The sequence below is a fragment of the Carassius gibelio genome, chromosome A2, assembly GCF_023724105.1.
Source record: "Carassius gibelio isolate Cgi1373 ecotype wild population from Czech Republic chromosome A2, carGib1.2-hapl.c, whole genome shotgun sequence".
Classification (NCBI taxonomy): domain Eukaryota; kingdom Metazoa; phylum Chordata; class Actinopteri; order Cypriniformes; family Cyprinidae; genus Carassius; species Carassius gibelio.
The window spans coordinates 7,255,709-7,327,797 of NC_068372.1; the positions used below are offsets into that span (position 1 = coordinate 7,255,709).

General features: G+C 37.0%; 6 protein-coding genes and 1 long non-coding RNA gene across 7 annotated transcripts in view; 3 read left to right on the plus strand and 4 right to left on the minus strand.

Moving 5' to 3' along the window:
- Nucleotides 1-1,683: 1,683 nt before the first annotated feature.
- Nucleotides 1,684-3,265, plus strand: LOC128025553 (guanine nucleotide-binding protein G(I)/G(S)/G(O) subunit gamma-5). Its single transcript, XM_052612009.1, has 3 exons — nucleotides 1,684-1,861; nucleotides 2,587-2,738; nucleotides 2,822-3,265. The coding sequence occupies exons 1-2, from the start codon at nucleotides 1,781-1,783 to the stop codon at nucleotides 2,710-2,712; spliced, it is 207 nt and encodes a 68-aa protein (XP_052467969.1). The 5' UTR covers nucleotides 1,684-1,780; the 3' UTR covers nucleotides 2,713-2,738; nucleotides 2,822-3,265.
- A 2,966-nt stretch (nucleotides 3,266-6,231) lies between these two features.
- LOC128023247 (ADP-ribosylation factor-like protein 14) lies at nucleotides 6,232-7,118 on the minus strand. Its single transcript, XM_052610647.1, has one exon. It carries the CDS (start codon nucleotides 7,069-7,071, stop codon nucleotides 6,463-6,465), a length of 609 nt encoding a protein of 202 aa, XP_052466607.1. The 5' UTR covers nucleotides 7,072-7,118; the 3' UTR covers nucleotides 6,232-6,462.
- A 1,785-nt stretch (nucleotides 7,119-8,903) lies between these two features.
- Nucleotides 8,904-19,247, minus strand: LOC128025581 (protein phosphatase 1L-like). Its single transcript, XM_052612063.1, has 4 exons — nucleotides 18,306-19,247; nucleotides 11,172-11,346; nucleotides 10,913-11,074; nucleotides 8,904-9,989 (listed from the first exon to the last, which is right to left on the minus strand). Exons 1-4 carry the CDS (start codon nucleotides 18,702-18,704, stop codon nucleotides 9,640-9,642), a joined length of 1,086 nt encoding a protein of 361 aa, XP_052468023.1. The 5' UTR covers nucleotides 18,705-19,247; the 3' UTR covers nucleotides 8,904-9,639.
- Nucleotides 19,248-26,316: 7,069 nt separating this feature from the next.
- Nucleotides 26,317-31,459, plus strand: LOC128023263 (otolin-1-A). The gene is made up of 4 exons (XM_052610648.1): nucleotides 26,317-27,762; nucleotides 27,851-27,940; nucleotides 29,318-29,389; nucleotides 30,282-31,459. The coding sequence occupies exons 1-4, from the start codon at nucleotides 27,318-27,320 to the stop codon at nucleotides 31,163-31,165; spliced, it is 1,491 nt and encodes a 496-aa protein (XP_052466608.1). The 5' UTR covers nucleotides 26,317-27,317; the 3' UTR covers nucleotides 31,166-31,459.
- A 7,511-nt stretch (nucleotides 31,460-38,970) lies between these two features.
- Nucleotides 38,971-42,298, plus strand: LOC128025590 (uncharacterized). The gene is made up of 3 exons (XR_008186188.1): nucleotides 38,971-39,774; nucleotides 40,610-40,642; nucleotides 42,199-42,298. It is a non-coding gene; the product is annotated as an uncharacterized LOC128025590 (long non-coding RNA).
- A 16,096-nt stretch (nucleotides 42,299-58,394) lies between these two features.
- Nucleotides 58,395-61,013, minus strand: LOC128025595 (regulator of G-protein signaling 21). Its single transcript, XM_052612081.1, has 5 exons — nucleotides 60,848-61,013; nucleotides 60,682-60,723; nucleotides 60,519-60,580; nucleotides 59,636-59,802; nucleotides 58,395-59,542 (listed from the first exon to the last, which is right to left on the minus strand). The coding sequence occupies exons 1-5, from the start codon at nucleotides 60,916-60,918 to the stop codon at nucleotides 59,357-59,359; spliced, it is 528 nt and encodes a 175-aa protein (XP_052468041.1). The 5' UTR covers nucleotides 60,919-61,013; the 3' UTR covers nucleotides 58,395-59,356.
- A 9,345-nt stretch (nucleotides 61,014-70,358) lies between these two features.
- LOC128023279 (regulator of G-protein signaling 21-like) overlaps nucleotides 70,359-72,089 on the minus strand; it is a 2,162-nt gene continuing 431 nt past the window's right edge. Inside the window, exons 2-4 of the mRNA XM_052610649.1 lie at nucleotides 72,069-72,089; nucleotides 71,394-71,560; nucleotides 70,359-71,236 (exon numbers count right to left, since the gene is read on the minus strand). The exon at nucleotides 72,069-72,089 is cut by the window's right edge and continues 59 nt beyond it. Coding sequence (XP_052466609.1) covers nucleotides 71,060-71,236; nucleotides 71,394-71,560; nucleotides 72,069-72,089 — 365 coding nt within the window. The 3' untranslated portion in view covers nucleotides 70,359-71,059. The remainder of the gene's footprint in view (nucleotides 71,237-71,393; nucleotides 71,561-72,068) is intronic.

Here is a 72,089-nt window from a genome sequence, read left to right on the forward strand (position 1 = left end):
TTGAGCCATGCTAATGCACTTCCATTAATGCCAACAAAGTTTTCTAGTCTATTCAAGATAATGTTGTGGTCAATAGTGTCGAACGCAGCACTAATATCCAGTAGCATTAATAGAGAGCTACAACCACGATCAGATGATAAGAGCAGGTCATTTGTTACTCTAAGGAGAGCAGTCTCAGTACTAAGATACGGTCTAAGTCCTGACTGGAAATCCTCAGATACCATTTTTCACTGACAGTCAGAAGAGCATCTATGACTTCTGTAAGCACCTCTTTATGATCTTAGATGGAATAGTGTGTTGGGAAAGTCAACACCTGTTGATGCTTTATTTTTCGTTAATTTAGCCACTGTATTGTAGAATAGTGTACTTTCCCGCCAAGCAATATGAAATACCTCTAGTTTTGTTTTCCTCCAGCTGTGCTCCATTTTCCGGGCTGCTCTCTTTAGGGTGCGAGTGTGCTCATTATACAGACTGTTTTCAGACTGTTTTTCTTAATCTTCCTTAAGCGTAAAGGAGCAATCGTATATAAAATGCTAGAAAAGAGAGACTCCATAGTTTCTGTTACATCATCAAGTTTTGGGATGTGCTAAGGAATTGAGATATATCAGGAAGATTAATTACAAAGCAGTCTTTTGTGGTAGAAGTGATGGTTCTACCATACTTGTAAAAAGGAGTAGAATTTGCAGTTTTAACTGTATAAAGTTTGCACAAGACTAGATAATGATCTGTGATATCATCGCTTGGCTGCATAATTTCAACTTCATCAACATCAATTCCATGTGACAGTATTAAATTTAGAGTATGATTTGACAATGAGTAGGACCTGACACGTGTGTTCATGTCATGAATGATTACATTTTCGTTCCAGAGAAAGAATACTAACCACATGCAATGGACGTTGACTTTCAGCAGATCTCTTTGACTGATCTTTCAGTCTATAGTGGCCGCCAACTTGAAAAATATAATTTAGTTATATGTCATGCATCAGTTTTAACATTATACCATATATGGTCAGATCCTGATTTTTTATATATACAGTGAATATACGCCTTAACAGTCCTATATTCCCTATAGAAAGAAAACAACAACCTACCAAATCAGCAAAGCACCCAGCAAAGCACCCAGTCCGATAATTGAGCACTACGGGATAAAAAAACGTTGTCAGACAAGATCAAATTAGAGTAAAAATTCAGCAAAAACTACAAAATCGTAATCATGAATGAAATGAAATCTCTCAGTTAAAATCCAGTGTTTTGATAGGAAATGGGATTATTTAGTTCTTCAAAGGTTGCTGTGGGGAAATAGTTTTGAAAGCTCTACCAATCAGCTGTGAATATGGAATGAGGTATCACGTGAGCAGTGTAATAGCCAAAAGGTGGGGTTTTGGTTTTAAGTTCTGAATTCGACATAAAAACATTTTCGATTCCCATTAGTTTTTTCACTAGGTTCTGAATATTAATTACGTTTGCCCTTTACCCTCAACTGATTTGCTAAATGGCTGACGCTGACAAGTAGGCATTGTACTATGCCCAAATCTTACTACGCTGAAAGCTTATCTTGTGAATATTAATTAGTTTACGCTGCATAACCCAAATGAAAGGTCATGTCCCTATTAATATTAATGAGCAAAGCCTTCGTCATAGTAGTTTCGGAAATACGCGAAGGGAATCGTTTCACTCGTTTAACGTTACTTCCGGACTGAACCAACCGGAAACCGCCAGCTTATAACTTTTGTTTTCGGCTTTTCGCTGTTGCAAATCGATTAGAAATATCAAACATCATGTCGGGCTCATCAAATATTGTTGCGATGAAGAAAATCGTTCAGCAGTTGCGCTTCGAAGCAAACATCAACAGAGTAAAGGTCGGTTTGTTTCTATGAATGTTTTAATTTCTGAGGAAACTGAAGCTAGCGTGTTAGCCGCCGGCTTGTGCTCGGGCGTGGACCTGTAACGTTAGCCCGTTAGCTTTTTTTGAGTGGCTTCTCCGTTGTTTCAGTAAAATAATTGTATTTTGATGTGAAGTAACGTTAGTACTAATGGCTATTGGACAAACTAAGTATTAAGCAGACACTGAAAAAGAAATTTGTTCTATGCTTAAGAAACTTAGGCAAGAAATACATAATACTCTGATGTGACACTCATTTATAAATATATGAAAAAAATTATGCTGAATACATGATTATGAAGATATATATATATATATATATATATATATATATATATATATATATATATATATATATATATATATATATATATGTATGTATGTATGTATGTGTATATATATATATATATATATATATATATATATATATATATATATATATATATATGTGTGTGTGTGTGTGTGTATATATATATATATATATATATATATATATATATATATATATATATATATATATATATGTGTGTGTGTGTGTGTGTGTGCATATATATATATATGTGTGTGTGTGTGTGTGTGTGTGTTTATCTTCATCATCATGTATTCAGCATTAAAGCTGATTGTGTATAAGACCTACTGAATATTTCCATTTCCAAGAAATTTGTAAGATGTGATTTATTTTTAATTTTTTGGTATGTTTAGGTTTCTCAGGCAGCTGCAGAGCTTCAGCAGTTCTGCATTCAGAATGCCCTACAAGATCCTCTGTTGACCGGTGTGTCTTCGAGCACCAACCCCTTCAGGACACAGAAGGTTTGCTCCTTCTTGTGAGGGTCCGTGATGGGCAGCTGCCGTTGGTAAGGAGTAGTTTAACATCACATTTGGTTAAAAACTAAACAAAACATAAACTGAATCTAACAATCCAAATTTGTCTTCTCAGGCTTTTTCCTGTTCCTGTGACATTTCTGCTCGAAAAAAAAGAGAAGAAAACCACTGCCATGATGTGTAATTGAGAAAACAATCGCAGAAAGCAGTCAGTTAATACCTCATGCCATAAACACAAAAACTCAAAGGATTTGCCTCTCTGGCTGCTTTATGTCTGTTATGGTGCATTTTTATTTTAGAAGAAGAGTTGTTTAAGTTCTCAGATTGACTCTCCTTCTCACAGCTCTCAGATTTCTGTTTGAAGACCTCAAACTAAAAAGTCTGCCTTAATGAGTGATAAACAACGCTCCAGTTTTGTGGAGGGAAGGCTTTTGTATTTTTGTGTGGCACAGCCGAGGAAACTTAGTAATTTATTGTGCCTTTTTAACATTGTAGTCTATTTCTCTATCTTCTCTGCCTTAGACTTTTTATAACCCAAAATAAACCCATTGATTTCTAATTGTCTCTGTTGTTTTTATACTGTGATAACTGTTAAGAATTGCTGAGGATATATTAAGAACTTTATTACCAGAACAGAAGCTAGTTTTTTTTCGCAGTGACATGAAATATGATTGTTTACAATTTTTAATTATAGATCACTATAGCAAACAAAATGTATATGTTATTTCTTTAGGCTTTATAAAGCATTTATTCATAATTTACATGGATATATGCCATAAGATGGTTATCGTCAGTTTGCTACAAGGAGTTATATTATGTGACACTCTTTACTCCACCTAAATCTATTACATTTTAAATATATTTTTGTTGTGTTGAACATTTACAAATGCAGTTGTACATGGTTTATGTGAAATGTTTGTTTTTAAAAACATGGCATGTGAGGCTAAAACATTTTAAAAATTTTAAACCGTAAAAATCTGAATAGACTTAAAAATCTAAAAAAAATACTGACTATGAATTAAAAGTAAATTCTTTGTCATCAAAACTATTAATTAAAAGTAAATTCTTTGCATCAGAACTTATTAAATAATGAATTTAATTTTTTTTGGTTTGGTTGATTAATTAGGCAGTTCATGCTAAAAATTTGATAAAACATCAAGCATCAGTTACCTTGGCCAAACACAATAATTAAAAGTGTTAACAGTGACATCAAATATTCCTGTGTAGATTATCATGGGTGTGTTTTGTCAGTTCATCAGACTTGAATTGCTTATTATTGCATCAAATGGATTAAAACTCATGTGAAAACTGGTCCTGAAACGACCAATTTGGTGATGAATGTGACTGCTCCTGTAGTAAAAATTAATGCGTGCATCTTAAGGGATGTATAAAATATTAGGCAAGACTTGTTTACTTGTCTTGGCACTGAGAAACACTGTACCGGTCTGTTCATACATTTGAATTCAGCATTTTGAGCTGCTGGAAAGGAAGCTATAATCATGTAGACCAATTTCAGATGTCTTGCAGACAGTAGGAGTTTGTACTCGTGCTCCATGATCTTGCCGAGGAGCCAAGGCAACAAATTAAATGTGCTACTGGATGCCTTTTCATTCAAAGACTGAAATGCACTTGCATTGCATGTGACTTGCACAGAATTTGCATTGATTTGCAGTCTACGTAGATGAGTTGCCACTAGTTGATGAAAGTCAGCCAGTCTATAGATATTCACCACTGAGTAGACAAATTTCAAAGAAAATCATATAGTGTATGATGGACAGTGACGTTCATTTGATGTATTTTTACATATATCCCATCCAGTTTGAGGGCATCAAACATGCTTGCTATTTTAAGCTGACTTTAACACCATTTGTCCTGCATCTCTTAGTGATAAGGTGTCTGTTTCTGCCTGAGATTGTGATTGGAATCACTTGACAGTCTGGTAGTGTGTGTGATCTTTAATTGTTTAGTGCATGATGCCCAGATTTTCTCTGCAAGCATTTACAAACTTGGAAAGTAGGCCTACATGATGCCATAGTGTTTTATATCGGTTCAGATTTAAAGTTGAGTAGTGTATTTCAGCCTTAACTCTCTCAGTTCTTTCCAGACCTGTATGACCTGTTGGTCAATTATTGTTTTGGACCCCAGTGACATTCCTCATTTGGATCAAAACCTTTAAAATACCATCACTGTGTTTCATAGAAAGGCATACAGATTTGGAAAAACATGAATATTAGTGACACTTCCTGGGTTATTTGAAACCGGTGTTCATCACATGTTACCTGAAGGCCATCCCTACTGTGTATCCTGTGATTTTTTTTAGTGATTGAAGCTAATGACTGACTTCATTGAAACTTTGGTGTAAGTCAATGGCTCTTTATGTAAGAACCACTGTGGACTTTGCAGATGGCAGTCTGTGGATGGAAATGTTGAGGTGTGTAACACCTGTGAGCCGTCCAAACAAGCTGTGGCAGAGCCTGAACCAATCCAGCCTTTCCACATCACACTAGCCCCTCCCATCAAGCTGTCTTTTTTGGCCCAAAAACCGGGACCTGTTGATTTCTTTCCACCAGACCCGTTTAGTCATTAGAACCTTTAGAAGGTTTGCACATTTAATGTTTCATTCTTTTGCCTGTATTTATTTATTCAAGTCATGTGGCACTCAAACAAATTTCTCCCTTTATAACAGATTGGATTAAGATTGCCACATTGGGTCCTATGTTTCTGACCCCAAAGCAAGAAACCACCACCCATCAACTGGATTCCCACAATCTGGTCCAGCTGAGGTCTTCTCGGCATCTTCTGCTGAGGAGCCAGAGCTCTTATTCAACTCCACCATAATGAGTCCCGTGACTGATGAGCTGGAGTTTAAAATCGATCAAGAGACTGGAAACTTCAGTCCATTAGAGAAGGGCCTGATCCTTAATGTTTCTCCTCTTTTCAGTTCAGATGAGTGGAGTGGGTTTGAACAGTGACCATCCGCTTAAGAAAAATGAGCACAAGGAAAAATGGAAACTGACAATGTGACTTTCTAAAAAGAAAAGTTTTAGAACATCTTGTCTTGTTCCTTGCTAGTACTTTAAATTCTGTGGTCAGAAAAATTATGTTCATGCATTAATTCATACATCTCAATTGTTGAAGTTTGTGTTTTCAAATAAATAAATAAATTGCATTCAAGCATACACTGTATTAATAAATATACTCATGAATTATAACTCAAGGTAATATTTGGCATCTTCTATGGTTCCCTTTTCTGTATTTCTCATTTAGTTTACATGATTGTATACAGAACCTTCTAAAAGTCATTACAAAGTCTGTGTTTTGCAACAAATGCAAGTAAAAATCGTACATTCTATAAAAAAAACGTCTAAGTTCTTTAGTACTTCAATAGCATATGCTTATAAATACGTTAAATATTTCAAAGTAATACCCTTTTATGGTTCCTTATAACTCAAGTTCCAGTAATAGTTCACATGATTCTATGAACTTATCGGTTTACGGAATTTTCTTTTAAGTTTAGTTAACAGGTTTTGTTGTTAAAATGGGCATTTATTTCTTTACAGATATGAAAGATTGTTATCATTCTAAACAGTCTTGGTTACTATATTAATGAATTAATGATCCATTCATAACTCCGGTAACTTTCAGTATCTTGCATGGTTTCACTTAATTTTTCATTCAGTTCACGTTATAAACTATCTAACTATATTTAGTAACCTTAACCTTCCATTAAAAGTGGTGAATGAGTTACCATGTGGATTATTTCTTTAGTGACATAACCGATTTTGATCTTATGTACTTGACAGAGTCTTTGATGTTTTTGTCCTCAGGTGTCATTTTCACCAGGTGTGCCACTCGTCTGAAGCCGTCCACCAGACCCGCTCCAGTCAGCGCCGAACACGGCTGAATGAACCAGTCTCGGTCACTGCAGCTCTTTCGCAGGTTAAACTGCTCTGTGATCTCCGTTACCGTTGCAGCTCCTACAATATCTTGCTTGTTGGCAAGAACCACCACCGGGAGTCCCCTGAGGTGCTCACTCTTTAAGGTCTGTTCCAGCACGCTCTTGGCCTCGTCTAGACGCTTGATTTCAGAAGAGTCCACGACGAACACAATTCCAGCCGTGTCTTGGTAAAAATTCCTCCAGTGCGCTCGCATCTTAATCTGCCCTCCAACGTCCCACACGGTCAGCGTGATTTTGTCCCTGTTCCTCTTCGCTTCAATCATTTCAACATTGAATCCAACTGTAGGAACCGTGTGGAAGTCCTCATTGTACTTGAGTTTGTAAAGAAGTGTTGATTTTCCAGCTCCGTCAAGCCCTAGGAGGAGGATTTGTGCTTCAGGTTTGGGCCTGGATCCTGAAAGGCCCATTGTATGTGTCAGATGTTCAGAAACACCAAAGCTTCCCACTGTGTTCTCTCAACAAATGTGAGTTTACTTATGATGGTGTTTGCATTACTCAGTGATTTATTATATCTTGCTTATCTACATCGTGCTGTATGATTAATGGGTCAAAGTATCACAGGACACCTCCCAAATGATATGCTTAGAACAGAGTCCTGCTCTCTCTCATGTCTTAAATATTGTACACATTTAAATAAAATACCCCATAAAATTCAGATCTCTTTCATGGATTATCACGTTAAACATGGCCGAAGAAGAAGTCCCACAAGAAATTCAAGGATATGGTAATTTAACATGAAGTATAGGAACTTAAAAAGTTGTTGCAAAATAAAGAAATATAAATAAATATGAAGTAAATAGACTATTTAGAAGTTCTCAGGTAAGAGTGGTGCCATGAGTCATGATACCACAAGAAATAATGACCGGATAATAATTCCCATGACATTTATCAGCTGACAATACAGTATGTATGACCATGACCAGGCAGTAATTGTCATAATACACTGCTTAATAAATGAATATGTCTCAATTATGAAATAATGGAAACCAAACAAAAATTCCGATCTCAAGCCTTCCAGATACTTCCGCCACTGGACCGCTTTTACCTTTAGAAACCTCAGGGTGGATTTCAGGGAAAAACAAGAACAACAACGACCACAACTTCACATCCACAGGTTCACCTCTGTCTTCTGAGGGTTTTGTCTATCCACCAGTTGGATCTACCACAAAACCCGGTTCAGAGCAGTCGTCGTGACAAATGCCGGGAGTGCGTTTTTCACACAACTTTATAGTTATAAGTGACGTGAACTCGTTAAACTGCTTAGGCGTCCTTGAACTACACTTACCCATTTTCTAGCACGCAAAAATACGTGAAATATAGGCTGTTGGGTGTCGTGTAAACTCTGTGCCAAAACTGTGCGCAAATCTACATTTCTACATTACGAACACTGAACTACTGGGTGTCAGTTCCAGAAAGAGTTGTGTTAGGTTAGATTAATAGAAAACTCAGTGGCAACAGACACAAATCTTTGGGGACTTAATAGCCAACTGGACTCAACAATACTAGTGCAATTCTGGAACTTTTCACTTGGTCCCAGCTGCCACAATGATCCTGTACTGCAGTGTTAGGTTACTGCGACTGGAACCTGTGGAAATACGTCAAGAAGAATGCAAACAGCTTTTTGTATTTGTTTATTATTTGCCTCCCATTCTGTGAGCTCAAATAATTAAACCACATGAGAACAATAAAGATAATGCCGGTTTTTACTGGTCTTAAATCTCCCAAACTGCTCAGGCTGGTTTAAGAGGAGATCTAAAGAGGCTCAGAGACTGTTTCAGGTGGTCACACACCAGTTTAAACTATAAGACCACCAGCAAGACCAGCGCAGGTTTCCCCCCGGCCTGCAGTTGTTTGATCAAAGATACTGAATATTGTGAAATATTATTACAAATTAAAATAACACTTTTCTTTTAAATATATTTTAAAGTGTAATTTATTCATGTGATACAAAGCTGAATTTTTAGCATCATTACTCCAGTCCTCAGTGTCACCTACAGAAAACATTCTAATATGCTGGTTATATGTTGAAATTATATTTGTGTAAACTATTTTTTGATGAACAGAAATTTCAAATGTCTTTGCTGTCACTCTTGATCAATTTAACATGTCCCTGTTGAATTTTATTTTCCCAAATTAATCAATCAGTGTTTACTGAGCACAAATTTGAGTGGAACGTTATGTTCAAAATCTAAAAGATAAATAAAAGAAAAAACGCCAGAGAGAACAAAGACAAGCAATATCAGTTTTGACTTGTTAGGTTTATTTATCAATTTAATCTCCTACATACATTTCACACATTGCAAGAATTTTTTTTTTGCAAGAACCTTTGTGTAGATTGGGGCTGGTTCCAATGGTTTTCTGTAAACTAGGAGGGAAGTTGGAGGACTGTTTGCCAGTATTAATTCAACAAAATAATTACAAAATAATTACATACAGAAACATTCTACCTTCAGTCTGGCCACTTTTGCTTTGATATAACCATTAAAACCTTGGTTTAAATGAGCAGGAATGACTAGAAAGAATAGGAAATTACCTATCACGGAGTTTAATCCAAGTGTAACATTCTTAATCTAGCACAACCCTATTCCACCCTCATTTAAACTAACTAATGAGCAGCACCAGTGTAAATTGGCATTAATGCCTTGAAATGATATGAATGAATCATGCACATCCAAATTCAGGATACATCTTTGCAATTGAAGGAATTGAAAAAGGAGTAATTATGCAATAATTTTTTTACATGAAGTTGTCCATGGCACACACCAAAAAAAAAAAAAAAAAATTAAATAAAAGTAAAATAAATCTGGGAATGCATGTGTTTGCACATGCTTTTGTGTGTCTGTACAGTTTATTGTACTTGGGAGAACTTTTTTTTTGTCTCATATTACACCATCTAGTCTCAGACAATATGCATTAATGGAAAGACAATGGAGGCTGTTTATTGATCGGTTGAGGCTGTTATCAGTCGAGTCCAACTACTCTCCAGTTTTGCTCCCAGAGCTGCTCTTGAACTTCACCACCATGACGGTGATGTTGTCAGGACAGCCGCGGTAGAAAGACTGCAGCACAATGCTCTTGGCGCCAAAGTGCGGCTCATCCAAGCGTTCCCGCACAAAGCGCACAGCCTCCTCGTTGCTGAACGCGTCCCACAGGCCGTCCGAGGCTAGGATCATGAACTCCGGCTGGAGCTTGTCCAGGTCAAAGGTCAAGATATCTGGGTCTGGGATGACCACATTCAAGTTCTTGAGAGGGTAGTCACCGAGTGAGCGCGACATGGCGAGGATGCCCTGCACACGCCAAGAACCATTGAAACTGATGAAGCCACCTGACCGATGAGATGACAGAGACATGTTATATTCACACAGTGCAGTCACAGTGAGGTCATCTGGGACTGTCAGAAAGCCCACACATCTTCGAAAATGATCACAGTCCTACAGCAGTCTTTATAACTGTATTAAACTAAAAAGTTTAATTATGCTCATTAACTAACCAATAGTTGACAGGGTGGCACTCTTTAGGTGAGCAGGCTACACATTTTTAATAACACTTTAAAATAGGGTCCAATTCTCACTAATAACTACTTGCTTATTAGCATGCCTATTATTAACATATTGACTGTTTATTAGTGCTTATAAAGTACATATAATGCATGACATCTAGAATCCTACCCAATACCCTAAACTTAACAACTACCGTATATGTCGCATCAGTCCAAAAATACGTCATGATGAGGAAAAAAACATATAAAAGTCGCACTGGACTATAAGTCGCATTTATTTAGAACCAAGAACCAAGAGAAAACATTACCGTCTACAGCCGCGAGAGGGCGCTCTATGTCTTCAGTGGTAGACTACAGGAGCAGTGAGCAGCATTGAGCGCCCTCTGGTGGCTGTCGACGGTAATGTTTTCTCTTGGTTCATGTCTCTTAGTTAATTTCTCTTGGTTCATGTGAAATTAATTTTGATAAATAAGTCGCACCTGACTATAAGTCGCAGGACCAGCCAAACTATTAAAAAAAGTGTGACTATAGTCCGGAAAATACGGTACCTTATAAGCAGCAAATTAGGAGTTAACTGAGGCAAAAGTCTTAGTTAATGGTTAGTTAATAGTGAGAATTGGACCTTAAAATAAAGTGTGACCAATTTTATTTCCCCATTTAATTCAAATGAAAACATACAAAAGATAGCTGTATTGTATTGTATTTTTTTTTTGTAAATTATATATTTTATGAAATAAATTCAAACACACCTGCTCTCTTGATCCTCTTGCGCTCTTTCAGCTGGTAAGGCTTGTGATCATGTGACAAGGCCACAGCATTGCCGTCCTTGTCGCAGAGAACGCCGCGAGAGTCTCCGACATTTGCTACAGTCAGTTCGCGGTCTGACAACAAGGCTATCAAACACGTTGTGCCTGAAAGCAAAAGAGGGATTCAGCATTGTTAACTGTTTCCAGTCAGCAAAAGCCCATAGATGAGATCAACCTAAAACACAGGCTCATCCCTGCTCACCTGCTTCATCATGGCTGGCAGAGAACTTCTCCACCATGTCCCGGTCCACAGCCAGAATGCGCTGCTCTAGGATGGCGGGAAAGGACAGAGGGCCGTCTTTCTTTTCCCGCACATAGGCCTGCAGCTGTTGTTTCAGAGCCTCAGGTAGGTGGGCCTTCACATAATCAGCGGCTGCCTGTGAGAAACAATGAGGAACTCACAAACAAGCTCACTTCAGCATTTATAATTGATATTCATGAGTTAATTCGTAATACTGATAACTGAAAAACTTTAAGGTGTTCATAATGTGGAAAACTTTGATGATCTTTAAATATAATCTTTTAATGTCATCTTATTATTGTGGTTCTAAATATTCATGACAAGAGTTAAACTGTTGTTTCACTGTGACAATTGTTCTGTAAGTCATGGTAAAAACATACGAGTCATAATTTTTTTGTTCAGAAACATTTTATTAAATCACACACATTCTAATGTACAAAAAATTAAAATGAATTAAAGCTATTAAACATTTGTTTAAAAAAAATGAAAATGAAAATCTGATGTTTATCTGCTAACCCCCAGGACATCCAAGATCTAGGTGACTTTGTTTCTTCAGTTGAACACAAAGATTTTTTAACACAAACCGTTGCAGTCTGTCAGTTTTATAATGGAGGAGAATGGGAATCACGGCTAAAACATACAATAAACCAAAAAAAAAAGAAAAAAAAAAAAAAACATAAAACCAAACTAAACCCTGCAGCTCGTAACAATACATTGATGTGTAAAGACACAAAACTATCAGTCTGTGAAAGAAACTGAACAGTATTTATATAGTTTTTTTTTTTTACCTCTGATTCACACAGTGTCCAAACTGTTAGAACTCTCCTGAGCATGTTTTCAGCAGCAGGTACATGAGGCATCTTCTTCTTGCTTTATAGTGGATCGCAGACTTTATTATATTATATTATATTATATTATATTATATTATATTATATTATATTATATTATATTATATTATATTATACTTGAGAGATAGGTGGCATTACCGCAACCTATCTCTCAAGTGGACCATTGAAACTATATCTAAAATCCCAATTAGGAGTGTCAACGGTCCACTTGAGTGAGTAAAGTTTTATTGTATGTTTTAGCTGTGATTCCCATCCACTTCTATTATAAGACTGACAGACTGCAACGGATGGTGTTAAAAATCTTTGTTTGCATTCTACTGAAGAAACAAAGTCACCTACATCTTGGATGCCCTGGGGGTAAGCAGATAAGCATAGAATTTTCATTTTTGGGTGACCTACCCCTTTAAGTTAAGTGAGCCTAAATTACAGGCAATACAACAAATACTAAAATACACTATTCGAACTATATATGTTTTTCTTATTACATTAATGATAATAGGATTTTATTTGAAATCTTCCAAAGTCATCATGAAACTAATGACACTTTGGGGGGGGGTATAACAGGAACGTTACTGAAGATATTCCCCCACATAGCAAAAATTCTGTAATTTCATAAATAAATAGACTGATCAGCTGATAAAGGGTTTACTTAATTCAGTCAGTCTATCCAAAAATGAAAATTTCCATAATTGATTCGCCCTAATGTTGTTCCAAACATGGTTTTATCTCTTCTACAGAATATTGTTTTTTCGTTCATTTTTTAACCAGAAATATACTTTTTTTGTGTGTGTTTAATAGAAGAAAGTAAGTCATACAGGTATGGAGGGACATGAGGGTGAGTGAATAATGTCAAAATGTTCATTTTTGGGTGAACTGTCGCTTTAAAAGAGGCCTAAGAGCTCTAGCCAGATAGAGTTTGCAGCAGAATACAGATGAAGGGACAAAAAGTCTCTAGAGAGTGAGTGCCCTTTCCAAACACTGCCAGATCACCAAAACATATTGAGTCAAAGAGCGTAATTTCATTCCCTAACTCTGGTTCCCCGTTATCAGTCAGGATGGTTTGGATTCCTTTCAACAGCTCACACTACAGCCTTGTGCAGTTTCAACCAGTGACTCAGCAATGCTACGCTATAAACAAAATGATGAAACCGGAGAAGCAAACAAGAGAACGCTGCAGTCTCTTTCGAAGCCACTTCCCGGACAACAGTGAGTTGCTGCATTTCAGAAAAGACACAGCGGAGCCTCCTGATGAAGCCGACGCATTACTTACACAGAAGCATCAGAACACTTACAGAATAAGCAGATATAGCTCAGGGTCATTTACACACTGCAGTGATTTTAAACCCGTAGATCAGAGATCGGGGAGGTGCTGAATTCTGCATCCCCTATATGTCCAGAGTCCAGACTATAAGTACAAATTCATTATCTAAAAAAATTGTCCGCTAAAAGGGATAGTTCACCCAAAAATGAAAATCTGATGTTTATCTGCTTACCCCCAGGGCATCCAAGATGTAGGTGACTTTGTTTCTTCATTAGAACACAAACTGAAATTTTTAACTCAGATGTTGCAGTTTGTCGGTCTTATAATGGAAGTGGATGGGAATCACGGCTAAAACACAATAAAAATTAAAAAATAACATACAAAAAAAAATAAACCCTGCAGCTTGTGACGATACATTGATGTGTAAAGACACAAAATGATAAGTCTGTGCAAGAAACTGAACAGTATTTATATCATTATAAGGTGGCAGTAATATATTTATAAGTCATAAAGCAAGAAGAAGAAGAAGACGCCTCACGCGCCTGCTGCTGAAAATGTGCGCAGGAGGATCCTCTTAGGAGAGTCCTAACAGTTCAAAAATTTCATGAATCAGAGGTAAAAAAACCCCGATATACTGTTCAATTTCTTGCTCAGACTGATCGTTTTGTGTCTTTACAGACTGCAACAGTTTGTGTTAAAAAATCTCAGTTTGTGTTCTACTGAAGAAACAAAATCACCTACATCTTTGATGCCCTGGGGGTAAGCAGATAAACATCAAATTTTCATTTTTGGGTGAACTATCCCTTTACCTTGAATGTAGTCATCTACCATTTTAAAAGGTACTACACTACTAATATTAGCCGACAACATTTACGGTCATCTTTATATTGTGCGTCTGAAAATAAAACAGTTTGCAAAGCTGTACTCCTCTGAATGCATCACAATCTGAATTATTCAAGGTATGTTGATCATTGGGTCTCAGGAACAAAGACAGTAGGGTGGTGGTGACCCGCAGTGACCTCTATCCACTCAAGACCCTCCCTCTGCAAACACTGCAGTCATGCATCCATGTGACTTCATTCACACACCAACACAATGAGGGCATTATTACTGCTTACAAGCACCTGTGTTCACACATATCGCTGTATTCCTGTGAATTCATGTGAATGTGTATTCCTATTAGTTCATTCCTATGAATCTCAAGAAAAATCTAAATGAATTATATTTAGTAAAATACTAAAATGTTAAAAATATACATATATAATTTAAACAAATTAAAAATGGTACTTCAGTGTTTATTATTGCATTGCATTTGCATAGTGTTAATCAAAATGTCACAATGCAAAATAAATAAAGAATTAAACTTAAAAAAGATACATTATCCAATAATTACCGTACATAACTTTAGGGGGGCAGTACAATTCTTTTAAACAAGTTATATTTTTATTTAGCCAGGATGTGAATAAAATTGATCAAAAGTGTTAGTAAAGATTATATATAGTAAATGTATAATGTTATAAAAATAAAAGCAACGGTTTTCAACATTGATAATAATAGTACATGTCTCTCGAGCAGCAAATCAGTATATTAGAATGATTTCTGAAGGATCATATGACACTGAAGTCTGGAGTAATAATGCTGAAAATTCTACTTTTGTATCAAAGGAATAAATTACACCTTAAAATATATTCAAATAGAAAACAGTTATTTTAAATATTAACAATATTTCACTGTTTTACTGTTTTTACTGCATTTCTGTTCAAATAAATGCATTCTTGGTGAGCATATGAGACTTCATTTTCTGTAGGTTTCATTTTCTATGTTCAAAATATGATTTTGGTGTGCAATGCGATGTGGTTATGTGAGGTGGTTATGTATTTCATACATAAGCTCACAACACTCACACTTTCATCCCAGCATTGCTAATTAAAAGCTCAATTTACCAGGCCTAATTCAAGATTACAATAACGAGAAAACCAGACCACCGGGGAATAGAGGAAGAGCACCCAACGGATGCGTAAGAAAGGCGTTGATTAGGCCAACTTGTTAGCGGGAGCTCTCATCATTAGCAGACACCACAGGGCAAAGACGATGAAACACAAGCCTGTCTATTTAGCAGGGTATTTTTAACAGACCCCCCCTGGATCCCCCATTGTACAGAGGAACTCCAGACCTAGTTTTTACTTGTGAAATATTAAATCAAAACTTTTGCATTGCAAACTTTACATGTTGATAAAACTTGCAAAACCTAACCAGAGTATGATCGATTGTTGGCCAATGGCTGGTGACCATTAGCTACTGTCTTCATCATCTGTGAGTTCATCAATCAATGCATCTACTGCTGAGGCATTTCAACCAGTCGGCTGAGGCCCAAGAAAACAAGTACAGCCCTTCACATCTGTAATAAATCAACATAACAAATGACTAATTGCAAGCAGCTCAATTGGCTCAGACTCGTGCCTGGGCGGGTGTTCATCCTGCTGTCTGGTATCAGATTTATGTGCTGAACATTGTGAGAGGCTGGAAAAGACTGCCTCTATAAATTCTGGAAAAAAGAAATGTATAATTAAAGCTGACACTGTCGCCAGTCTGTGCTTCTGGTGCCGGTGTGTTAACAAAAATTCAGTTATTTCATCAAACATACAGTAAAACAGTAAAAGTGAAAATTATTACAATTTATTTTATTTTTTTAAATATTTATTTCTGTAATGTCAAATCTGAACTTTCAGCGTCATTACTCCAGTCTTCAGTGTCACATGATCCTTCAGAAATCATTCTAATATGCTGATTTGATGCTCAAAAAACATTTCTTATCATCATCAATGTTGAAAACAGTTGTGCTGATTAATATTTCGTTTTTTTTTTTTCAGGATTCTTTTTAATTATTCCAGAGCAAATACAAAAACATAAAGATATATATTGATTAGTGTCAAAATCGAGAAAAAATCTCAAGATATCAAATGTTAAGTAAATTGTCCAGCCCTATTCAGTAGTAATACAAACTCAAGCGCTCTTCTTTCTATTGAGTGAGTGTTTCGGTAATCCCACATTAACAGTTTAGTTTCAGCCGGTACGCGTATCAATTGAATTTGACAAGTCTACATACACAGATAAGACTCATAATGTCAGGACGTTTGGGTCAGCAAACATTTATGGGAGGAGATAGTGTAGATTAAAAGACCTTTACTGGGGTCGAAGAGCACGAGGTTGGAACATTTTAATCTATGAACTGCTTGGATAGCAGGAGGGCCTCTGGACATTTGTATAAACAAATCCCACTATAAATAGACTTAAGGCATTCCATATATGATCATGAGAGCCAGAAACAGTCAACTAGACTGCTGAGGAAAGTAGCTGATCGGTAAAATCCAAATTCAAAGAGCTTTCTGAGCTCTTTTGATAGGTTTCCACATCTATCAGATCTTCTTAAACCTTGTGAGCTGTTCATTTCACTGCTCAAGTGAATCTCAGAAGGCATTCCAACTTTAAGTCAACCAGCATCCGTCTGCTTTACTGCACAATGAAGAAGATAAAATGAACATCTGTCTGTGCTCCATCCAGGCTGGGAAATCAGACTGGTCAGAGCAGATGTCTGGGGGGAAGGGGAACTGACTGAATGCACCAGACAAGCATCAATTGGCTGCATTAGAGAAGGCTACTCATATAACCATTACAAAGGCAGTTCGTGAAAATCTTGCAGATTCTACATTGTAATGTACTACAAACAACTTTCAGTCCATTTATTATTTGGAAGTAATGCAATAATGTTTATAATAATAATAATAATATATGAAACATTTAAGTATTTTAAGTGTGTAAATCTTAAAAAATTGTGGTCAACCAATGGTGTGATTTTAAGGAAGCGGTGTGGCTAAAAGATATACAGAAAAAGGTGCATATATATATATATATATATATATATATATATATATATATATATATATATATATATATATATATATATAAAACTACCCACAATATTAACTCAAATTGCTTAAAACAAAAAAACATACGTGTACTAACATACACCAGAGGGACAGCATATGTTAATTAGTTAAATGGTCTGATAATATCAAATATTGGCTGAAAAGTTTGAATCAGTTTGTATTTTTAAATTTTCATTTACGTTTTCATTTTGTGTGTGTCATTTTTTGTATGTTGTGTATTTGTTATTTCTGTTTAAGTTTTAGTTTTCTTTATTATAGTAGACTACATCAAGTTAAACTAAATACAAATGAAAACTGTTGCCTTGGCAGCTAGTAGAAACAAAAAGTTTCTTTATTCAAGGAATGATATATTTTATTATATTTTGTTAGCTAACTATAATAACCATGAATATAACTACTTGTATATAAACTCTCAAAATAGTCAGTCTTAAAGGGGCAGTTCACCCATTATTTATTCACACTCGTGGGGTTCCAAATATGTCTGACCTTTTTTTCCCAACCAACACAAAAGACAATTCACTCATTGCGTGGAGTAAAATTTACACCAGAAGCAAAATAAAAGGTTATATAGGCTTGGCAGAGATAAAATTTTTGTTAACTCTTTCTTTAACGTGAGAACATTCACACTTTCACTCTGCTACTGTGGCACCTGTTCAGTGGCGACACTTTTATGATACTTTTGGGGTGATTTGTTTACGTTTTGGAGCTACAACCCCAGTCCCCATCTGCCCTCAGAACATAACAAAATGTCCACGATTTGCTTCATATTTCTTTCTTTTATGTTCCAGAGAAATGAGTCAGGATACGGGTTTGAAACAACATGAGGGTGAGTAAACAGATTTTTGCATTAACGGCTCCTTTTGAAGGTCGTCTCAGCTAACGCACAACGTTCCCTTAATGTTTGGTTATTTTGAGAACCAATTTCCAACGTTCTCCGAACGTTCTTTTTAGAACTTCACCTTCTTTACAAGTAAACTAGTAGTCGAATTTGGTTTGTCCAGCTTTCGCCCGGACTCTCATCAGCACCCACACTTCTTACCTCCCCGCCGTGGCCGTCAAAAATGGCAAAGATTGAAGGGTGGCTCCTGTTCACCAGGTCGGTAAGCACCTCGAAGCGGTCCTCCATGTGGTCTCTCCGGCCCTGGATCGAGTACACCGCGACATTGCTGTTCTTGAACTCCCAGGTCTTGGAGAACTCCGCGTCCAGCACGTTCAGATCGCCGAGTCTGTCGTTCATCATCATCTCCGCCACTTTTCCCTTCACCATCTTCACGGCATCCCGGCTGGACTTGACGATGGTTTTCACCTCGTCCGTGTGGAAGAAGTAACTCCAAAGGGCCAAGCTTATACATAACAGAAACAAGGTCTCTGGCCTGAGCAAGAAATAACGCATGATGCGACCCAAAAGAGACAAAAGCGTCATTGTGTCTCCTATCATCACACGCTCAAGACTGCACCCTGGGACTGAAGTATGGGCTTCAAATTACTTCATTAGACCGATATTAAAGCCCATCTGCAGCCCGTTGTGTTTGATCCCCCGCCTGAAAGCCCAAACACAACGACGCAAACGCTCGAATGGCCGGTGGTTATATGATAAGATAAAGATGGAGCGAGATCCCGGAGCTTTCAGTTGCAGTCTGGCTCTCCTGCTCTACCGACGGCTGCATATAACCACACAGATCCCATTACCCCCAACGACAGCGAATGCACTCCCTCCCATAAAGACATCTGTGTCGCTAGTTAGCGTCTTCGACGAGTCTCTGCACAAAACGGGCTGTTATTTTGTCGATACACGCGTCGCGGAGAGTTTTAACGCACTTTATCGACAATCCGTCGATACACATGCTGCTGCCGCTGCGCTTCGTGACTGACTGACTGCAGCGCCGGGTGGGACGGGGAAAACGCACACAAAAGCACTACAGATGTCACACCGTATCGGTCCGTTAGCTTGAGGAGCCTACGTCAGACTACATTTCAGCAAACAGATTTTCTTTTAGTAAGCGATGCTGCAACGTGAAAGGCTGTGACGTCCATCGTAGCTGTACAAACAGTTAACCCCCATAGTTCTCACTTTCAATAATATATTAAGATCTATATGAAATCCTTGTCCCAAAAAGCAACTCTTTTTTTTTTTTTTGTAGGAAAGATTGTTATGTTTATTGCTATGTGATCTGCTTAATCTTTTTTCCCCATCTGCCCATACCCATTTTTTTTTGATGTAATTGTTATTATTATCATTACTATTTTTATTTATTCTCTCCCTCTCTCTCCTGAATTTTAATTCCTATGTGTTGTTTGGCCATCTTTGAACCCCTCTCTCTTTCTCTCTCTCTCTCTCTCTCTCTCTCTCTCTCTCTCTCTCTTAATTAAATAATTTATTATTATAGTTTATTTTATTTTTGCTGTAGTCTGTAGAATATTTATTTTCTATTTATAATTTTGTTGTCCATTGTTTGTTGCTACATAAAATATCTGGTGAAATGGATAAAAAAAAAAAGCAACCAATCCAAAACCAGACAGAAACCAGACTTAGAATATTTAGGTAGTTTATATAAAATTTCAGGCATACAGCTACCCATAGCATTCTATAGTTCACCTATAGAATAGGACTTTCCCTTTTTGGCCTAGTGGTTAGAGAGTGTGTTTCCTAACCTTAAGGTTGTGGGTTCAACTCTCGGCACTGAACCCCCAACTGCTCCACGGTTGCCACAGGATAAATGGCTGCCCACTGCTTCGGGTGTGTGTTCATGTGCTCTGAAATTGTTTTTAAATGTAAAATTTTTTTTTTTTTTTTTTAATTTCTTGAACTTATTTTGTGCAAGAAGTTTTCTGGAAAAAAAATTCCATATTATTCCCTCTGGTCCTCTAATGTGTTATTTTGCCAACAATTGGTGGCCTATGCAAAGAAACTTTCTTGATTTACATTAGTTACGTGCATTTACGCGTAACGTTAATTGTTTCACACGTGAGGTTCTTTGTGTTGTACGATGCCATGACATCAGAGTGACCATATTTCCTCTTTTTGGACATAAAAAAGCATCAGGCTGGGATTTCTGAATCACCCAAAATGTCGGAAATCTGATTCGATTTGATTCCTACAGTCGCCAGTGTGTTTTTGTGTTAGAGCGCTGTTTTCTTAATCCCGCTCCCACTGACTTTCTAACCATTATTGCCCGCTCCCGTGAATTTTGTGTCCAATCCCGCCCGCTCCCTGTAAACATTCTAATATTGCATAATTATTGCATAATTTTTGCGCATCAGGGAGCCGGTATCAATACGCAGAGTGAATCAGCCATCTCTCTCTCCTCAACCCGTGAACAGTCAAATAGTCTCAGGTTATCAATGTAACCATGGTTCCCTCAGTAGGGAATGAAACACTGCATCCTCTAGGGGTCGCTATGGGGAATGCCTCGTTGTGACCCATGTCTGAAGGATACAGTGAAAAAACACCAATGAGATGGCCGGCGAGAGCCCCTGATGTCACTACCGGTGCGACTATGGATAAATAGATGCCGGAAGAACATGTCATTCACTTCTTCGTCTGAAGCATGCCAGGTAGCCAGGATGCAGTGTCTCAAGTCAAGTCGCATTTATTTATATAACGCTTTAAACAAAATACATTGCGTCAAAGCAATTGAACAACATTCATTAGGAAAACAATGAATCTCATTCCCTACTCAGGGAACCATGGCTACATTCATAACCTGAGACGTTCCCTTTCAAGAGCACTTCAAACTGCTTTCTCTAGGGGTCACTATGGGGAACAGTATACCCACCAGTGATGCACGGATTGATCCAAAATGAGCGGGTGCCTGCAGTCGCCCGCGGTTACCCTCGGTTATGAGTCATTCAAAAATATTTTTTAATGATATTTGTTGTTGCGGTTGGTTGGGTCCTATTACTAGACACATTTTTGAAATACATAGGCCTACACTTTATTGGCTGAATAACTGGCATGAAAATGACGCACGAGCTCAGTCTGCACGTAGAGATGGAGGCAGCAAAGAAGACTGCAACGTCTCCGTTTTTTGTAAAACATGATTTTGACGACTTCATTAAGTTTTGTTTTATAGAAAACTCTTTTTAAAAGTAATCCATATGAAATGTGCATTTCTCTCTGGCGTTCATGGCGAGTCTGCATCGTCAACTTCATCTTTGCAGCAACACAGAAAACAACAGTTTATTATTAAACAATTAAATGACTCTTTGCATATTTTCGAACCAGCAGACCATTCTGGGTTGAGCGAGACCCCACAGAATGAGCGAGTGGATCAGGATATTCAGAAATGCGTCTCCGCTCACAAGCTCGGATCGGAACAAACCTGAGCCTCAATGTCTGCTGACCTTGCAGAAACATACAAATAGACATAGCCAGACTAGACTATTTTAGTACAAATTTTGAGCTTACTGTAGATTTTTTATAATTCTTGACAAAATTATAATATAATACATATATATTTTTTTGCCTAGTTTTATACAGGGGGCATCCTCTCATAGCCGCTTTCGTGCATCGCCTCGATGTTGGCACAACTTGTATGCTGAAACTGATGGATGCAAGAACAAAATGGCCTCTTCCATTCCTAGACATCATAGACATCAGGCAGAAATGGAAGGCTCTTCTGAGGGCTATGGTCAGAAAGATAATGCTCGTCGAGCCGACCTCGCGGTGTCACCTTGCTAGCGCACTTCCATGGCGAGTCCAACTTTGCCGTGTCATGATTCATAACCTCCAACAGCTCTACATATGCAGGGCAGGAGGATTGAGAAGGCTCAGCCTCTGCTTCTTCGCAATCCTCTGACATCTCCTGCTCTTCCTGGGTAGAACCCAGCAGAGCACTAACTTCAGTATCGGAAAGTGTTAAAGATATAACATTATTCTCCCGAGTCTCTCTCTTGTCCGCCTCCAATGTGCGCGAAAGGCAAAGTCCCTCTCTAAACTCCTCAGCCAGATCCACCTGTGATCCCCATGAGCTCATTCTCCTCCGTGCCTCAGCAGCAGCGGTGGGTCCTGAACCGTGAGGAGCAGATGGCTGCCCCTCTTTCCTCGAAAAGAGAGACAAACAAGAACGGAGATTTTTGATTGAAAAATGCTCACAATGCACACAAATTGCTCCGTTTTTTTTTTTTTTTTTACAGCTACTTTTAAACCGTTAATGGGTTGATTTTCCCCATGGGTTAAAGGTTTAAAATGTTGCTTAATCACATTTGACTAATATTATTTGACTTAATTACTGATTATTAATTTAGACATTATTTGAAGATAATGACAACTGATATTTCTATGCTTTGTATATCAAGTAGTCTTCTATACTGTTAACAATTTAATTGATTTACATTATTAATCATCAAAATGTAATCTTTCTTTTTATGAATAAATAACACCTCCAATTTTCATCTTTTTTTGAGTTTCTTTTGTGAGATTTTTCTATATTATACTTGTCACAGTCTTCTGTCTTTCTGTCACTGTCTTCTGTGAGTGTTGTGTTTGTTTGGTGCCATGTGCTCTCTCCTGTCCTCTTCTGACCCCGCCCACCTTGTCACCTCATTGCTGTTTAGTTGCTCCACCTGTGTTTCTCCCTTGCTCCCGGACTCATTACCTGGTTCACTCTGCACACCTGTTCAAATACTCACACACACAGCTGCTCCCCATTTGTTCACTAGTATATAGTTTAGTCTCACAGACCACTCTGCCTGCCTGGATTATTGTATGTTATTTGCTAATGTTTGTTGTCATTACGTCTCTCTAGTTCTTGCATTTTCGGTGATTCGTTTCTGATTTGTTTTTGCCGTGTTGGCCTTTTTGTTTCTTTCTTAATAAAGTTAATCTTCCCTGCATCTTGGACCCTGACCTTGTTCTTTCCACAGCACCGTCTCTACCGCGCCGTGACAATACTATATATAGGCAAAAAATCTGATGTATTAAATGTAATAAAAAACACATTTGCAATTTTTGTTGTTGTTGATCATTTATATTTTTCTTAGGTTCAATAAACTGTTCCATTAAAATAAATAAATAAAATAATAATAAAATATATATATAGAGAGAGCATTATTTCATTTTGTAGATTAAAATAGAGAAGAACTTTAAAGAAGCAGGGACCAGTGACATGTTAAGGATGAAGGAATAAAACAAGAAGAATTTTCATGTTACATGCTAACCACCCATTAAGAACAACTATATGCACATTGTTGTTGAAAGATGATGTTGTAAATGTCTTGCCTTTTGTAAAATGCAACATACTGAAGAAAACCCTTAACAGTTTTAAACCAATTATTTTACCTCATGCCCTGATATGACGTTGCATAGGCTTGTCAAGTGAAGGATCCATTTAGGCATGCCACAAGTAAACATAATGCCAGTAATGGATAAACTGATGCAAAACCGCTGTGCAAAAAAAGTGCTTACTATACAGTTAGCCTTCCAGAGGTTGAATAATGCATGCACATTTTATTGATTTAATTTTCATCACAGAAATCTAATGGGATGTATTTTTATGGTACTCCAGCACTGGATGCTTAGTAAGGTGTAGAGAAATGGATCTTTGGTTTGACTAATGGTTTCCATTTTGCCTACCTGGTAACAAGGGCATGTGATTTAGCACAGGGCATCTGAGCCTCTTGAAGCTAATGCATGTGGCCTCTGTAACGGCAGTGAGAGGGCTATCACAGGCTCAGGTAACACCCCACACCTCTCATCTCCTACTCCCAATGGTGCCCTTGTGTCCACAGAAACAGTGCTAGATGAGCCAAATGGGCACTGTAAGTGGAGAGGGTAATGTCAGCTAACACATATTGCTGTTTGTTTAAGTGCTGTTTGCTAAAGCAGCACTATACTGTAAGTATTGGAGATTTGAACAAACCCATAAACCTTCAGTGCACACTGTAACTCCTTTTGCGTCATGTGTTATACAACACGATATGGGACAATATATCTTAAAAAAATAGTTTTAAACATTTTTTTTTTTGAAAAATTAAAACATGTTCATATGATTTTGGAAAACATTTATACCGTTTTTAACAAAAGTTTAATTTAATGATTAAAAATGTCATGTGGTGTAACAGAGTAAAAATGAACATTATTTTTATTACACATTGAATCTTGTAAAATATATTTTTCAAGGTATTTTTTTCATTTAGCCTATAAATATGCTTCTTCAATAATAATTATTTTGATAATTATACATTTTTACATTTATAATTAATTTTATTTTTTTGAGAGATCTTAACAGAAGACATGTTTTTTTCTCATTTCCTCTTTTCTGTTTTTTATGTTTATTTCTGCATGTACACAACATGTCTTTTGTTGGGGGTTTCCCCTCAAACATTAATACCTGAAAAACTGTTCCAGAAAAAAAGAAACATGTTCATAAAGCTCCTACAATAAAACAGGAGCAAAAAAGTCCCATAGTCATTATAAAGCAACATAATACCCTAATATTGTGGTGGCAGCAAGTTTCTCCAGATAATCTGCAAATAAATCACATTTATTTGGCAGGTCTTCCAGCCAGTTCTATCAAACCTTTACAATTAATCCAGAATGCGGCAGCAAGATAAATTTTAAATGAACCAAAAAGAATAGACGTCACACCTCTGTTTATCAATTTGCACTGGCTTCCAATGGCTGCTCGCATAAAATTCAAGGCATTTTACTGGCTCTGCACCCCTTTACCTAAATTTGTTACTTCAGATTTATGTGCCCTCTAGAAGCTTGCGTTCTGCAAGTGAACGTCGCTTGATTGTGCCATCCCAAAGAAGCACAGAGTCACTTTTACGGACTTTTAAATTAAATGTTCCCTCCTGGTGGAATGAACTCCCCAACTCAATCCAAGCAGCTGAGTCCTTAGCCATCTTCAAGAATCGGTTTAAAACACATCTCTTCCGTCTTTATTTTACCCTCTAACTTTAACACTCACTATTCTAGTTCTATTCTTAAAAAAAAATAAAAAAAAATCTAATACCTTCCTAATGTTTTTTTATTCTATTTTCTTTTCATTTATTATGCAATTGTATGTGTGTGTGTTTAAAGACCTCTACACTAGCTTCCTCTATTCTTTTTTTTTTATTCCATCTGTTTTCTTTGTATTTAAAGTCCCATGCTACGTGTACTGTGTTAACCTAGACTTGTTATAGCACTTATATTTCATTGCTCTTTTTGTTGTTTTTGATTGCTTCCACTGTCCTCATCTGTAAGTCTCTTTGGATAAAAGCGTCTGCTAAATGAATAAATGTAAATGTAAATGTAATCTAAAAGTTTAGGTAATATGGAAGTTGTTGAAGATGTATGTCCAGTTTAAAATGACCTAAGCTTGGTTTGAACATAGCCACGCTTTGATCACACGCGTCTGATCTGACAAACACTGGAGGTGTAATTCTTAAGCTTTTTCCTTGAATGATGTCATTCCACCGCTGGGAGACATCATATCACAGCGTGAGGTACGAGATGAAGATCTCAACTCTGGGGTTACTCTGGTCAGTAACCCCCTGAGATATAAAAGTCACTAGTGCTGGATTTCCTGAAGAAGGACTGCTATGACTTTGTTTCATGGGCCAACATTTCATTTGCTTTGATTAACTTCCCTTTGAGCTTCGGCCAAATGGACCAGTTACACAGAATTCAGGCCACATTTCAGTAGAAGGCAGTTTTGACCCCAGGTTTCTTCCTTCAAATTTTGTACATTTATACTGTTAGGAAGTAGACGGAGTGTCTGATGGAAGGGTTTGAAGGCGTCTAGGATACACGACCATTCGCCCCTCAAGTGTTAGTGTTTTCTCCGCTGAGACCGTGCAAAAATCCCCCAAAAGTCTCTAATTCTCTTTGATCCTTGGGAAAATCATGACTTATTTAACCTTTGTTTAACATCTTGCAGCATGCAATTTTGCTTTTGAAACTTGGTAAGAGGGCTTCAGTGTACATGGACTGATACCATTAGTTAAATAAGTGCATGTGTGTGTATATATATTTATATATATATTGAGTATCAAATCCTCACGTGTGTGTGTGTGTGTGTGTGTGCGTGCGCGCACCTGTGTGTACCTAAAATAATCTATATAAAATGGATAAAGGTTTTCACAAAAGTGTTAAGCAGCAAAACTGCTTTCAACATTGATAAGAAATGTTTCTCAAGCAGTAAATCAGCATATTAGAATGATTTCTGAAGGGTCATGTGACACTGAAGAACGGAGTAATGATGCTCAAAATTCAGCATTGCATCAGAAATAAACAAAGTAAAAGATATCCCTTTTAAGGCAGGGGTGTTAAACTCAATTCCTGGAGGGCCAGAGCCCTACAGTTAAGATTCAACCCTAATTAAACACACCTGATCCAACGAATCAGTTCCTTCAGGCTTATTTGAAAACTACCTGGTATGTGTGTTGAAACGAAACTCTGCAGGGCTCCAGCCCAACTAAGTTTGACACCACTGTTTAAAGGCTACTGGCCCAATGACAGGCTGTTGTAGGCCTACACCTTAACGTAAATTGTTTGCATCTTTCTTTTTTACTATCTATTTACTTCCTGGGCCCTATTGTATTATATTTAATAGAATTTTAGTTCAGACAAAAAATTGTCATGAACTTCAATTCATTCATAGTCGTATTAAAAATGATATACAGGACACACAGACAGGTGTACTCCTGTGTGTAAACTTTAATGCCTTAAATCTTTGTGTGCACTTGAATTGCTCTTCTAAGTTATTTAACACAAGGGATACAGATGCATAAGAATAAGAAGGACTGATACGTTACTTTCTAAAGCCATCTCATTAGCTTCTCCTTGAGTATCAAATCCTCAGGTCTGCGCCAAGTGTATGTCACCTGCCCATGCAGTTGAAAACGCTCTCATTGGCTGGACTGAGGGGCGACGGGGAGGCACAGGTAGTTAAAAGGTAGTGATCTGGATGCAGTTTTCTCTTAGAGAAGAGAACGGAGTCCAACGACTAGGTAAGTATTAGCAGTATTTTTTCCTTCAGAAAATGGAAAGATTTAGTTCCATTTGGCGTCAACTTCTATCATCAGCGCATTTTGTTGCTGTTTGTGTGCAGCTACCTGTACAATGCCTAATATTGTCCACCCGGTCATCCTGCTGATGGCCTTGCTGGTGATAACAGCAGGGAATCAAGCATCACTACCCAAGACTACACCGTGGCCACGACTGAAACCCACTAAGAAGCCTCTGCCTCGAGATGAAGGGGGTCCTCCACAGCCACCCGGCCCCATAGGGTCCCATCCGATAACCACCACTGTGAGCCCCACCTCCAGTGGCATCACAGAGGAAGTCACAGACTCCTTGATGGACGCTTACTCTACTTCTCCCACTGATAGCACCACCTACTCCAGTGATGCTTATTCTGCTGACTACCACACGGAGGCCATGGTTCCTCCTGGGGCTGGCCCTGGAAACTACACGTTGGACTACAATGAGTGCTTTTTCAACTTCTGTGAATGTTGTCCACCAGAGAGAGGTCCTCCAGGACTAGTGGGAGAAAAGGGATTGCCGGGTAAGAAGATGAGTCGCACTTGCCTAGTTGATATCTATTTTAATCATATGCCAAATTAAACTTTGCCCTTTAAACGTCATCTTGCAAGGTATTCCAGGGGAAAAGGGGGAGATGGGACCTCCTGGACCTCCAGGTCAGGATGGACTCACTGGTGCTCCAGGGCCGCATGGAGGAAAAGGTCTGTATGGTAATGTCATGTGCTTGTGTTCAACATAAATATTAGCAAGAGATGATCAAAACGGTTGAAAAAAAAATTATGATGTTGAGTAACTTATATTTTAGTCAAAATATTGCCAGTTACATTTTCATTCCAAATGAATCAACAGTGTCTCCAAGCAACACACAGTGGTGGTACAGTAACGACGAGTATACTCAAAGTATATTACATTTTTTGTTTGTTTCTGAATTAATTATTGACCGTATCCCAAATTGTATACTGTCTGAGTAAATATATTTTATGAGGAACAAACTTGTGAATAGCAGTGAAGCAACGCAACTGACACCATAGTTAGTTATTTAATATTCAAGGCAGTGATATCAATCTTTTTGCCTTCATGTTTTTTTAACAGATAAAGGTTACATTTACAGTCTTTATAAGTATTTCATTATGTTTGCATTGACCTTGACATGACTCAGTATTTCAACTCTGTTATTGCAAAGCCCTAATAACAGTGATTACTTGATAATCACTATACTGTCCGAACTTTGCAATCAGTAAAAAAGTATGTTCTGTATAGTATGAATGAAACCTGGCTGCTACAGTATGTCATGCGACCTGCAGCATCAGTTACGTTACTTCACTGTTATTCACAACTCCTCTATCGTGCTTCACGGGATAGCAAAGTGTCCACTGAATGTGCACTTCAGAGCACTTTTAGGCTAACGAAAGAAAACAAAAGAGAGCTTAATGGTTAATGATGTTACAATTATGAGTTCCAAATCTAAGCTTTCATGTAGGGACACTGACACTCATCTGTTGATTGCGTATACAAATATCCTTGTTTCACAAGAAGAACAAACACTGGAAGATCCTGACCTAAGGAGAATTGCATAAGGTTTATGTGTGTATTCTCAACCAAAGAAAAAAACAAATACCACTCCTACATCAAATAGACTGAACTGCTCCCTTTTCTTTTAGTGCTCCATGTTCACACAAGTTGGCAAAACCTACAATTTTTCTTAAAAACTGGTAATGCTAGTTCCTAAAGATTCCCTGATTCTTATCTTTTTGTAACCCTTCACCACTGGAATAAATAAATGCACTAGTGTTCAGGGCTTTTGTGGAGATATGTGCTGATGAACACTTTTGGCAAAACTAGACATGTGCAGATCATTCCAGTTTGATGCAGAGTCAAATCTATTGCTGACAATAGCAAATAAAGGTTTTGAGAACAAAGCAAATGTATTCGGAGAGATCTTTGAGCAGCTTGAGCCACACAACAGATTTTTAATACAGCATGTTCCGGTTCTGATCAGACACAATGTGCCCCATTGTTGTGGTAACTTAACAGATAATGTTCGGAAGTTTGTTAACAGATGTCCTTTCCTCCTTCAGGAGAGAAAGGTGATCCTGGAGTGAGTGGGCTACCTGGGATTCCTGGTGTTACCGGGAAACAAGGAGAGAAAGGTACATTCATCTGTGATACTAACCCAGTATTTGATTCACTTTGTTATGCTTGCTCTATTGATTTTATGGACTGTTCCCAGGAAATAGTGCCATAACTTACTACTACTACTACACACACACACGCACGCACGCATGCACACACACACACACTCACACACACACACACACACACACACACGCACACACACACACACACACACACACACGCACAGACGCACACACACACACACACACACACACACACACACACACAAACCCTGAATCATCTAAACTGCTGACATATCATCTGACAGAACTCTATTTAGTATGAAGAAATTTTAAGAGTATTCATTTTACTTTTACAATAAAGAAAAATGCAAAGAAAATGCAGTTAGTGTTTCTCCCACATTTTGACCCAGTTATTATGTGGAAGTGACGTCAAAGTCATTTCACGATTACAAAAAATAAATCACTACAGGTATGTATTATAATGTGTTTTAATTATGTAGACCTCCCCCCCCCCCAAAAAAAAAGAAAGCTTTACGCAATTTTAAGATTCTAGAATTTGCTTTGTCACTTATTTATTGTTAAACACTGTTATGATATGACATGCATATAGAATTCGCTTTCTGGTAAACCCTGTTATTATGTGACATTTCCCCTCTTTTTAAAATAATGGTTTAATGTGCTCAACATCATATTCAAAGGAGTGACACAACTACTTATGCAGGAGTAAGAATTATGCATTTAAAATCATATAAGGTGGCCCCGTAGTGTATATTGTGATTATGGCACTTAATGTGGGAAAACCGAAGTATACATTCAGCAGTAGCTTTTTCAAACTGTTGTACATTCACAGTTTCCCGAGAATGGGCCTTATATTTCAAATTCCATTCAATGTTAATGTGTGCAGGTGAAATGGGCCTCAAAGGAGACAAAGGAGATACAGGTTTAACTGGGCTGAAAGGAGACCCAGGGAACAGGGGAGAGCCCGGCTGGAATGGAACAAAGGGAGAGGCGGGCGAGCCTGGCATACAAGGACCAGCTGGCCCCCCTGGACCAGATGGCATCAAGGGGGAGAAGGGGGACAAAGGAGACTGTCCATTTGGAGAGAAAGGACAGAAAGGCAGTATGGGGGAACCTGGGCCTCAAGGGCCAAAAGGAGACATGGGTGTGCCAGGTCTGAATGGCACAGATGGGCATCCTGGGGCTAAGGGGCCGAAGGGAGACCCAGGACCCCTAGGTAAGCAGGGAGAGCCTGGTCCTCCAGGACCCCATGGACCACCAGGGCAGAGGGGGATGCCAGGGATGAAAGGCACACGGGGCCTGAAGGGAGTACGAGGTGTTAGGGGATTCAAGGGCCTAAAAGGTGAACCTGCCGTTCAAAAGCGCTCAGCCTTCAGCGTTGGTCTCTTTCCCAGCCGATCGTTCCCACCACCTGGCCTGCCGATCAAGTTCGACAAAATCATTTACAATGAGGAGGGTCACTGGGACCCCCACGCTAGTAAGTTCAACTGCACTCACGGGGGGGTTTACGTCTTTTCCTACTACATAACAGTGCGTAATCGCCCCCTGCGTGCAGCCCTGGTGGTGAATGGCATTCGGAAACTGCGAACTCGCGACTCCCTTTACGGCCAGGACATTGACCAGGCCTCCAACATGGCAGTGCTCCGTCTATCATCTGGAGACCAGGTCTGGCTGGAGACTCTGCGGGACTGGAACGGGGTTTATTCCAGTAGCGAGGATGACAGCACATTCTCTGGATTCCTGCTCTATGCTGATGCCACCAAAGACTGATGGCCAGGTATTGCTCTGACCTCTGGAAGAACCATTTTAGACCAGTACTTAATGTTGTAGGGGTGAAGCGAAAGCCACCTATATTACCCAAAGCCGTCTACTAACAGTAACTGTACAGCCACTAATTATTGTTACCCGTTTTATCGCCAGACAAATCAATGCTGGAATGAGCATTTTTTTTTGTCTTTTTTTTGTCTTTTTTTTATGAGCTGATGATTTGTGTTAGCTATGTTGTAGCTCTACATATTTATACAAAATAGCCAGCATCTTACGCAATAAAATAACAATGCTTTATATCTGTCCTGCATTCGTAACCATGCTGTGATAATTTTTTTGTAACATGTATGTAATAATAATATCATTTAAATAAACAAAACAGTTTTAATTATAAGTCGTTTTTCAGTTTTTTTTTTTCATGTTAACTCCTTAAGCCCAAAGTGTCCCGCCGGCACCCCACACACCTATGTAAATAATATTGGGATGTTGCATTTATGTCACGATTTCATGAGTAACTTCATAAAACATGCATCAATTGCCCATCGTTGTTTACTGTAGATTCTCATGATTTCAAAGAGCCCAAACTCAAAATAATCCATTACTCAGATCTAAAGATATTACTCATGGAGTTTTAACACACATGTATTTAAGGAAAAAATGTATTTGGCTTTGTCACTCGTAACTTCATGAAACATACATTGATCGTAGAAAATCGCACTGCATTATTTAAAGTAGATTTTCATGATTTAAAAGAGCCCAAAATATAATTCATCACTCCAATCTAAAGATATTTCTTCCACAGTTCTACCACAAGAATCGCATCATTTTGAAGCATTCACGCTACGTTTTTGTTTGTAACTTGTATCGATCGTAGAAAATCATATCTTGTTATTTTCAGAATATTCTTACGATTGAAAATAGCTCAAAAGGATATTATATTCTTTGATTCCTTTTGCAGTTCCAACTGTTCAACACTAGTCGGCAGGCATAAACCCAATTACACATTGATCATCGGTGTCGCGTTTTAGCTCATAACTCCAAGAAATATGCATAGATTGTGGGAAATGCACATTCAATTTTTTAAATTTTTTTTTTATGTGGTTTCTGTTCATGTGAGTAGGTGTCATATTCAATAAAATAACATATACTGGAAATACTTGTTTGGAGAGGTTTTTGGAGGCCCAGCTAAACCAAAAGGCTACCTTGGTTCTAAATGCCTTAACTTTTGATTACTTTATGCTATCACCACAACATTTGAATCAGATGCAGCTCTCACATAGAGGAATATCCAATGGTATCTCACGACCAATTCCTACGTATTTTACGAGGTGGCTTATTCGTATGAATTTGTACAACCTCACTCGTACGATTTTTTTTAAACCCCAGTGACGGTTAGGTTTAGGGGAGGGGTTAGGTGTAGGTAATTCGTACAAATTCATACGAATTGTTAAACTCGTAAAATACATACGATTGGGCAAAAATTTGTACGAATAAGCCACCTTGTGAAAAATGTACGAATTGCGTTAGATCGGGTTGGAACATCACAAAAAAGATATATCCTCCTACTTTATTTTCTTCATAAGATACTGCATGCCAAATAACCTAGGATGCCTCGGAGGTGAGTACAATTTTTTGGGTGAACTAACCCTTTCAGCAGAAAGATGCATTTAAATTATATAGTATTTTTTGAACTTTGACTTAAGTTAACGGACAAAAATTCACAAGGTTTAATTCTGATTTAAATAATTGTTCAATCCATGTTTGAATATATTCCAACACCTAGTAGGGAACAATGAATGAGCAATGAACTGCACACCATCAATAAAAACCACAAAAGTATTAATTAAGGGGAACCGCCTTGAAAAATGAAAGGATATAACTAGCAATGACAAGCTGAATCAGCAAATAAAAACTGAATTGCTGACAGAGACAAATGGATGCCATCACGTAGTTGCTGATCTCTAGTGAAGTACAGGTTTAAAGATTATCACAGGACTGAAGCAGTGCCATTGTGACTGCATGTCATAAGCTTGACTGGCAAACCACAATTTACAGCATTATTTGCATTCTGTTCATTCAGAAACAGGATGTATTCAAGGTCAGTGTTTAAAGATGCATTACTTCTTGTAAACACAACAAAAGGCAAATGGAAAATAGGTAATATGGTCCTCGCTCAAATTTCACATGTGATTTCCTTTAACTGAAACAGACCTTTCCATTCTATTACATCAGTAATAGACCACTAAACATTTTTGATAAATGGATAAATGATGAAGTTTTTTTTTTTTTTTTTACTTAGTTCAGTGATAAAAAAAATAAAGCAATGAAAATTGTAATCACATTAATCTTTATAAACATTAAAATTATTAATTTAGAAAAATGTAAAGTGCGCTACAAAACTAGGCCTGCAAAATTAGTTTTTAAATAACTAAATGAATGTACATTTAAATGACCTGTAAACATATGTGCAACAGAGAGCTATGAAGTGCAGCTGTCAGCTCTAAGTACATTGCCTTCTTTGACTTCTGCCTCATACACAAAAGATGATGATCAGTGGACAACAGCATCATTCTGGGTTCCTCTGACCGAAAGGAAGAGCAGGCTGGCTATGGTCAGGGTCTTTCAGGTGAAGGATACAGATGAGGCTGTTGACAGGCAGAGAACTGGGAAAGCAGAACATTAAATTTTTACTATCAATTCATTATGTTAGCATTATACATTTTAAGAATAAGGCAATAACACAATTATACCTTCTAATCTAACTACATGTATGTCTGCACATTTTTACATGAACACCAGAGAAGCTCTTTACCTCATGTTCTGTGGCGTGAGGAAAATAAACTGTCTGCAGCGCTGACTGGCAGCTATCTTCAGCATCATATGCATCGAGATCCTCCGGTTAATCATGTCCTGAGAGACTGCACACACTTCTCCAGGATTCCAGTCTCCTGAGTGTCATTACTAGCCACAGCAAATGTCCTACTGTATTCACACAACATGTTATTTTCTAATTTTCTTTAGCAAGGTGTTTACAAAATTTACTTACAGTGTCTGATTTGCTGCACAAGAAACATTTCATATTATTATCAATGTTGAAAACAGTTCTGCTGCTTAATTTTTTTTAAAAATATGAAGTTCAAAACAACAACACTTATTTAAAGAATATAAATATTTTCTAATATTATAAATGTTTTTAGGTTCACACTTTCGAACAGTTTACTGCATAAAAAGTGAGTAAAAATGTTTTGTAAAATAAATATCAGAACCTGAGGAAGAGACAGATGCCCATCATTATAGGAAACAGGATGACTAAAGAGTAACTAAATAGTTATAACAAAGTACGAAAAAAAAAAAAACCCTTCATGGAACTTGTTAATAAAATTACATTTTATGTAGGCCTATAATTTCATAATAGTCTATATAATAAAGTTTTATTTTTTTATTTTTTCAAATGGATTAAGAACAGGTTGCTAGCCTATATAATTTGCACAGTATGTAAAATTATGTATGGAAACAGCTCAAGGGCAACTGCATAACCATAACTTATGCGACAATTAGTCATTTTAGGGATGACGTCATAAAGTACACCATTTTATCAGTAAAAGGCCTGCTGTATGTAAACAGGCTGCACATTTTACAGTTTGTGCACATCTATTTTTATTTGTGACTGAAGCGTCCACACTGTCGAGACCGGTGAAATATCTGCTGCGTCTCTGCAGCACACAGAACGAGCAGACACGAAACATGTAGGGGTTAGAACAAGAATTAATGTTACATAACATTGTTTCCTTTTCAGCACACTTTTGAAGTTCTTGGATCCATTTGTTAAGCTGGTTTAAGCTCTCAAATTAGTTTTTTTTTTTACGATGGAGAACAGCCTTAAAAAATGAAAATTAGCACTGAAATGTGTCTAGGGTTGGGAATCGAGTTAGGATTCAGAATCAGTTAAGGTCAGGAATTGGATACTTTTTTTTTCAGCCTAAATACACCTGCTGTTGTCTTTCATTAATGTTCATTGATGCATTGAAGACTAACCAGAGGTATTTTAAGTAAAATAGATTATTCAGTTTCTGTGAGAATCAAGAGATTCATTCAAAAACACTGATTCATCCAATAATGAAACAAGCAAATCTTCAGTTATTCATTGAATCATTCATTCATAAATTACATGTGATGTTTGTAAAAAAAAAAAAAAAAAAAAAAAATTATTTTATAAAATATTAAAATATATATTTTATGATATATATATATATATAATATTTATCCAGAATTGTGCAGCTCTATTTTGCACACAAACAGTTCTTAAATGAGTCCAGTTTTTATGTAGCCTGCTGATTTTTGTTCATGGTTTTCAGTTGCAACTATTTTTCTTTGCAAAAAGAGACAGAATAAATATGTTTGATAACTAAATGTTTGAATTTATTAATTTTTTTACCACATTGCAATCAAAACTGAGAACCGATAAACAGAATTGGAATAGAAATTGATCCAAACGATACCCAACCCTATATGTGAGAAATAAATGTCCTCTGTCTGGGTTGTGTGCCTGTACTCAGCTCTTCAGTTCAGCACACTGTTGCTGCAGCTGCTGCATCCGCTCCGTCACACCCTCCAGCTGATCCTGCAGCTGTCTGAATATCCTGTTGGCCTCCTGAACCTTCTCCTATACAAACAAAGCCCAAAATAGACACCCTGCACATTACTGTGAATCAGACTTAATTAGATATTCAGTAAGCATTTTCTTCACAATGGAAAAACTAGGACTGCTGGCTCTGAAAACCCCACCAGAGCTGTGTAATATCAGCAGAAAGCTTTGAGGGTTTAACCCAGAGTTGCTGAAGGAATGCAGTATGAAAGCAACTATAATGTCAATGCCATTACAGTTGTGATCTACTGTGCCCAAGGGCAAATTTAGTTTTTAATGTTCCTGCAAATGGCCTACTGTTACTAATGGTATAATCTATGGCATTATGAAAAAACTAATCATTAGTCGACGAGAAAAGGCTTAGTCGACCACATTTCTTTTTCCAAGTAGTAGCAACTTCACATGGCGGCTAACTCTAATGTCTAACATATATATATATTTTTTTCCGATGCATCACATCGTTAACCTTTACGCCAATGCACCGATGCAAATCTGTGAATATTCTAAACCCTAGTCTATATCAGCCGTTTTCAACTCCAGTCCTCGCGCACCCCAGCTCTGCATATTTTTTGTTTCCCTTATCACTTCAGACATTTGTTCTATTTGACCGTAAGTGCCCTGCGAAGTGGACATCACTTTTTAAACTGCACAAATCCATGAATTAATGTTCTGAAGTGAAGTAAACTTCAACGGATTTCCTCTTCTCAGGACATAAGGAGCAGTGAACACTGTGTAGGGATCAGGATAATGTCAATCGGAAACACGGTTCATTCACGTAGCTCTCTTCTAAAGAGCTGGTTATCTAAATCAGTTGTGTAAGGGGGAAAAAAAAAACATACAAAATATGTAGAGCAGGGCGTGCGAGGACTGGAGTTGAAAACCGCTGGTCTATATCACGAACAAACTCCCACATCTGCTAGAGAAACCTCAGAAAGTGCTAACCTTGCTGCCTGGTGTTGTGCAATAGGACCACCAACTGCACAATAACATTCACTGTATTTTTTTTTTACTTTTTGCCTTTCCTTCTCACTGTTATTTTGTGTGTGTGTTTAAAGGTGTCTGTAATTTTCTTTTACTGGGAAATGTAAAGGTTTTTTAACCTGCCAATGAAGCTATTAAAGCGGATTCTATATTGTGGAATAATGTATTTGAGTTAAACCCGCCCCTAAACTGTGAAAAAAAACAACAAAAAAAAAAACAGTGATTTTGACTGATTTAAACACCAGTCTCTTTCTGGCCAGAAAAGGCCTACTTAAGACAGGAAAATCAGAAGTCTGGACAGAATTTTATTTTGTAGTCAAATGTGTGGCTTCATGGCACCAGACGATACTGGACCCAAGAAATACTATTCAGTCACCTCCCACTCTTCCACCTTCTGGTCATATTTGATTTCTCATCAGCTGCAATTTGTTCTCTCATGGGCTTCATCTCCTGCTCCACCTCTGCCACCTGATGCACACAGACATACGTTTCACAAATGTATGATTTGATTATATAAAATATTTAAAATACAAGTAGGGAATCAATCAGAATGAATCTTACCCTTAGCAAAACCACTATATTTAAATTTGATTAGAAAATAATGGAATTGTTGAATTATTTTTTGATTTGAGCCATGCAGTCAGAGATCATGTTTTGCTGGCGGGGATTCCTAACCAGACCCAGGCCATCTGATTCTTCAGCTCATCCAACTTTTGCTGCATTTCATCAAGTGAATCCAGATTTTTATAGCGCTCTTTCTCCTGGTACTTTCTCTTTAGCTCTTGCAGAGTCTGTGAGAGAGGAAAGGGTTTGGCAGAAACCAGTGAGTGAAAGTGAACTATACTGCCATATTAAAGAACATCTAGTTTAGCAATCCAATCAGATATAGTTTCCAAAGTGGCTCCCTGTCAATACATAGCTTCAGTTCAGTTACATAATCTAATATGTAAATGTGATTATTTCACCTCCCTGTGCTTCTCCTCTGTATTCTGGGTCATGCTCTTGGTCTTCATGACGTAGCTGTAATCTTCTTTCATCTGATCAAGAGTGGCCTTCATTAAAAACTACAGAAAAAGAGCAAAGCAAATTTCACGTTTGCATTTGTCAGAAGAGAAACGAATGCACACAAACATTAAGGGCCCTATTTTAACGATCTGAAACGCAAGTGTCAAAGCGCGAAGCGCAAGTAAGTTTGTGGGCGGGTCTCGGCGCTGTTGCTATTTTCCCGGCGGGATAAATGGCTCTTGCGCCCGGCGCAGATCTAAAATGGGTTGGTCTGAAGTAGCTTCATTATTCATAGGTGTGGTTTGGGCGTAACATGAAATAAACCAATCAGAGCGTCATCCAACATTCCCTTTAAAAGCAGGTGCGCAAGTTCCATTATGGATTGCTATTATTATGGCGTATTTACCTGGCGCACGCCAGGAGCGGTTCACAGCCGAGGAGACTGATGTTCTTGTAAGAGCAGTGAAAGACAGAGAAGTTGTGTTGTATGGGGATGGGAGAAACCCACCCAAAATAGCGTCGGTTAAACAGGCGTGGGAGGAAATAGCCACAATTGTTTCATCGATTTTTTTTCCTGGTTCTTGACGGACAAACATATTTGTCAGATGTCCTTACATAGCCTATATGTCTTGCCACTATTGGGCAAACAGGTCTGATCCTTAATTACTACAATTAGCCTGAATAATTTGTAAGCTAGATTTATGCCTATTTTTTCACATCTTCGTGGCACACCACAATGATTTCCGTCATCTCATGTGTTAATATTTTTTTTTTAGTGTAACAATTTATGATTTGCAAAAATAACTGTTGCATCTGTGTAGATTACATGAGCAAAGTGTATGCGCGTTGTGCACGCTATACATTATGGTCAAGCATGCGCCCTTAAAATAGCATAATGAACAACGCGCAACGCGCCACTGACTTTAGACTAGTTTTTTCTGGTCAGTGGCGCAATTGTTTAATGGAACAGCAAAATAGCACCAGGGATTGTTTGCGCCGGAACACGCCTCCTTTTTTGCGCTGAACCGCCCAGGGAGCGCAAGTTCATTCACTAGTTTAGCGACGTGCTTCTGTGGAGGGAAAAGCGCGCTTTGCGCGGGTGCAAAATAGGAATGACACATGCGTCGGTGTACAAAGTCAATTGCGCTGGGTGCAAGATAGGGCCCTAAGTGTTTGGAGGAAACCCAGCAAGCAATAGCCGTCATTTCAACGTCTGGGTTAAATATAGACCAGATATAGTCCGGCTATGTGTAACCCACTTTTAGCCCAAATAACATTTAATCTGGATAAATGTATTTTTTTTGCAAAATAACTTGTGAGATGTATGATATTCCATCATGTACGCAGAGTCTAACGTGATTACAAGTTGTTTGGTTTACTTTATTTTACATGTTATATGTGTAGGCTGTGTGTAGCCACGATTTAGCTCGTATTCAGACCCAGCTATTGTAGCCCACTTTTTGTCAAAACTGATTAATTGTATTTTTTTGCCAGGCAGTGCATGAAATGGTTAATATTCAATCATGTTCGCATTGGTATGATATCAAGGTTCAATACGTCATTTCACGGCATGGTAGATCACGATTTAGCTCCGAATTGGACGGGCTATATGCGGTCTGCTTTAGCCCACCTGGCGAAATTATTGCAATCTGGGCTCAGATATAGACCAGCGACCTAGAATATTAATCTTTGAAATGTTTTCGCTTACACAGCTTAATATATATTTTCTGTCAAACATTCATACACAATCTACGATAAAAATATCTAATCAAATGCAATTGCATTTCCCAACCGCTAGATGGCACAATTGAAACACTACTGAGACATGTCTACTGGAACTAATGCCATTGCGTGACTAGATCACTTAAGCCAAATCTCGCGATAAACATTTCCGCCATTTTATTTTACACGAGGCAGCTGTCGGAGTGCAACGGGTGAGCAACAGTCTGAGTGAAAACCTTCACATTTCTACTTCGATCTTGTAAGTATGCGTGTTATTTTTGATATGTTTATTGTTTAAATTAGTTAGCTGTTATAATGTGTAGAAACCCTGACATTTTAACATTAACATTGCAGAGTACTACTTTTCTCCAAAAAGTTAACGTTACCTTGCACGTGTTATTGCAAATGTATCTAAATTCAATGAATGTGGTAAGCATGAAACTATGAAACTTATCATTACTATTTTTTTATTATTATAAAGATACCAGTATTTATTTGTATTTAAATTAGAGTTGATTTAAAGCAAATTCTGTAAGTACTTTACATAAAATTTAACAGCAGCATAGTGCAACATGAAAAAAAAAAAAAAAATCCTCTCCATTTAATAAAAGGTAGTGGAAAACATAAGTCTTTAAACTAGTTTGTAAATAATTAAAATATGCAGCATACATTCAGTTTTCAGTGAATTTGTTTCAGATATAAATTTGAATGCTGCTTCTCCATGTTTTGTTTTGACTTTGGAGATATAAAAGTAGCTGGCTACTGTCCCAGATGTCCTGAGAGGTCTGCTCTGGATGGTTCATAGTGCATCAGAAGATTAGAAATTTACTTTGGCCTTAAAATGTTAATTTAATAACCAACTGTAGTTGTTGGATATTAATTTTTTGACAGACAGATAGCCAGTGTAAAAACCTCAGAACTGGAGTGATGTAATCCACTTTATTTGATTTAAAGACACTGTTTATTGGAAATTATCCTGCAATCAGTCAACAAAGTACAGCAATTGAATATACAGAACACTTGTCAGTGACTACCATTAAATGTCTTGTTACCAACATTCATCAAAATATATTTTTTTTGTGTGTGTTCAACAGAAGAAAGCCATACAGGTTTGGAACCAAGTGAAAGTGAGTAAATGATTACATGTTGTTGTTTTTTATTTTATTTTTTTATTTTTTTTAAGTGAACTACGCCTATAAGTATTTTTTATGTTTATTAGAGTTATATGAGTAAGTGATAAAGAATGATTTATAATGATAGTTCACTTTGAAATTAAATTTTGATATGTTTAAGCTTACCTTATGGGCATCCAAGATGTAGGTGTCTTTGTTTCCGCAGTAGTTTCAATTTTTATATTTTTAGGTCAAACTGTTCTTGTCTGTCAGTCATATAATGCAGGTCTATATGGTCACCACCTGAAAGAGCATGCACAGAGAAGTCCAAATTAAACAATTCCCCACCATACACACTGATAGCCTAAGACACGAAACGAGCGGTTTGTGTCAGAAAACGAACAGTATTTATATCGTTTTACCTCTTATAACACAGCAACGTCGAAGTGATCTGAGGGCGCGCGTGCTTCGGTGTGTGCGCATTCTGGGCTGGCTTAGTCTAAGTGCGGCGCTTGCGCAAATTAAGCCAGAACGCGAACGCATCACACACCTGGAAGCATGCGAGCCCTCATATCACTTGGACGTGGCTGTGTACAAGAGGTAAAAACGATATAAATGCTGTTCATTTTCTCACACAGACTGCTCGTTTCGTGTCTTAGTCCATCAATGTGTACTTACAATGGGGAATTGTTTAATTTGGACTTCTCTGTGCATGGCCTTTTTAGGTGGTGACCATAGACCTGCATTATATGACTGACAGACAAGAATAGTTTGACCTAAAAAATTGAAACTACTGCGGAAACAAAGACACCTACATCTTGGACGTTCTTAAGGTAAGCTAAAACATACCAAAATTTAATTTCGAAGTGAACTATCCCTTTAAACTTGAGGGAAGAACTAAAGTAGAAATGAAAATAAAATCTGTTTTCACCTTCATTAGAATGATAATTTAAAAAAATACTGTATTTCAGTTTCAAAACACATTATGGTAGTAGTCAGACATGTCTTGGGATAACAGTGTTACATAATCAATTATAATGTTAATTTTATTTCCATATTCAGAAGTTATGGATCCCAAATATCTAAGAGAATGGCGTCGCTTGAGAGATCGAGTTAATGCTCTCGCTGAAAATTAATAGGTCATTTTCATTGCCATTTAAGTGAAATTACAGAACTTGCATATATGAGCTTGATAAAAATGAACATTCGAGAAGAAAATGTCAGATATATATGTATATGTGTGTGTCTATATAGCCTATATATATATATATATATATATATATATATATATATATATATAAATGCCTTGTACAGAATTGTTCAATACGCGTATCGTTACACGCCGTATTGCATCACCACTAAGCGAGCAAAAATGTTCAATTATTGATATTAATTATAATATTGATATAAATTATTGTCTATATTGATATAAATTATATAGTCTCAATCTATATTCTGTTAACTCTATCTATTAAATCATCCTAGCAAAAGTGATTGACTAATTAGTTAAAAAGGATTGTCAACAATGTTTTTTTTTTAGCAATAATTCTTTCCTTTTTCTCATTTGGCAGACGCAGTGATGACCAGCTTTCCATCAGCTATGGAATGTGAAATAAAAAATGCTATTTCTAATCATTTCAAACAAGCACCAGGAAGGGCAGGGGGTGGGGGTTATGGATCTAAAGTAAACAGTTAATTCTTAAAAATTAATTGTTTTACATATTTTTCCAATGTTTTATTTGTTCATTTTTATGTTTGAATGTTGTCCAAGTTGTTGTTGTCTATATAATTGTTCAAAATAAATCCCTTTATATTCAATTAGTTTGGATGGATTTTAATTTATGAGAACCTGTTATATTTGAGTGAAAAGAATCCTTATGCCTCTTTTTGTTGTCTATTACATGTATATGTAGTGTAATGGATGACTAGTCTATTCTTGGGCTATGGTTAGACGTCTATTAGATTTTCACTGACAGCCCAAAATCAGCCTTGTTTTAGCCTAGACCCATATTGCCTGTCTATTAGACGTATGTAGTTGTTTAGCGGTCTAATTGATGACTAGTCTATTCTTGGGCTATGTTTAGACGTCTATTGGACGTATAAATATAGTCGTTCAATAGCTGTCTGATTGTCTATTCTTGGGCTATGGTTAGACATCTATTAGACGTATATATGTAGTCATTTAATAGCTGTCTATTCTTGGGGTATGTTTAGACGTCTATTAGATTTTCACTGACAGCCCAAAATTAGCCTCGATTTAGCCTAGACGTCTCGGCTGTGTTTAGACGGCTATTAGACGTCTATTAGACGCAAAATTGCTTGCTGGGAATGTTTGGATAGAGACCGGATTGTCCACCTGAGGATGAAAAAAACAAACGGGTAAATCAAAACAGATCATTTAAATAGTTTTTTTAGCAAACATGTTGAGAACGGAGTTGATCTTTAGCCATACCTGGATGTTAAAGTGATCCAAAATGGAGATCAGTTCCTCCTTTTTCAATGACACTAAGTGACCTGCGAGATTCTGTGCTAACTCAACTGTCATGTGATAGAAGCTAATCAAATTAGGCAGATATCACCATGGACAAGTTGGGTGACTTGCCCTCATCCTCTAAACCCATGAATAAAACTATGCAAGGTTAATTAAATATAAACCAGACTACAACAAATACAGGTTCACTAAAGAGTATAAACATGGTTCATTTTCTGCACTGGATTACTGGGCATGAAACCACTGAATTTGGTATGATTGACAGTTTTGGCACTTGATTTCCAATCTAAAGCAAAACCATTAGAGCACCACAGATGCCACATATGTTGTGACTCGACTGGCTGTCGATTACACATCAGGAAATAATTCGATCCTGGCTTTAATTACAATCGCTGCAGCAAATCTTCACTTGCCCTCTGTCACGAGAGCACAGACACAAACATTATTTGGAATGCGTCAAAGTAACATTTTCAGGAGCTACAGTATGAAATTGTGAAGTTGAAAAGTTATTTATTATTAATAAATAAATTATATGGGTTCAAACTAAATATGAACAATTTCAACTGAATTAGTTGCATGAATCAATAATAATTCTAAATATAAACTGCCTTGTCAAGATTTAATTTAGATCACCAAAAAAAAAAAAAAAGACAATTCTGGCATAATTTCTTACATTGGTGTTGTTCTAAACCAGTAAGACTTTCACTCATCTCACTCACTATTGCTGCATGTTTCTTTGTGAAATTAAAAGAGTCCTGTTATGCTCTTTTAAAAAGTCTTGATTTTGACTTTGGGGGTGTACTGAAACATGCTCTCATACTAGGTTGTTCGATGAACACATTATTTTTCACATATTTATACATTATTACAACACATCTCTCCCCAGTCTGGCATGAACGGTTCAAATAGTTCCTGTATCAAATGAAGGCCTGCCTCCTGAAATACGAAATGTGCTTTGATTGGTTAGCTGGGATAGTGTGTTATGATTGGCAGCACTCAGCGCCTGATCGGGAAAAGTCACGCCCCTTTCCACAGCTTCCTGCCAGCTTCAGTGTAAATATTGCATCAAAATCAATTTGAGCGTGATTTAAACCCGAATGATTGTAACCACTCTCAAGTTTGTTTGCTTTGGGAAAGATAGCGTGTATCCAACATAGAGGTAACACTCGTTGCCTAGTTGCAGCTCAACCAGGTCTCGTCCCATTCGTTGATATTTGTGATATCAAAAATCCCAGAAAATGGGCGTTGCAGTCCATGTATTCCAAATATTTCTGAAAATATAACGAGATAATTAACTGCACAATTACTAAAAATCTGACTTTGAACCAATTCTGTAGAAAGGCACTAGAATACCTGTCTTACTTTTTAGTTTATATGTCTGCATTCTTTCGCTGGAGATACAGTATAAAGATCTGTGTTGATGGACTGACCAAACACTTCTGGCTTATAATAATCATGACCTCTGTTCCTCAGAGTGATGGACACAAAAACAGTGTGAGAGGCATATACATTATATACAGTAAAAATACATTAAGCAGCATTAAACAGTATTACTGTATATATATATATATATATATATATATATATATATATATATATACAGACTATGACTATGAGCAGAGAAGACTGGATAGATTTGTTGTACCTCTCTCTTCCCTTAACAAATTTGAGTGAGGAGCCTTTGTTAGTGGTGTGAGCTTTAACGCCCAAGACTACAATCAGAGCTGTCAGCACTGCACTTTTTCCAACTAACACACAAATACACATTACACAGCTATAAATAAAACATAAACATTTATCAGCATTGACAACGAGCAATTGCAAATATCACAAAACACTCAATATGCTGTTTTCTTCTAATCATGGGTAATTTGCTCAACAAAGAAAATGTGAGGGAAAATGGACTTAACAGGAGATGTTGTCCTCTCACATCAAAATCCACCAACATATTTATTTAGAACTTTTTTGCTCATAAAAGGTGCGTGATCTCCGTGGTTTCTCCCCTGATTCAGACAAATCTGATTTATGACTTTTTTTCTGAAGAAAGCAATATTAATATAAGTTTTTTGGGTGCTTACGAAATCATTACAATTCCTATAATTTGTTTATTTCAAACAGCTGTCAGATGATCAAGATTCAAACATGAGACCTTTTACAATTAATGCAAAAAAAACTTTTCTGTGAGCCACTGCTCACATTTACAAAGCTGCCATGTTCCTCAATAAGGGGTCTGTGGACCTCTAGTGGTCCAAACTGTGGAGTACCTATTTTACAGCTTAAGTCTTATAATGATCTTCAATAATACTTTAAGTATTTGATTACTACATTTTGACACACACCTCCTTTAGTACTATATAATATTATATTTGAACATATGACAGTGTCCTATAAAAAAATGAATTGCAAATATGCCTCAGGCTGAATGTTTAGCCGTTGGATGAGTCGAGTGATATTCTGTTCAGGTAAAACCACAGGTGAGGGAAACATCAAGGCTAAATATGTATGATGATACTTACTTTTCTACATCAAATGGGTTCAGTGAGTTAATTCTATGAAGGAATCATCAGGGCGATTCAAAAAGTAGTCTCACTTTCAAATCTGTTAGGAGTGAAACGGTTCAGATTGCTCACGGTTGGGTTCGGTATGTGCAATGTTCAGGGAAAAATGGACTATAGACAAATGAAAATAAAGAAAATAATAACAAATAATCAAACTAAATGCAACAGCACAAATAAATACGATATAGATACATATAAAATAAACAGTGCTTCTGAGGTGTTTCACAGTCATTTTCAGGCACAGAAATGTAAAATAAAAGTGCATATTGCACTACAAAAATTAAAGAGCAATCCTTGAAGTTACAATAGCTATTCAATCAAGAGATGCAAGTAATTTCCTGTCTTTTTTTTTTTTTTTTTTAAACACAAACAGCAGAAACAGACTGCTGTTCCTTTAAGACATAATCCAGCGCACTAATACTGATACATATGCATTGTCTTTTTCGACTGTTTGCGTTCACTTAAGATGTGGCCAACGATGTTTGCAAAGATAGACTCACAAAGACATTCTGACATTTTTTTTTTTGCTAGTCTGTCAGTTGAAATGCAAGTCTTGAAAGAGAAATCAATATTTGTGCAGCATAAAATTCAGCTAAAACATTGCCATGGCTTAGGTCTTTAAAATGTACACAGCACTGAAATGAATCTATTTTCATGGCTTTAAAAAACAAACAAACCTGGAGAAGACCATTGTTTCCCACGACAAAGTTAACATTTGGACCAAACTTAAAGGGACCAAGCAATGAGTGACACATGAAGTTCTTTAAAGAGATGTTCTCAAATGATGCCCACTTCACCTGAAAACACACACATACATTGATGTGTAAGGGTGCATCACAAGCAAAATTGATCTTTATTGGCATGACTTGCAATAAAACCCTGTTATAAATAAAATATTGATTAATTTGTCTTTTTGACTGTCTATCAGTAAATAAACACTAGGCTTTATAATAATACAATAATCCAAGCCTACAATACAAAGTATTTATGGCCTAGTTTGTTAATTTTTAATCCAATTTTGAGTTTGCTGGTATAATAAGTCCTTTTCCTAGGCTGACTTGACATATTGGTCTAATATTTGTATAAGATGATTGCTCAAAAAGGACATAATGACATAAATTAAAAACAAATAAAAAATTTCACATTTTGAATCCTAAACAAGTAACATTACAGTTCTATAGTTTAATATGAAGGGTGAACTCAAAAGACATAAATCATACAACAAGCTCATTTTTGAAGATTAGAATCCACTGTAAAAAGTGATTTCACGATCATATGGACAAAAATTAAAGCATAACCAACTCTTTATTACCACATTCAATGTTATGGAAATATGCCATCATGACAAATTAAAATCAACAATTTTAACAATAAAAATAGACTTATGACAGTAAAACAGCGACATCGGCTGACGAACACCGTGCTGCGTTGTCATGGGAACGTGCCTGCTGAAGAATCAAATTCAAATGAGCTTTATTGGCATGACTTGCACAGTATTGCCAAAGCACTTTTGTGGCTAGCGCTTTAGACATTAATAATGGCTATGTGTAAAGTTATCTTGAGGGGACAGCAAATTTACACTGTTATACAAGCTGTTCACTCACTACTTTACATTGTAGCAAAGTGTCATTTCTTCAGTGTTGTTGCATGAAAAGATATAATAAAATATTTATAAAAATGTGAGGGGTGTACTCACTTCTGTGAGATACTGTATACAGGTTCTGGTCATATATATTAGAATATCACCAAAAAGTTGATTTATTTCACTAATTCCATTCAAAAAGTGAAACTTGTATATTATATTCATTCATTACACACAGACTGATATATTTAAAATGCTTATTTCTTGTAATTTTGATGATTATATAACTGACAACTACGGAAAATCCCAAATTCAGCATCTCAGAGAATTAGAATATAACTTAAGACCAATACAAGGAAAAGATTTTTAGAAATCTTGGCCAACTGAAAAGTATGAACATGAAAAATATGAGCATGTATAGCACTCAATACTTAGTTGATGCTTCTTTTGCCTGAATTACTGCAGCAATGCAGCGTGGCATGGAGTCGATCAGTCTGTGGCACTGCTCAGGTGTTATGAGAGCCCAGGTTGCTCTGATAGTGGCCTTCAGCTCTTCTGCATTCTTGGGTCTGGCGTATCGCATCTTCCTCTTCACAATACCCCATAGATTTTCTATGGGGTTAAGGTCAGGTGAGTTTGCTGGCAAATTAAGAACATGGATACCATGGTCCTTAAACCAGGTACTGGAAGCTTTGGCACTGTGTGCAGTGAAAATCTGGCTACCTCTACCTCTTTCATCTGCAGATGAAATCTGCATCTCCATAAAGTTGGTCAGCAGCACGAAGCATGAAGTGCTCTAAAACATCCTGGTATACAGCTGCGTTGACCTTGGACCTTAGAAAACACAGTGGACCAACACCAGCAGATGACATGGCACCCCAAACCATCACTGACTGTGGAAATTTGCACTGGACCTCAAGCAACATGGACTGTGTTCCTCTCTTCTCTTCCTCCAGACTCTGGGACCCTGATTTCCAAAGGAAATGCAAAATTTACTTTCATCAGAGAACATAACTTTTAACACCACTCTGCAGCGGTCCAGTCCTTTTTGTCTTTAGACGCTTCTGACACTGTCTGTTGTTCAAGAGTGGCTTGACACAAGGAATGCGAAGCTGAAACCCATGTCTTTCTTACGTCTGTGTGTAGTGGTTCTTGAAGCACTGACTCCAGCTGCAGTCCACTTTTTGTGAATCTCCCCCACATTTTTTAATGGGTTTTGTTTCACAATCTTCTCCAGGGTTCGGTTATCCCTATTGCTTGTACACTTTTTTCTACCACATCTTTTCCTTCCCTTTGCCTCTGTATTAATGTGCTTGGACACAGAGCTCTGTGAACAGCCAGCCTCTTTTGCAATGACCTTTTTTTTCTTGCCCTCCTTGTGCAAGCTGTCAATGGTCGTCTTTTGGACAACTCTCAAGTCAGCATTCTTCCCCATGATTGTGTAGCCTACAGAACAAGACTGAGAGACCATTTAAAGGCTTTGCAGGTGTTTTGAGTTAATTAGCCGATTAGAGTGTGGCACCAGGCGTCTTCAATATTGAACCTTTTCACAATATTCTAATTTTCTGAGATAAAACACCTGTGAAAAATAAATGTGGATTGTTCCTTCATATTAACATTGCATTGTATCCCATTTTTACAGACTTTTGTGTTGCAAACTAACTACCAATAAATTGCTTAAAACTATAATTGTTCAGAATGTGCAGTGTTACTAGTTTATAAGAAAATACATAAATTATGTCACTGTTAAGTAATTAAATGTTATAAAAAAAGAATCAGTTCATAACGATGTTACTTATTTTACTTTTACAAATTAAAATATTTAATGTTTTACATATTTTTCTAAACAAATAATATAAAAAATATATATTTCACTGAAATTTGAGTCATCTTCTTGTGTATTCTACGCAAAATGCGGTTTTGTGTAATGGTTATGCAATGACATCATCACGACCTCACATCGTCAATTAGCAACTTGCCTTTAGCAACTTCCCCTGAAAATTAGTTGCCAACACTGCATCAGAGCTGTTCACCACAAAAAAAAAAAAATATATTAATAATCTGCTCTTTCGGTCATTGAAAGGTCAGACAGTTGACACAAATGTATTATGTTGACTCTTTGAGCTCAAAATGAAATGTAATAATAATCCAAATTAACGTAAATCAAAATATGAAAACAAAACCAGACACTCGTAAAGGGGACTTCGATAACTTTTATACAACAAATATACTGTGAGACACAGGGCAGGTACAACATTGCCTAGGTTTTCTAAAAACTAATGTCACGTTGAAATACGATTTAAAGACTTTAAAAGTTGATACCATTAGTTCCCCTAAAACCACTGCGGACATGTAAAACAGACAATCGGAAGCTAAATATTAGTTAATACAGCATTTTTTATTTTTATGTCAGTTTAAATACAAAAGTCTAATGTCTGAACCAGAGGGGCATTGCACAAAAGTAGAATTAAGAAACACAGGATAACAGAAAAGGCACAGTCTCATCATCAGCAGAAGTTTACTAAACTGCTGCAGATGTGCCTTCCCTCTGCCATATTCAGAACAACTTGCATTGATAGTTTTGACAGGATGTGCCAAGCCTATGGTTTTAATAAAGAGTACTCGCCAGCGGATCATAGTCTGGTGTTCCAGTTTGTGTTACCAGACACTGCAAGGTAGGGCAAAGTCAGACAGTCCACATAACAAAATTTAAATATTTGATTGTTTTCCATGTACAGTAGTATGGCAATAATGTACTTTGTATGAAGAGGCCAGTCTCTCTAGCTGGGCCAGAGTCAGTGGATGTCCCTCCCTGGATCCCTTCCATCACTGGCTTCTCTTTATTCAACTCCAGGGCCAGCTCCTCTGCTGTGGTCAAGTCTTGGAGGGCCACCCCCCGTGCAAAATTCATCAGCCTTTTTTTTTTTTGTAATGCTTCATAGATAAAAATCAATTAGAAACAACAAAAAAAAAAAAAAAAAAAAAAAAAAACACGTAGTTAACATAGATAAGAAATAAATAAGATAGATAAAATAAACAAATAAAATGAACAAAACAAATAAGATACTGTAGATGCGCATTGTGGATAAGCTTGGCAGACAATAGCAGACTGATTGAATGCGTCACTAGTCCAAATAACCAGTGTTCCACTGAAGCCATTAAAATTGTAATTCAAGGAGTTACCTTTCCACATATTAACAGTTGGACACTTTGCCTTAAATTTGACCAGTGTACATTCATGTTACTCTTGCAAACACATGTACAGTATGATTAATTGCAAACACTTATCCATCATGTCTACAGTAGCCTATTTATTTATTTTGCTCTCCTATCCTTCTCATCTATCTCTTTTATCTATTTTTGATTTAGTTTTATTCTATCTAATTGATTTGATCTAATCTGTAATCTGAAATAAGACTTTCTCTTTATTAAAGCAGCTGTATTTCCCTTTTTACATATTATTTGTTTCACTTCTTCAAACTGTATGTTTCCATTAGAAACTGTTGCTCAGTTGGTGAGAAGTATGCAGCACAGGTTTTTATCCATTTTTGCATCGTTGATTCTGTGATCGATCCCATGGTCTGTTTAAGAATGCTGTGAATGTGCACTTATTCCAGCTACCTATTGTATCTTGACATAGCTGCACACTCTCATCCTGGCTCAGCAAATGTGCAATGGACTAAGCCAGGGTGCACTAGAACGTAAAAATACACAGATTATAGTAGTAGAGTGTGGTACGGGACAACACTTGATGTGCAGGAATGGTGTGTCCCTGGTATGGTTGGAAGAGGTAGCCAAATGCAAAAATGTAAGCAACTCGACACTAGATGATGCTATAAACCATATTTTATTTTAAACCAATCCTTTGAACAATATTCTTTTATGTGAAGTCATTGATTTGTTTAAATTAAAATGCAAGCATTAATTCTGACTTGATACAAATCATACTCTGGACAAAAACTGGTACAGTGGGGCAAGTCATTGCCTAATGGTTAGCGAGTTTAACTCCTAACCCTAAGGTTATGGGTTTGAGTCTCGGGCTGGCAATACCACACCTGAGGTGCCCTTGAACAGAGCACTTAACTCCCAACTGCTTCCCGGGTGCCGCAGCATAAATGGCTGTCCACTGCTCTGGGTGTGTGTGTGTGTGTGTGCATTGATGGGTTAAATGCAGAGCATGAATTCTGAGAATGGGTCACCATATTTGGGCTGTGTCACGTCACTTTTGCATCATTTATTTACCCATCAGTTATGCAACAACAGCTGTAAATTAGAGCCTTAGCCAACTTTAAAACTGTGACTATTTTAATGAAATGATTGAATGCATATATTTAATGAAAATTCATTTAGTATAATTATTACTTTATTATAATTCAGCTGCAGATTAAAAACACAGCCAGTCAGTTCCTTGGAGAAACTGTCAGCATGACTTCACAAAACTGTCTGCTTTGCACAGAATGTCACTTTACTGAAAGAGAATCTTCTCAGGATCACAAGTGTAATGGACACCTCAGATGTCTCGCTGACCCAGGGTCAGTTAGTGCCTCAGTGTCAGCATTTCTTATGTGATTTCTACAGGAGATAAAACTGATGCCAGACCAAGCTCAACACAAGATCTGTCAGTCACCACTCATCGTCCAAGACACACAGATTCATATCTGAATGTAGGAAACAAAGACGGGCATCGTTCTCCATCAGGCTATACTGTGCTTTTTTTGTGCTTTCAAACTTATAAAGGCCAAGGACCCCCTGTACAGAGAGATGGAGCATGGACCCCTATTACTTATATAATACTGATTGTTGGATTTTAAGACTGGCCTTTCATAGTGACCATCATTTAATTACATACTTTATGATTTTTCCATTGCAAAGCCACTAAAATAATCACTATCGTTTGTATTGTACTTTAATGTATTAAATGTAAAAAAGGGACAATTAAACTATAAACTAAACTTAAGCATTGGTTGAAGCCAACTTATTGTTTCAATGTTTAAAGCAACCAAGTGTAGGTGCTGTAGGTTTATATATTTTTGCGGCTTTTAGCCACCTATAAGTGAGCCAATATTTAACATCAGCATACACAAAGTGGAAAGATTTGATGTTTTTTTTTTTTGTTTTTTTTTTTGGACAGGTAAGGAAATTAATAATTATGCAGATTGGTTTCTAAAACGTACTAACATCAGTACTGTATAAATAGATGATTATACTGAACAATCTCAATAGATGGCACTGCAGTGTCTAAAAGCATCGTGGAACTAATGTGTGCCTCTCTTTATAATAGGATTACAGTGGGTTGAACAAGTCAGACCAAATAAAGTAGTAATATGTTCAGAATCTCTTTCAACTTTAATTAGTATAATCAGACAGAGAAGATATATTAATGGAAGTGTATTTGTTTTTATACAGACAGCAAGTGTCTGGAATATTGGTGTATATTGGGTATGAGCACATGTTGGGGTACTTGTTAATTAAGTTGCTGACAAACTACTGGAAAAAAAAACAAAAACAATTAAAAAGATGAACACGCAGCGCTTGCATGAGCATGTGCTCTGATTGCTCCAAAGACTGGGAGGGAGTATGAAACATCCAGAGTTTTTATTTCAAGATCACCTGCGCAAGTTTAATTCAACATCCAGTACAGTAGGTAGCGATAATGCTCCTAAGGAGTTATTCACCATTAAACAAAGTAGAAGTATGCCTCTTTAAGCAGCCCCTGTTAGTCTCATGAATGCATTAAACCAATTACTATTTAGATTAATATTTGCTATGAACAGAAATGCGTTGTGACAGAATAATGTCAACTGGGAAGGCTCATTCTAAGGCTCATTATGGTAACTTACATAAAAATATTTACAAACCTGATTCCAAAAAAGTTGGGACACAGTACAAATTGTGAGTAAAAAAAGTAATGGAATATTGAAAAATTTCATAAACTTATATTTTATTCACAATAGAATATAGATAACATATCAAATGTTGAAAGTGAGACATTTTGAAATGTCATGCCAAATATTGGCTCATTTTGGATTTCATGAGAGCTACACATTCCAAAAAAGTTGGGACAGGTAGCAATAAGAGGCTGAACAAGTTAAATGTACATATAAGAAACAGCTGGAGGACCAATTTGCAACTTATTAGGTAAATTGGCAACATGGTTGGGTATAAAAAGAGCCTCTCAGAGTGGCAGTGTCTCTCAGAAGTCAAGATGGGCAGAGGATCACCAATTCCCCCAATGCTGCAGTGAAAAATAGTGGAGCAATATTAGAAAGGAGTTTCTCAGAGAAAAATTGCAAAGAGTTTGAAGTAATCATCATCTACAGTGCATAATATCATCCAAAGATTCACAAAATCTGGAACAATCTCTGTGCGTAATGGTCAAGGCCGGAAAACCATACTGGATGCCTGTGATCTTTAGGCCCTTAGATGGCACTGCATCACACACAGGAATGCTATGGTAATGGAAATCACAACATGGGCTCAGGAATACTTCCAGAAAACATTGTCGGATAAAACTCTATATTTCAAAAAAGAAGCCATATCTAAACATGATCCAGAAGCACAGGCATTTTCTCTGGGCCAAGGCTCATTTAAAATGGACTGTAGCAAAGTGGAAAACTGTACTGTGGTTAGACGAATCAAAATTTGAAGTTCTTTTTGTAAAACTGGAACATCATCGGGACTAAAGAGGACAAGGACAACCCAAGCTGTTATCAGCGCTCAGTTCAGAAGCCTGCATCTCTGATGGTATGGAAATGGCCAGCTTTCAGTCCAGATCTTTCACCCATAGAAATCATTTGGTGCATCATAAAGAGGAACATGCGAAAAAGAAAACCTAAGACAGTTGAGCATCTAGAAGCCTGTATTAGACAAGAATGGGTCAACATTCCTATTCCCAAACTTGAGCAACTTGTCTCCTCAGTCCCCAGATGTTTGCAGACTGTTATAAAAAGAAGAGGGGATGCCACACAGTGGTAAACATGGCCTTGTCCCAACTTTTTTGAAATTTGTTGATGCCATTAAATTTAAAATTAACTTATTTTTCCCTTAAAATGATACACATTTTCTCAGTTTAAACATTTGATATGTCCTCTTGAATTCTGAATAAAATGTTGAAATTTGAAAGTTCCACATCATTGCATTCTGTTTTTATTCACAATTTGTACAGTGTCGCAACTTTTTTGGATGAGAAGTGTCTCAAGAAACTGAACACAATGATGCACCAGTCCGAAGGAAAACAAACCAGAGGACTTAAATCCATTAGCTTACAGCCTTTATCTTTCATAAAATATGTCAATCAATAAGTGTGCCTTCTTGATTTCCTTCCTTTGAAGTGCCCTTTTAGGGGTTTACCAGAGTACATGCATTCTGTTTGTCAAGTGAATGAGACGCCTGAGAGAAATGTTTGTGGTGCAAACAATTTCGCTTACACGCTTGTTTGTAAGCTCTGACAATGTTTAAATGTGCTGTCCTTTCCAAAATTTGCGACCTCCATTGCTGTTTTGATATCGGTAGATCTAGCTGAATGAAATCATGAAAGGATGTGGCTTGCGTGTGCACTTAAAACAGTTTACCTCTGCTTTGACGTGTCAGCCACACGATCTGTGTCAGCCTAAGCATGTTTCATGACGCATTATATGCACATCACCAATTTATATAGCAAATGCTCAAGTAGCACCAGATTTGCTGCTACTATAAGCATTTTTAAACAACACACTTTCATGGAAACTTGTTATAAATATTGGTGGCAAATTCGTATGACTTTTCATACAATCTGCATATGCCCAAATGTGGATTGTAAGTTTTATGCTTACTTTGTTTGTCCCCCTACATATTGTATGTTTTTGTATGACTTAAATTTCTTATGTGTATATATATTTGTCTTCTCGGCATACCTTAGAAAAAAAAAAAAATAAGGGAGTGATGACGATGACCAATCAGAAAACTTATTGGCTGCTCTCAGACAATTGTGTGTTTTTAGAGTGTGTCTAGGAAACCTATTTGGAAACAATTCATTTTCCATTTTTGTGGTAGTAGTGATCCTCCTTATGTAATTAATGCGTTCTATTGTGTAAAACGTAATAGCTTCCTCATGCCTCTGAGGCTTTAGCGTTATATTAATCAGAGATGGTATTTCATATTTTTCATCATTTTTCTCTTAAAAATGTTGGTGTAGCCTAAGATGTTTTAATAATGGTAAACATCTGGGAAAGTACCTTAAAGATTATGGGTTCAGCTGATGAGTGAACTATGATTTATCATCATAGAGTTCATGAGAAAGGCCCCAAAGTTGGTCTGAGGGAATTGTTGTGGTAAGTGTACTGTAAATGCATTTGCTACATGACCACAGTTCATGTTTGAAATGAGTGTAAAATATTACATATAACACTTTAGAATAGGTAACACTTGTTAACTACTAACGATGACATTTCTCTCAATAAATTCTTAATTGGCTGCTTATTAATAGTTAATAAGGTAGTTGTTAGGTTTAGGTATTGGGTAAGATTAGGGATATAGAATAAGGTCAACTAGAATAAGGCATCAATATGTTCTTAATTAGCACTAATACATGGCTAATAATCTAGTAATATGCATGCTAATAAGCAACTAATAGGTGTTACCTATTCTAAAGTGTTACCTAAATTACAATAAATTTTATGTGATGTTAAACCTTCAGTTTGTTTCCACCATATATGGTAAGGCAACTCACAGTTAACCAATTAATAGTGAGTAAATAATATCTTCAAATACTTCATATTGTAACACTGACTGCTTATATATCAGATTTTTCACTATCAAAGTAAAAAAACACATATATGTAAGCAGTCAGTGTTACAAAAAATAAAATAAAAAATCAATTGTCACATGACACAAACACACACACACACACACACATGTCTGGTCAGCTATCCTTGTGTGGACTCTCCATAGGTGTAATGGTTTTTATACTGTACAGACTGTATTTTCTATCGCCCTACACCAACCCTACCCTTAAACCTAACCCTCACAGGAAACTTTCTGCATTTTTAGATTTTCAAGAAACTTCATTCTGTGTCATTTATTAGCTTGTTTACCCGTGGGGACCTCAATTTAGGTCCCCACCGTGACACAAGTCCCCATGAGTCTGTGTGTATTCAGGTTTAAGTCCCCACCAGAATAGAAAAACAAGTACACTCTCTCTCTCTCTCTCTCTCTCTCTCTCACACACACACACACACACACACACACATATATATATATATATATATATATATATACAACCCTTACTGGACTAATTTTAGACAATAATGAAGTTGAAGAAAAAATAATTTGGGGTAATTTTGGTACAATTGGAACACATATCATGAGCAGTTCTTTCTAATAGTCACAGAAGAGTCATAAAAACACAAAGTATTTTTCAATATTCTGCTTAGTTTGGTTAACAGTAAAAGACAATGGAAGTAAATTACACAGAATTTCTAAAGAGCACCTGACCGGCCATAAAAACCTGCAATATTCTCAGAGGAAATGAAATTTTTTCCAAGCCAGCATTAAAAAAAAAAAATAGACAGTACGTGTGTGGTGTGATTATTTTTGTCCTAGCTGAGGGGTACTGAGCGGTACGTCAACTTCCCTTTGTCTGTGATATTTGAAAAGAGTACGTTGACTACCACACTGTTTGTGTAAATAGGGAAGTGGTGACAGTAAGTCAGGCGTAAGCATGTGATGTTACCCCATCCCCTCCCCCCTCAAACTTTCGGTCATGAAACAGAAAGCATGCTGAAGGGGATATCCAGTGTAGATTTCTTATAACTACATCTGTGTAATAAAATTCATAGTACGTCTGGCAAAATAAATCGTTTTAATTTTAAAGAAAAGTCCCTAAAACTTTTCACTGAACCTTTGCTTACAGTGGCCCAAAAACTATTTGAGCACCAGTAATCATCACATAATATATATCTACATCTATATAAATGCAAACACACACACACACATACAGTATATAGTACACAAGACAAAATAATATAGTTGAACTTATAAAAATGACCCTGTTCAAAAGTTTAAATACATCTTAGAAATAAAAGTGCTTTAAAAGGTTCTTCACAGCAATGCCATGGAAGAACCATTTTTTTTTGGTTCCACAAATAACCATTCAATCAAATGTTCTTTAAAGAACCATCTTTTTCTTTACCTTTTTATAATCTGAAGAAACGTTTTTCATCACAAAGAACCTTTTGTGAAACAGAAAGGTCCTTCAAATGTTAACTGTTCTTTATGGAACCATTTAGACAAAAGGTTCTTCTGTGGCATCGTGAAGCACCGTTATTTTTAAGAGTGTATGCTTGATTCTTAATACTGTGTTGTTATCTGGAAGATCCACATAATTATAATTACTTTTTTTCATGAGGCCCTTGTTTGTCCTGAGCAGTTCTTCAGAAAAATCCTTCAGCTGCCACAAATTCTTTGGTTTTCCAGTATCTTATCTTTTGTGTATTTGAACCTTTCCAGACCGTATAATAGCCATCTTTTCACACTGAGGACAACCGAGGGACTCACATGTAACTACTACAAAAGGTTCAAAGAATCACGGATTCCCCAAAAGGAAAAAGGGGTGAAAACTTTTCAAATATGAAGATTAGGGTAAATGAAACTTATTTTGTCTTTTTGATAACATGTAAGTATCGTCTGTAGCCTCTGAAGGGTAGTACTATATACTAAATATATAAATGATATTTAGGCAAAATAATAAAAATGTACACATCTTAATTCTGTTCAAAAGTTTACACCCCTGGCTTTTAATGCATCGTTTTCCTTCTTGAGCCTTTTGTAATATGAGTCGCTCAGCTGTCCTCAGTGGGAAAAGATGGATCTCAAACTCATTCAGTCATTTTTGAAAGGGTTCAAATGCACAAAAAAAACATATTACTACCATATTGTATGTTTATTTGTAATTATAAAGGATATGTACCTTAATCCTACTCCAAACCTAAACCTAACACAATAACTTACTAACTATTAATAAGCAATAATTCCTAAATTGTCAGGTAGTTCAATAGTTTTTTCTTCTGCTTAATGTAACATCGATCATTTTAAAATTTTGTCCAGAAGGCCTCTGCCTTTTCTTTAAACAACAACAACAACAACAACAACAACAACAAATTACTTTCCTTTTGCATTTTTATTTATTAAGTTATTAAATGCCTCTTTAAAATTAACATCCAGCCAACCTTGATTTTTTGCAGTGAGCAGAATATCAATTGTCATTCAAACATCATTTCAAACTTAACATACAGAATTTCGTTAAATAGTTTTGCTGCAGAAGTGTTCCTTCCTTTAAAAGAAATGTCACTTGGCTCGATAAGTTCTTTATCTAATGCAGTGACAGTCGCACCTTTAATCTTGGCTTCCAAATGCATCTTTAGGCCTCCCCAAATTTAAAACAACAACAACACAAAGAAATGACTTCCTCTTTGCAGTTGTGTTCGTTAAGTTATTAAACGGCAAATATATTTTGTCATTCAGAAATCAGTGGTAATTTGATGCATCCATGGAACACAAGCCACACGCTTTTACTCGCTGACCTCCTGAAAAACTGAAATTGCTAGGCGTGTAACTGTGAGAATATCGCATAGGTTCCCCACAGGACACAAAAACGGGTGCATTTTTACATGGCATGTTTACAGATCATTTCATGTCACACAAAATAGTTGTTGCTCATTTTAAGTTAATATTAAAGACTTAGTTTTTAAAATGTCATTAGTATTATTCCCAAAGCATCTCATGCTAATCAGATTTCACATGCTTCAAAGTAATATAGTTAAATAAGGTCCATATGTTCCTGTGGTTGCAGCACATTTTCAGTGGTTCATCACAGGTGAGCTGTACAGAAAGCTCATCAGTCTTTGTGTATCCCACAGCCACGCAGAACAGTCAGACAGTGTAATACAGTACATATCAACAATAGCTTATTCAAGCTTTTATGTGGATCTCAATGTCCGGTGCAACCCGAGTCCAGGCCTGCATCTCAACAAAGCCTGATTGCTCCACGGCCATCTTGCCCATTGCACCAACAGTCCCACAGATACGTTTGGAGTCTTAAAGTCCCTCATTTAAGGATGTTCTCAGACCTGAATCCTATGTGAGACTGATTCCAGAAGCGATCTGTATATGTCCGAGCGAAGAAACCTGGGATAGGAATCCCTCTCCATAAGACCGTAGACAATCCTCTGAGCTTCATCGAAACACACTCTAGTGGGAGCTTGGACGTTCTGCTTGATAAGATCTCTGGTGACATGGTCGATGTTTATCTGAGGAGAGATCGATGGAGTAGCAGTGAGAATCATATTGACGTTGATCGATTACAAAACCACCTGGAGAGCTTCAGTTCACGCTGTTCTTACCTCTTTGGGAGCTTCCGCCTGGATGTAATGCTCAAATATCTTCTTGGCCCTTGAGCACAGTCTGGACGAACTTCTGATTTTTTTGAAGTCTTCGCAAACCAGCCAAAATTCGATGTTCTCATCGCTGAACTCAGATTTGAGGAAGGTGTGGAATGTTGCCATGCCGTCTATAAGAACAAACCGCAGGGTTAATCTGTTGCTCAATGTGACTGCATGCAAGAGGTACCAGACCTCAATGAGTGTTTGGACAGCTCAATTACACAGAAAACGGAATTGCATCGCAATGGATACAAATATCAATTGGTAGCTACAAAGAAATTTGCTTTTCTCAGAAAACGTACTTTTCTATGAGCCCTACTGTAAGTGTTCTTTATAATGAATAAAAATCTTCGCTTGATTACCATTGTGTATGAAACGTGCTATATAAATGAACTTGCCTTGCCTAAAGGATTAGTTGATGAATTGAAAGTGAAAAAACGGCATTTATTGTAACAAATGTCTTGACTGCCGCTTTTAATCAATTTAATGCACCCTAAATAAATTTTTTTATTTTATTTATTGTTCGCCACAAGTTATTGTTATTTACGTTTTTATGTGTGGCTTATGTCCAAATAGCTTTTTTTTTCAAACAGCTGCTTTTCTCCTTTGTTTTGCATACATATACCACCAGTTCAGGTCAGTGTAGGAACAGTGTAGGCTTTGTCTGCGCCCTGACCTACTGTATATAATGTCAACTCAAACCACAATGGAAAAGCAGTGGTTGTGCATGCTGTGATAGCATGTATTTATAAATACAAAATGAACACAGGTATTTATGAATAATGTCAAGCGTATTAGAGTATTTCTTATTAATAAATAATTATCTCATGTGTATCCCACTTACATTTGGATCTAAGGAGGTTTTCCAGTGACTGGGACCACAGGAGGGACTCATTAGGGTTCAGTCTGTTTAAAAACGAACAAACAAAAAACATAATGAGTGGAGGTTCAAATGCAATCCTAACACAATAGTGACTGAAAGAAAACCTAAAATGAAAGTAACTTACTTGTCTGTCAACGGGCGACAAAACCGCCACTTGGCTAGTTTCCTGAGGAGGGAACATTTTTGGTCTCGGTTACATTTGAATGATAAGAGCAGCAGTTCTATGATATGTACTGTTTTTCACCCACACTCACATTTTAAAAGTAATTCCAACAATAACCAACACTTACATGGGATTGACTGGTTTATCGTCCTTGTTCATGTTCTTTATTTCTGTTGTAGATGACAGTATGGTTGGCATCTTAAAATCTTTTCTGGTGCTGATATGTGTCGGCGTGCTGCTGTGCTTCAGTTATTTCGGTTAGTATGAGCGGGCTGTTCTCACAAACCTTATATACCGCCTTGTCTTGGCGTCATCAGTTTTTAACCACAATGAAAGAGGAAGTTTTTGGGGTGACGCTGACTAGCTTAGACAGGCGTAATAATGTTTCTGTCTATGAAAACCGGCTTCAGCAGGGCTGTGTAAATGCAGAGATGCAAATCAGACTGGAAAGTTCACGGACAGATAAGCAAATGTAGACTTTTGCATGATATCTCTTATATTCAAGCTCTGGATGTGCTTTGATACAAGTCTTGTTTGCAAGTGTTATTGCCTTTTCCATCATTAGTATACTATGGTGAAATTTTAGGACATACAATAACCATCTGTATATATGACACAGTCAAAAATATTTGTAATGTTTTAAAAATATTTATGTGCATTTAATGTTGAATGTTTAATTTAAGACACCCTTCGCCTGCAGTGTAGCTTTATAAAACCTTGCAACTGTCAACTGTGTCTTTGGTGTCAAGTGACAGCTTGTGCAGTTCAAAATAACTTTTTAAATAACCATTAAGCACCATGCTAGAGGATAAGTGTTTGAGGAGCTGCACGTTTACAAGCATGCATGAGACCATTGCTGTCCCAAATCACCCCCCATCTAATTCTAATCAATGCATTATATAGGAATTAGGGAGGATTTTCCAAACAGCTTCCAGTCTCTCAAAATATCCCAAGATGCTTATTCAGTACTGATTTCCAGAGAGTTTCACCATGATTAGCAAAGGTAACAACAAAAACAGATAGTCAGCTAGCCTATGAAGTTGCAGGGTCATTTGCTTGTGGGTTCATAAGAAATCAGAATTTGGAGAAATGGTAAAATTAAAGGTAAAATTGTCAAATAAACTGTCCCAAGGCTCAGGGATTTTTGCAGAGGAAAATAATGTATTGTCAACTGAGGCATGTCACTGTAACACAACAGAAAGCCCCATTCAAGTCAACGGTATCACTTCTGCTTTTGTTTCCTGAGACTTGTTATGATAAGTATAAACAACATATATTTTAAACATATACTAAATATCTGTTGTAAGCAGCATGGCTTGAACCCCCCCCCCCCCCCCCCCAAAAAAAAAAAAAAAACAACAACAACAAAACAATTGTACTTGAAGGGTGAATCGAATTCATTCACAGTCTTAAAACACAGTCAGGCTGTGCATAGGCTTCAGCATCCCTGCGATCTTTCAAGAGCTCTGTATATCATGAGATCTATATCACAACCCACACACACGCTGCATCTTCTGCATGTTCATATTTAAATCTCTCCCAAACAATTCATATCTGCTAACTTCACTGCACCTGTTTTACTCATAGAGATGACTGGAGCAAGAACTGTGTTTGCATCAAATTTGCGCTTGTGTTCGCATCCTTAATCTATGCAAGTATAAAAATACAAAAATATGATGTGAGTTTAAAAGTCTGACTAAGGCTTTATTAAAATAAATGCTTCAATGTTTAGACATACAATCACACTGGGTGACAGACAAGGCCCTGTATATGTACTTCCCTCGATACTCACCTTTGGATTATTCCTCATCTCTGAAGCTCTGGTTTCCTTCTCCAGTCGCCAGTTCCTGTTATGTTCACCTTCACCCTGTAAGATAAGACTTCCACTGAGATCCATAAGTGTGTGTGTGGTGCTCACCTCCATCCACAGACATTACAGCTCACGCTCATTCTGTTGTTGTTGCATATACAGTGTTCGCCTTGTGCACTGATTTCCACAATAAATCATCCATTGTTGTTTCACAAAAACTATGTTCCCCGACAGAAGACCAGACCATCACCGAAAGCACAACAGCATGAGCACCATATTTCCTTAGTTCCAGCCTCCTCCTCTTCTCCATGACACAAGGTGGCTCCCCAATTGAAAACTTTTTTTTTTTTCACCGAGCTACCATACACTATGGAGCACCCTCCAAATCTTTCACCTTGTTTTCTCACGCAAGCTCAAGAGCCCTGTCCAGAAGTCGTGCCAATCCACAAACGAATCCCTAAATTTACTCCAGGGAGCGAGATCCAAGATCGTTTCTTCCGGACATAAAACTGATTCACAATTTACATAGTCAGGATATGTTGTCTTTTTTAAAAGGAAAGGTATGTAAGCTAACCTTGACGGAAGTTAAATATCTAGAGAGAGAATTATGGTGAAAACAACATGGGTCTTCATTAGTCTCACACTAAATTAAAATAATTATAAATGATCAATCTCATGTTTCGCCATCAAACTTTAAATTCACTGTCAGTTGCCACTCAGATCATAGTACTTTTTTGTCAAATATCCCTTTTATCTATTATCGATGTTTCTCTTGCACCCAAATGCACTTAATTTGAAGAGATGGCCCTAGTATGAGTTTGTGTTTGTCAGCGTGGCCACCAACAGTTCAGCCACAGGGTCTCCGAGCTACACACTTAACACTTTACTGAATGAATCTGAGGTTTGAAATGAATTGGTTGAGTGATTCAGTGACACATTCTTGCCTAGTTCCTAAATACAAGGAACATTTTTAATGAATCAGATGAATGAACGCTACTGTGACTCATTAAGATGATTATGATTTATATTATGATAAAAAAAGCTTTCAAATGAGTTTTCTTTCTTTTCTTCTTTAATTATCATTCAACAACTGAGACCTAAGTGTGTGTGTGTGTGTGTGTGTGTGTGTCTGTGTGTGTGTGTGGTGCTACACACCTCTATCCACAGACATTACAGCTCATATAGAAATATAAAATGTATTTTCAGCTTTCACTGACATCAGTCATGGTCATTACTACCAAAAATTCATAAATTTTCATGGGTTTAACCCCCATAAATTCCAATGTTGTTTGCATAATTCTGTTAATATTATTTTTCCTGCCTTGGTAAATTCAGCTAAAAAGTAGTTTAATTAAAAAACAACAACAAAAAAAAAAAAAACATGCAATGATAAATTGTGCACAACAGGAAATAAAATTATGATTTTTTTTCATTATTATTTCACATGGACTATTTTGTGTGTGTGTGTGTGTAGGAGAGGGGGTGTTTGGACCCTGCAGTACATGCATTGTACATGCTATGTGGCACTGACATTTTCAGTGTGAAAAGAAACAAAGCATTTGGTTTGACCTTGCACACGGAAGCTATGTACGTATATTGAATTACATAGTTTTTATGTAAAGGACACCAAGATGTCCCCAACATGAGACAAAACTACACGTCACATTAGACACCTCACTCTGTCCTCATCACCTCTGTGCTTAAAAATGACAACATATGGTTTTCTCGTAAAACCTATATGCATAATATAATGAGCAAGCATCATTGTTTGGGAAATTTTTAAAAATTTTCAGACGCTTTAACATTCATACATCTAACAATTGACATCCTAATGTGTGCAGTCATTTCCTCTCATGTACCACTAGTTAATCAAGAATGAGAGCTGAGAAAAGAATGACTAAAAATGAAAGTGCCAGACAGGAAACTGCAATTGCAACTCTGTTTGCCATGGATTTAGATTAGTATTATCACTGTGACTTGTTCTTAACCTCTTGAATATCATCTATTTGTTTTAGTTCACACAGAATCCAGCGTCTTCTCAGAACTTCAGCGATTGTATCAACTTAGAAAAAACTGTATAAGGAGACAGAGTCACATTTCTGGTATCAGGTGCTGTTTGCATTGATTTGTCCATTACACAGTATCAGACAGTTTCACGACAGACAAAAAGGCCACAGGAGATGTCAATGTTCTTGCCTAAGGCGCAAACATGGAAATGTTTTCTGTACTTGATGCAAAGCAGCACTCTTTGTACAACACGTGCTTTGAGAAAACATCTAAAACGTGACATACGTGACATGTTTGAGCTTACTTTGAAATATAAATATATATTAAAAATATTGTTCAAATATAAAAAGTATGAAACTTAAAGGGTTAGTTCATCCAAAAATGAAAATTCTGTCATTAATCAAAAATATTTTGAAGATGAACGGAGGTCTAACGGGTTTGGAACGACATGAGGGTGAGCAGTGTTGGGAGTAACGGCGTTTAAGTATAACGTTACTAACGGAGTTTCATTTTCAGTAACGGAGTAATCTAATTAATTACTTTTCCCATCGTTGCAATGCTGTTATCTTTACTGAGAATGTAAAGTGTCGTGTTACTACAATTTGGTTGAATAAAGCGCAAGGTGTCATGCTTTAGCTATTGGCTGCACATCAGCTGCCTGACACCGTTGCAAATCCGATGATGATTGGCTGGGTGGGCGGTGCCCTGCCCACTCTGTCTCACTGCACGCTCTGACAACCACTAAACACAAGACAGCATCAGCGATAATGGGGTTCTCGAACTGGAAGTACCGGAAATTAAAGGCGAGAATTTTTCTGTAACATGCACGGTATGCCCAGGAAAAAAAAAGACTATATCCACGTCTGCCTCAAGCAACTCAAATCTTATGAACCACCTCACATCAACACATGCTAACATGTTACTGTACTGAATATTTAATGCTCTGTTCAAACAAGACACAACTTGCGCGAATAACTCGTGCTCTTGAACATTTTGAGTTCATACACTTCATTCACACGTGAAATTAACTTCCCAACAGACACAAATTCACGGCATGGGGGGGCTTCTGCCAGTTGAGTACCACCATTTTTATTCAGATAGGTTTTTTAAATTTTACTGTTATTGTGTCATGAAATGTAGTTTTAAAAGTATTTCATGTGAGAATGTAGTTGTTTTAAACTCAAATATGCGGTTTGTTTTGCCGATTTTCCAAGGTTGTCTATTCGCATCTTTGCATTGACTTAACATTGAAATCACTCGCGCCAGACGCTCTATTTGCATCTGGTGTGAACGCACCATAATGCTGTGTTCACACCAAACGCGAATTGAGCGTATGGCGCGAATGATTTCAATGTTAAGGGCCATTTCATAGTCAACGCATCTGTACGCATACACGTCGCCGAGGCTACGCATCGTTACGCTTCGGCTGCCATTATGCGTCGGTGCGTAGCCAAATGTGTCGTCCTAGTTTTTGATATGCGAAGTTACTAACTCAATTACATTTTGGGAGAAGTAATTTGTAACTGTAACTAATTACTTTTTCAAAGTAAGATGACCAACACTGAGGGTGAGTTATTAATGACATCATTTTCATTTTTGGATGAACTAACCCTTTAAACCCGTAGACCACAAAAACTGGTAGACTGGCAGACAACAAGACAACCAAATAAAATAAAATAAAATAAAATAAAAATAAACCCCATATCTTGAGACCACATGCTGATCAGCCACAACATAAAAAAAACACCTGCCCATTATTGTGTAAATCCCCCTTTTGCTGCCAAAAAAGCCCCAATGAACCTCTGAATGTGTCCTGTGGTGTCTGGCACTTAGACTGTTTTTTATTTATTTTTTATTTTTTTAAGATGGTAATTAAACCAGCGATAGCTGCACAGTGCTAATTGTGCTGCATGCTGCATTTACAGAAACAGTGATCGCATCTCTCAGATCCGTTACAAGGGGAAAAATAAAATTATTATTTATTTGTAAAAATGCATGTTACAAATATATACACAACAAGTGTTGGGAAGCCTACTTTGGAAAGGAATAGGTTACCCTATTTAAAATATAATAAGTAGTGTAACTATTTAAATTACTTTATTAAAGAGGGTGATTTTTCATTCATTAGTAATCATTTTCAAACATTTAAACCAAGCAGGGTTAAAGTAGTTCTCAAGACTATCAAAAGCCTTCATCATTTGAATTAAACCTAATCAGACTTCAGAGGTTAAATACACTTCTTATTTCTTCAGTAAATATTACTGATTACTATCACATTTATTTAGTAATAACATCACATAATTCTGGTAGATTTAATTACACAAATAATTATAAAATGTGAATTATAAAGGATAACAATTAAAAATCCAAATTAATATTAACTCTTTTGTCATTGTCAATAATGTGTCATTGCCAATAAGAAAATGCTATAATGAATATTACACTGATAAAAAAGGCTGTGTGGAAAAAGCATGTATGATATCTATGACATCATGTCTACCGAAACATCATGTTCTCATGTTGATGAAGCCAACATTTCCCCTTTGGATATGACTGTACTCTGAGAGAGAGAGAGAGAGAGAGAGAGAGAGAGAGAGAGAGAGAGAGAGAGAGAGAGAGAGAGAGAGAGAGAGAGAGAGAGAGAGAGAGAGAGAGAGAGAGCGAGAGAAAGATAACACAGAGGAGTTCACTGTGGTGCACAGGAGGGTACAAACACAACCACATGGAAAGACACATGACATCATTCTGTTATGCCAACCACTAAGGCAAAACCCCCAAACCTTTTAGACTTTTAGCGGTGTGCAAACCCTCTACTGTCTTTCTTAGTTGCATTAGACTTATTTAATCTTGACCCTTCAAACTATTTAAAAGCAAGTTGACTGTATAATAACCTAAAATCAGCAACCTAAATTATAATAACAATGACTTAAACCATATATACTGTTGCTAAGATTGCTTTTGTGGTGCTATTTTATGGTGTTATGTTCTCTTATTAGGTCGAAAGCACATAATGTTGTTACTGGTTTCATATGTGACTGTTCTGCAGATTCTAGTTGTGCTGATGTAAAAACATCCACGGATTTTGCATCCCAATGTCTATATTGTTACCCATGCAAATTTTTTCTAAAATAATTTGTACATTAACATGTTTTTTCATACGATGCATTTGAAAGTTTGATAACTGTGTGTATTGTTCTTGTGGATATTAAACACTCTCCTTACCTTCTATGTACCAATGTCTTCTGTAAAATGGGTAAAGAAAAGAATTATGTTTAGCAAGGGCTAAAAGTAACAGTAGGCCTTGCATTCCAGCAGGCCATCATCTCCATTAATATTTGAAATTTTGAATTAAAAAAAGTCTAGTAAGGATAAGGATGTAAAGATGACAATGAAATATTGATATTTTACTAAATTTTACCTTTGAGAGGAATCTGTTAGAGGGTCAACTACAAACATCTTGAGCTTCTGTGAATCAGTTCAGCCTGGTGTTACTGTAATACAGAATTCATTGTAGTGATCTGTCTCCACCTAGTGGTGAAGTATATGTATTCATCCATTTTGCAAAAGCTAAGCTGCTGCTCAAACTTCAGCTGTAGCTACTGACCATAGCTGTGTCCAACGTCACTCCTGGATAGTTTTCTCCTGTTAATATAAACCTCCATGTGGATCTATGAACAACCACTGAAGTTATATTTCCCATAATGCAACGTAAATGGGACTGCATACACCATAGAGGCAATGAAACACTTGGCACATTTTTGAGGAATATTGCCTGGCAATGGGTGGCCAGGTGAGGAACAGGGCCCACGACCGATCTAAAGTATCCAGATAGAAGTTTTTTTTGCTCATTCTCAATAGGAAAGTGCCCAAGCCACATCACTCGGCAACATTGCCCTGTGTTCATTCATCACCACCTTAAGAATAGTCTGTAAAATATGGCCCTGTGTACCTTGTTAATTTTAAGAAATTTTCCATATTGATTTTAACTGTATTTTGTTTAAAGTTGCACATGAAACAATAGATTGCTATTTGCAACCACAGCTCTCTCAAACATAGAGTGGAGAGATCCACCATACGTATGGGAAGAGCATCCATGCCTGACCTCTGCAAAAGCATCCAATGGGAGTCGCTAGACCCCATTTACCCATTTTACAAATGTCCTTCAAGGAAACCGTTTTAAACAGACCCCACAAGACCCCCATGCCCCTAGTGGAGTGTGCTTTGAAGCCCTCTGGAGGCCAGCGAAATGGCTTCCAAGAGCCAATGAGAAAGGTGTTGCTTAGAAATAGGTTTCCCTGTGTTCGGGGGGTCCAAGAAATGAAGAGCTGATCACTCCTGAAAAGGCAGGTCCTGTCGATATAAACATAAAGCATTTAGCCTCTTATCCTCTGCGGAAGAGAATGGACGAGGACTAAAAGTTCAAGCACTTCACAAAAGAAATGTTGGAAGCATCCTGGCATAAAAGCTGGGTTATCTCCCACAGGCTCAAAAGCCATTGAGACAAGGCCCCCAGGACCATGGAGAGGTCCCATCCTGGAACTACTCTTCTAGTGACTTGGAAGGGAACATCGAGCACCCTTCAAAAATCTACCAATAAGGGGCTGTTGCCCCATCGTAGTGCCTTCAAACCCAAACTGATATGCAGTGATAGCCGATAAGTAGACCTTAATAGTGGAAAAGCTGCTTATTTGGAAGGAAGTATCTCTCAGTTTGACTGCCGTGAACCAATCATTCTGATTTACAGAACAGAAAAGAGAACCATATGTTAACATTCTGAAATTGTATTTCCTCAAATTTTTGTTGAGCACTCCAGAATAGGACAAAGACAACCATCCTACTTTGGAACTAGGAAATAACGAGAGTAAAAACCCTGACTGCCTCGAACCTCCCCTTCTTGAGGAAGAATTTGAGCAAAGCTCTCTTCCTTATGAGAACAGAGTCTGTACCCTTTTGTTAGTGTGTGAATCACCCATTTGGGATTTGACACAGACAGGCCCCACATAAACCGGAGAACTCATTCGCGGTACAATGTGGTACAATGAAGCAATCTTGTGGACAATGTAGGAGGAACATGTGGGGTTAAACAGACATGTTCTCTCTTATTAACGAATTCATGTAAATCTTTTATTGGGGCAACACTTGGGCAACACAGGGAAGAGTGAAGCCTATGCCAACTCTGGGTGCTGAATATATAGGTTTTGGTCTATACAGCTAATTATGCCCTTTATTAAAACTGTGAGGGGAGTGAATTTTTTTAATAACTAATTTGTGTAAATTATAGTAAGCCTTAAAGTTCTGCATAATTAAGGGCGTGGCCAGCTGCCACCAGCTCCCGCCTCTTTGCCCATTTTTGATTATCTGGGAGTGACGCACTGCCAAGAAGGTGACGGATGGCTCCGCCCACTTTGAGCTTCAAAAAAACGCTCTTCAGAAACCTATGGGTGACGTCAAGGACACTACGTCCATGTTTTATACAGTCTAGGAGCGCAATTCGATGCTTCTGTAGAGGTCAGGTACGGATGCCCTTCCCATAGATCTGGAACATGAGATGATGAAATAGAACTTAATGTGAGAGTCCACCAGTCCTCTCTGTCTAATATATTCACTTTTTCTCAGAACAGGCTATAGGAAGTAAAGAATGAGTGATCTATGCTGAACATGTGAGTCTGTTGCTTCTTACTGACAGAAAGACAAAAACTTTACACATTTACTGATTGCTGATATGAAACTTTAGAAGACAGGTCCAGGATCTGAGTTTTATTTATTTATTTTATTTCATTTTTTTTTTTAAATATATATAAGCAATCGAGGATATGCCTGCATAAAAGTGGTCACATATAAATGGCTCATTAAAATAATAATTGTACAAATTTCCTCCTGACGACATAACATCAATCATAAGAAAACCTTAACAATAAAGTTTCTTTAGAATAAAAAAAAATACATTGCATCATTTTCATCTATAATCATCATAGTCATCATCATCATCATAATAACATTATAAAAAAAAAAAGTTCTGACCGATAAGTTGCACTATTATAGAAATGAACTTTAGATTAATTAGCTATACAAGTTGTGTTTTAAAAGCAGCATTCAAATGATCATTTTCTTATTATTCTTGATTCCTCAACAGTATGCTGATAACCAGGAAATTACTGAATTTGTTACAAATCCCCAAAACAAATCTGTTTAATCCCATATAGAATGATTTCTCACGTTTTTGTGATGCATGACTTTTTCATGTTTAAAATGAGATGGAGTTATTTGGTCTAATTTTCTGTGAACAGGAAAAACAAGACAAAAGACAACAGCAGAATACAAACAGAACAGATCCTATTGTGACACTGTAAACAGGCTTTTCTTTCAAAAAACTTTATACAGCAACATAATGAAGAAAACCGATGAGCTATTTCAGTCCAAAACTAAAAAGGTCACGCTTACCAAAAAAATAAATAAAATAAATTAAAAAAACTGCTGGCAATCGTTAAACTTGATGTACATGAATCATTATTCGTTATGAAGTCAACTCTTTCCATGATTTTGCAGAATGGACCGGTAGATATCAGACTTCAGAAACCTGGGATAGCAGTCTCTCGCCATTAGACTGAAGATCATCTTCTGTGCAATGTCAAACGAGTTGAGGGTTGGCTCTGAGATGTTGTTTGTAATATTTGTGCGAGTCCCAGAATCAATGTTTACCTGAAAATAAGGGCAACACATAATTTTTTTTTTTTAATGAATGAAAGTAATATCTGATTTGTATCTTAAAATGCAGAATGCCCCCCCACAGTAATTGATTCTCTCACTAGGACATTACAGGAGTGTAGCACAGTTCAGTCGGAGGGGTGTTGTTCACCTGTCTGGGTGCTTCCGTTTGCACAAACTCAGTGTAGATTTGGTTTGCCCTGCTGATCATCTCTGGTGCGCTCTTGATCTTTTTGTATTCTTCACATGCCAGCCAGAACAGAATATTCTCCTCGCTGTATTCTGACTTTAGGAAGTCCTGGAAAGCCATCTGTCCCGCTGCAGCATGACACCAATATGAGAGTTTATTAGGATAAATAGTTAAGTGTTACTTCTCCGATTTAAATGTTGAAACTGAAATTTAAAAAAAAAAAAGATAATTGAAAATAATTTAAGCAGCTACAATTCGAATAAGATTGATTAAATATTTAATACATATTTATACAGCAATGAGATTGAGATGTATCACTTCAACATGATCCACTGACTTATAATTTGACTAGCATTTACAAATGACAGGGTCACTCTTTATTTATTTATGTTTTTACATTTGCATTATGCCATCGGACTCTAATAACAAATCAACTGTGTGTAATCCATAAGTATCTTCTTATGCTTTATGCTGTCAATAGACAGCATGTTGTTATTTTTATTTTAAGAATAATCTTTTAAAAACAAAAGAAAAATTGATTTATTTATTTTTGCTGATTTACAACTTGATTATCTTTATGAATAAGTTCAATTCTTTAGAAGTAACATGTATATATTCAGAGCTGAATTTTCTTACATTTGCAGGACAGAAGCTTCT

Coding starts and splice junctions, on each gene's coding strand:
- LOC128025553 (XM_052612009.1), top strand. CDS start 1,781: ATGTCGGGCTCATCAAATATTGTTGCGATGAAGAAAATCGTTCAGCAG. Junction 1,862..2,586: donor CAAACATCAACAGAGTAAAG/GTCGGTTTGTTT, acceptor TGGTATGTTTAG/GTTTCTCAGGCAGCTGCAGA.
- LOC128023247 (XM_052610647.1), bottom strand. CDS start 7,071: ATGGGCCTTTCAGGATCCAGGCCCAAACCTGAAGCACAAATCCTCCTC.
- LOC128025581 (XM_052612063.1), bottom strand. CDS start 18,704: ATGATAGGAGACACAATGACGCTTTTGTCTCTTTTGGGTCGCATCATG. Junction 11,075..11,171: donor TGCCAGCCATGATGAAGCAG/GTGAGCAGGGAT, acceptor TTTTGCTTTCAG/GCACAACGTGTTTGATAGCC. Junction 9,990..10,912: donor CAAGAGGATCAAGAGAGCAG/GTGTGTTTGAAT, acceptor CTCATCGGTCAG/GTGGCTTCATCAGTTTCAAT.
- LOC128023263 (XM_052610648.1), top strand. CDS start 27,318: ATGCCTAATATTGTCCACCCGGTCATCCTGCTGATGGCCTTGCTGGTG. Junction 27,763..27,850: donor GGGAGAAAAGGGATTGCCGG/GTAAGAAGATGA, acceptor TCATCTTGCAAG/GTATTCCAGGGGAAAAGGGG. Junction 29,390..30,281: donor CGGGAAACAAGGAGAGAAAG/GTACATTCATCT, acceptor TAATGTGTGCAG/GTGAAATGGGCCTCAAAGGA.
- LOC128025595 (XM_052612081.1), bottom strand. CDS start 60,918: ATGCCAACCATACTGTCATCTACAACAGAAATAAAGAACATGAACAAG. Junction 60,724..60,847: donor GATAAACCAGTCAATCCCAT/GTAAGTGTTGGT, acceptor TTCCCTCCTCAG/GAAACTAGCCAAGTGGCGGT. Junction 59,543..59,635: donor AGGCGGAAGCTCCCAAAGAG/GTAAGAACAGCG, acceptor ATCTCTCCTCAG/ATAAACATCGACCATGTCAC.